General features: G+C 38.3%; 4 protein-coding genes and 1 long non-coding RNA gene across 9 annotated transcripts in view; 2 read left to right on the top strand and 3 right to left on the bottom strand.

The window, feature by feature from the left end:
- Positions 1 to 215: 215 nt before the first annotated feature.
- On the bottom strand, positions 216 to 1387 carry LOC149097880 (uncharacterized). Its single transcript, XR_016203771.1, has 2 exons — positions 1081 to 1387; positions 216 to 717 (listed from the first exon to the last, which is right to left on the bottom strand). It is a non-coding gene; the product is annotated as an uncharacterized LOC149097880 (long non-coding RNA).
- Positions 1388 to 5682: 4295 nt separating this feature from the next.
- Positions 5683 to 13265, top strand: LOC110056406 (uncharacterized). Of its 2 annotated transcripts, none has more exons than XM_089278051.1 (3): positions 5683 to 5851; positions 11655 to 11801; positions 12034 to 13265. In XM_089278051.1, the coding sequence occupies exons 2-3, from the start codon at positions 11684 to 11686 to the stop codon at positions 12894 to 12896; spliced, it is 981 nt and encodes a 326-aa protein (XP_089134177.1). In that variant the 5' UTR covers positions 5683 to 5851; positions 11655 to 11683; the 3' UTR covers positions 12897 to 13265. The 2 variants fall into 2 exon arrangements, with proteins under 2 accessions (XP_089134177.1, XP_020618535.2); XM_020762876.2 differs by lacking the exon at positions 5683 to 5851 and adding an exon at positions 6884 to 7255.
- A 1319-nt stretch (positions 13266 to 14584) lies between these two features.
- Positions 14585 to 35519, bottom strand: LOC110056404 (soluble guanylate cyclase 88E-like). Of its 3 annotated transcripts, none has more exons than XM_089278049.1 (10): positions 35241 to 35519; positions 23947 to 24766; positions 21879 to 22240; positions 20590 to 20719; positions 20270 to 20416; positions 18100 to 18246; positions 17309 to 17468; positions 16660 to 16769; positions 16122 to 16211; positions 14585 to 15381 (listed from the first exon to the last, which is right to left on the bottom strand). In XM_089278049.1, the coding sequence occupies exons 2-10, from the start codon at positions 24739 to 24741 to the stop codon at positions 15289 to 15291; spliced, it is 2034 nt and encodes a 677-aa protein (XP_089134175.1). In that variant the 5' UTR covers positions 24742 to 24766; positions 35241 to 35519; the 3' UTR covers positions 14585 to 15288. The 3 variants fall into 3 exon arrangements, with proteins under 3 accessions (XP_089134175.1, XP_020618532.2, XP_089134176.1); XM_020762873.2 differs by lacking the exon at positions 35241 to 35519 and adding an exon at positions 24851 to 25341; XM_089278050.1 differs by lacking the exons at positions 14585 to 15381; positions 16122 to 16211; positions 16660 to 16769; positions 35241 to 35519 and adding an exon at positions 24851 to 25343 and having other exon boundaries at positions 17086 to 17468.
- Positions 35520 to 50499: 14980 nt separating this feature from the next.
- Positions 50500 to 51556, bottom strand: LOC149097879 (uncharacterized). The gene has a single exon (XM_089278182.1). The coding sequence runs from the start codon at positions 51422 to 51424 to the stop codon at positions 50552 to 50554; it is 873 nt and encodes a 290-aa protein (XP_089134308.1). The 5' UTR covers positions 51425 to 51556; the 3' UTR covers positions 50500 to 50551.
- Positions 51557 to 57603: 6047 nt separating this feature from the next.
- The window catches only part of LOC149097878 (uncharacterized), a 5652-nt gene continuing 2307 nt past the window's right edge, over positions 57604 to 60948 (top strand). The window contains exons 1-2 of one of the 2 annotated variants that reach the window (XM_089277821.1): positions 57604 to 57938; positions 58270 to 59270. In XM_089277821.1, the coding sequence (XP_089133947.1) occupies positions 57880 to 57938; positions 58270 to 59254 (1044 nt within the window). In that variant the 5' untranslated portion in view covers positions 57604 to 57879 and the 3' untranslated portion in view covers positions 59255 to 59270. The remainder of the gene's footprint in view (positions 57939 to 58269; positions 59271 to 60948) is intronic. The other variant, XR_016203727.1, reaches the window with a different exon arrangement.

Here is a 60948-nt window from a genome sequence, read left to right as displayed (position 1 = left end):
GCAAGCTGCCCCATATAACCCCACTTCAAATCAATGTAACCTATGCCTCTGGGAGAAGTACCTTTGTAAACCTGAGCTAGCCTCTCTGAATAAATGGAATGAACTGATAACTTCATGTAGACATGCAAACAAATTCTTCAGGAAAAATGCTAAATTTTAACTTTTAAAGCTTCTGTTGTTACACAATAGTAACAGTGTTTATCTATAACTTCCAATTTTCCTTTTTTTTGTAAAAGCGTTCACTTATTGTAGCTATCATATTTCCAATGGTTGCATGTGTATTTCAAATCAGTGTAATGATGTAAATTTGCATTTGGCAATTTTATCTCATGAGTGCTGCACACAAGTTGTGTACTACGAAACTAAATAGTAATAAAATGTCAAGTCAGATCTACAGTTGCTCAGTTCATCATCTGTTATAATCACGCTCTAGTTTACTACTGAGCACTCTGAAGACAGATATGCAAATCACCTTGTTTATATATAAAATATACAGAGACTGACTAGTGAAATGCCAAAATGTACTTGCCAATATAATTTTTCAAAAGCTCTTACAAAAATAAATCTTAAAAAGTCTCCATGGCCCCCTAAATAGTCATTAATACATACATGTATCTTGTAAACCAGGGTTCTTCCTCACAGGTTTTCCTTTTTTTCTTCAAATAAGGAGGCCAGGGATTATACACACATGTAAGGCATTACCAATTTTACTTCATCCTATGATTAAAATACAATACGCATGAAAGGTTAGTTAAGTTTATGTGTAAATCCACACTGGGAAACCTCAAATCAAGCTTGCAGTACTAAGAAAAATATCATAATAAATCAATCAGTAAATTTTACACAGTAGTTTGATTTAATGGTTTAATTCACCACCATTCCCATAGCTGTCCTTCTTGAAATCAAGGTTACATTTACTTCCAATGTATAACTTCTGCTTGATAAAGAAACATTTACAACCAGAGGCAATTCCATACATCTTAAGTAAACATTACAACTGAACTTTACCCTGGAAACTCAAGCTTAACTTACTCGTACGTGCAAGACAACCCGGGAAGACAACAATGGCTTACGTTTTACCTGTTGTTGTTGACTCGTACCTCCGTATGTATCGATGTTTTCACCAGCTGTATGTCACCAAAAACTGCTTGAAATCCTGCACAGTAAAGAAGTGAAGATAAACTGAATTTTGTCCGCCAAAGTAGAGTTTCTAAACGGTGAAAAAGGACCAAGAGATCGTTGCAAGCTTCAACATTTCACACCTTTCAAAAAGGACGCCAAAAAAATGGCGCGAGAACCGAGAGAACCTGGTATCTAATGTGGAAAACCGCTGATCCGTGCTTGTTGAAGGTCGGACACTCAGAATGCTGATGTAGGTCGTTTCTCTCATTTCATTCCAAGTCGTTTCGAAACACATTTAAGGTCAATGTCGTTTCAAAATTAACCTCGAGGAAAAAATCTGATTAAAGTGTTTTCCGTAATACATTTTGTGATTTCTTGTTCAAGCGTAATGCAATGTTGATATGATGGCAGGGAGTCGACTGAGGAAGCTATTGGGCCGTTATTTAGGAGTTTCGTTGCCCTGCGGGCTCCGGAGTTAAACTCGTCCCACAGAGAAAGATATTTGTCTGAAGGTCTCGGAACTTTCTCCACTGAATACACCAAAACTTCTCCGAAACGAACTTGATTCCTCTTACTAACCAAACTTTGCGCAGCTTTACGTGTCTCTAGTCAGTTTAACTTTGCGGAACTTTACGTATCCCGTAGTGTCCAATTTGTGGTTTCGAGCTGTGTTAACCATTTCAGACGAGACGGGTCACACAAAGAGAAATCGCTTTGTAGTGATTATCCCGAAAACGTCGGTCAAAACCGAATCAGTGGGATTCGAAGTTACAACAAAGCGTGTAAATTTCTTGACTCAAGCAAAACACATGCGCTGCGCCGACAACATGAACCAAAAAAGTACAATTGTTCTGGTCAACGACCGAATACACGATCCTGCTCCTGCGTATGCCCATATTCGATAAGAATTTTCCAGGTCCACGTCACGGTTGTACACGCCATGAATACTCTAGAATTCTATAACTTTGGCGTCAAGATCACGTACTCCAGGATAAAAGTATACACGCGCAGATCGCATCTACTTTGAATTCATAGTCTAAATTTTGCTTCCAGGAGAATGCTATGCACCCGAACTGTTACCTTCTTTTATAAGGTTCTTTTTACAAAGGGTTCGCCATCATACTCTAGGATTACGACAGATGTGTGGTATACTTTAACGAAAATCCTGGAACGATTATGAACGGAGCGTATTCCACCATATTCGACACGAATATTCCAGGTGTACGTCACGTGTTGTGTGCGGCTTGAATACTCTAGGATTCTATTGCGTCACAATCACATATTCGAGTCTAGAATACTCCAGAATATTTTGGCTTTCATGCAGTGTGAACAGCTGGGAAGAGGTTCTAATCAAGCTCCAGATGCGATGCGAGGTTAGATATTCATGCGCGCGGGTTCTGGGAGAACCAACGATCAGCATTCTTTGACGTGAGGGTTTGTCACCCTAATGCTGATTCGTATAGGGACCTAGAGCTCCAACAGATATACCGCAATCATGAGAACGAGAAGAAGCGCCTTTACGCGAGGAGGGTTTTGGATATCGAACAAGGAACTTTTACACCCCTTATTTTCACGTCAACAGGCGGCATGGGAAACGAGTGCTTGCAATACCATTCCAGACTGGCGCAGCTGATCTCCATCAAGAAAGGAGAACATTATGCTAAAACAATCTCCTGGATAAGAGCAAGGACATCCTTCGCTTTACTAAGATCCGCACTAATCTGCCTAAGAGGTTCAAGAGCTAGAAGGAAAGCCTTTTGTGACTTTAAGAACATTGATATTGACGTTGAAACCCAGGAGGGAGGCATTATGTAAACACTGTTGAAATAGGTCTTAATAGTTTTATTTCTTTTACTTACTTTTACCTTGTATATACCAATTTGTATGGAATATGTTAATTAATGTTATGATGATGATAGTAGTATTAGTATTAGTTGTAGTAACCATGATATCATGATTAGATACGGAAACATGTTTTACAGGTTTAACAGACATCAAATTATGTAAATATTATAGCATTTTGTAAAGCTTAGCTCTAGTTTTTGTCACAATAAACACTCCTCTTTTTCCATTATTATTATTATTATTATTTTTATTATGCCACGAGGCTCTGTTGATGTTGCAGTTCATGTTGCGCCGTGTTTCAACAAAACGCGCAGAACTTTTATCAAGTATAAACAAGAACTTACTAACCGGAACTTTTGTTCAAATTGAAATTGTAAACTCGACCGGCGCTCTGAGTTAGTGTTACAGGAGACTAACATAGCAGTGCGTCACAAAGCACAAACAGTCTACGGTATCTGACTAACATTTCTGTCGTCCCTAACAACCCTGCCTAGACATGAAGAGATCACCCAAGTGGCAGCTGCAGCACTTTTTTGCGGAAAGGCATCAGACTCAACATGATATAAAAAGATGCCAATGGGAAGATATGCCCCAGATTCCTGAATATGATAACCCAAGCAGAGAATAACTATACCGCACCATCCCATAAAACTCACCCAATAGCCCTTACGAGCACTACTCACAAATTCAGCTTTTATGAAAGAAATACAGCTGAGTGGAACTCACATCCATAGACCCATCGATTGATAGGGGTATCGAATGGTCCCATTCAATCTAAAAATGCTCGCAAAATTTGGCCTTTGCTCGAATTGTTCGCCAAAATTAGATGAGAGCTCGCTTGCTCGTGTTCGCAACTGCTCGCATGCTCAGATTCTGGCTAAATTGTGCTCGATTCCCATGTGGCAATACTGCATGGGAAACATTGGGCAAGCATGTACGCGCTATGAATGTTTCTAGAAACATGCTTAAGCTTCCTCGTTTTGCTGACGTTTTATTGAAACTGATGCACGTAAGAATTTTTCACGAAAGGTACCCGCAAAGTCCGCAAAGGTAGAAAGTCATGTAGAGCTTGTTAGATCTCTATGGCTTCAATCGGTTAGATCCTAGAGGCCTCCAAATGAAGCTTCATTGCGTTGAATCTTTTCCAGTCAATCAGAGAGAAACCAGTTTCCCAATGAGAGGAACCGAAACTCGAAATTCTTGTTACACTAAATACCACGTTGTTTTTTAACGTTTCCCAAGAATTACATAACCAAGAAAACCTTCCGTGTTACAACACTTCAAAATCTAGTAGGTTTTAGCCTCTTCTCGTGGTGTGTTCAGTACGTCGGGTTAGAAAGCTTTAGGTCTCCTTTAACGTCCACCTTGAAGCTCTCGTGAAGTAATTTGGCATCAAACAAGGCATTGCTGGAATTGGTTTAACAGGGATTGCGCTATAATCCTGTTTTGGAGGTGTCAGCCAGATTACTTGGCGCAAAACAACGTTTCCTTTGAATAAAAGAGAAATTCCGACTACGGGAAAATTTACGAAGAACTCGCCGCAGACCATCTGTAAATTTTAAAGTGCTCGCTGCTCGCAAGACAAATTTGATCTCTGCTCGTACTCGCAAAAATAAAGGCACTTCTCGCGTGCTTGCAAATGCTCGCAAAGACCTATTGATGAGGCGTGTAGGGCCAATCTCGTTTCTTTTTTATCCCAATAGTGATTTAGTTACATTTATTTTCTTTTCAAGTTTTCTTGACTTCTGCAGTGACGGGTAAATCTCTTTGCAGAACAAACTGGAATGAAGCATTTCATCTCAGTCGCACCAACATTAACCAACGCTTTTTGCTCCCCGAAAGTGAAACAACAAAAGTAGCAAACCCTGAAGGCTGCTACAGGGGCCTTTACTTTGGGAGTAATACGATACTCTCTTTCTACGAATTATGTCTAGCTGTCGTATTTTGGCCAGTGATGTGGCTAAAAGAATATGACTTTTGTACCCACTCTCCGTGTTTGGTATGCTAACCACAGTTCAATAAACCTCTTACAAATGTAATTCCATTGCTAGTCAGGACCACCCTGCAGGTAAAGAATTTGAATTGAGTCATTCCAGCTTGATTGAGAAAGATAGCCTTTCAGATAATTTTTTGTCGTCGAAACCCACGTGCCCCTCATTGTTCCTTTATTTCCTCCTGGCATGTTAAAGAAATCAATCCCCAAATGTGAAACAGTGGAGTGGTAAGCCTAAACTCCCTGTTTATATTACATGAAACAAATGTGTGCATGTGCACGTAGATAAAAACCCTCAGGTCATTTTTGTGGTCAAAACAAATCAGATTTCAATCTGCAAGATACTAATTTTTATACTCTCTAATTACGTTCTTTTCAACACGGAGGCTCCCCCAAGCTGGAATGGAATCACGCTTTATCGAACCCTCGATTTTTGGACCTTTCCATAACTTAAACCAAAAGTCGTTTCCTCCACCCCATTCTATCCCCGAATTTATCGAACGTCCCGATTTTCCAAACCAATTTTCGTTTGCCTTCAGGGTTGGAGAAATTGGGATTCCACTGTATTCACGCTTCAAAACAGTACAAAGTTCATAAATAATCTTTGTGCGTTGTAACATCAGAACTTTAACTATCGATGGACCACAGGCCACTTATCTTTTGCTGATGAATAGTGACAAGTGTCACCTTACTCGCTTTGAATTTCAAACCCCGAGTCTCTATTGGCTTTTGTATTGTTTCGAGATTGGTCGAGAATGTAAAGATTCCTGTTACCCCGCTGTTGTTCGAAAACAAAGTGATTAAATGCAAATACCTAATACGGTGTCACCAGTCTGTGGTGTCATCTGGAAGACAAGTTAAGGAGCTGAAGTAATTCTTGGGTTAAAAAAAGTGAGTATTCTTGACTTATTACACTCATCCCGGTTCGGTTCTTGTCTTCACACGTTTCTTACGTTCAAGTACCAAGAGAAAATGAACGTTGATTGGAATCTTTGAAACAGTTGAAAAAACATCGTCAGAACGGTATCCCTGATTATTTTTCGACCGAATGTCTCAGCCCGTTTTGGACCAAGTTTTACTCAGTCAAAAAATATAATCAGTAATTGCTAAGTTTCGCTTTTAAATGATAAACGACTGTCAAATGTCTAGACTACGAGCTCTTTAAAAGAACTTATTGATTTGACTGAATTTCATCTGTTTGAAGAACTTAAAATGCCAAACGTTTTGAGGTCACTGAGATCCTTTCCTGCGATCCTTCCAAGATCGATCCTCCATCGTCGGGTTTTTCGAATCTCGGCTTACAAAGTTAGGGATTGGAACTTCATTTCTCGTCTGCATTTGCCTTTTTATAGCTATAGAGAGAACAGTAGACAAACATTTCGGTGCTTTTATTACATCTCACTCTCAAGGTATTTGACACGCTTTCGAATCTCAAACTCGCTGAGATAGTTTCACCAATTAAAGTTCTTATTTGCCCTTGAAAAGATTTCTATCAACTGATTCATTCGAAGAGTCAAGACAGGATAATCATGGTAATCGTTTCAGCTTGCTCAAAATTCGTTTTTGGGGTCAACTGAGTTATTGCTTTCGATATACGACAATAGCTAAAATTGTTAAACGTGTGCTGAAGCTCTTGCATCCTTAATGTGTTAAAGAGCGGAAATGGGCGATTTCTGAGGTGATAGATTCGTCATAATTTACATTTATTATCGATAGGACCAAACATTATCTTTATACAGGACGCCACATCACCTACTTTCTACAAACGCGACAGTGTTAGGTAAGCTATGGTTTGAACTCCCCACAGGTTAAACTATTCTTGTGCTGGAAGGAGTCCAAGAGAAAATTATCAATTGATAAATATCAAACATAGCACGGTTATGCCAAAATTTTTCCGTTTCCGGTACGTAAATGACTCCAACGGAGAAGTCTGACTTGATGATTATGTATTTTTTTCTTTCTTTTTTTTTTTTTTTGAGATATGACAAACGGTTAACGCCCCCGGTCGCATCTGGCACCAGACGAACTATACGGAATAAGAGTCTGATAGATAAGACATCTTAAACTCATTAAAATTGAGAACCCTAACGTTGACAAATATCTTTACGAATGCGGGGTAGCACGTCAAAGAAAACATACGTATGGGCTAACGTTCATTTTTTTTTTAGTTTTGATGAAAATGGACAAGATATACCCCATTATTATTAATAGCAATGTATTCAAAGACAGAACTCAATTTACAAAAAAAAGGCCAAGAAGCCACGTTCCGCTCAAAGGCCCGCTGGATTGAAAAAGGTGAGAGAAACCTACCCATGAATTATTTTTTTCAATTTGGAAAAGCGAAGCTTTGAGAAAAAGGTTATTGCACAGTTAAACTAACTTGAGAATGGCGAGATTATTTCAGACATGAAACAAATCAACCAAGAAATACAATTATTTTACAGCGATTTAACCAAAATCATCCGGCTTTCTTTCCTGGAATTTCAGAGAGAACTTTTTCCCCTTTATTGAAACCTAGACACCCCCAAATTGTCTTCTGAGGAATCAGTGTTTCTTGAATCTGACCTGACACTTGATGAGATAAAAAATGTTTTAACATCCTTTCAGAACAACAAATCCCCTGGGGAGATGGCTTTTCCAAAGGATTTTATGAAACATTCTTTGACTTAATTGGCACACATCTCCTTAATTCATACAATGAAGCTTTTACCAGAGGACAATTGTTAATATCTCAACGGCATGGCGTTATTTGTTTGATACCAAAAGACGACTCCTGTCTTATTGAGCTGTCCAATTGGCGACCATTAACCCTCTTAAACGTCGATTAAAAAATTTTGGCAAAAGCAATTGGCCAAAGAATTGAGTCAATACTGTCTTCGATTATACACTCTGATCAAACAGGCTTCATTGAGGGTAGATTCATTAGCCAAAATGTTCGGCTTTTAAATGATATTATGGAATATGCAGAGGTTAAAAATATCCCAGGCATCCTACTTTTTATTGATTTTCGTAAAGCCTTCGACACCATTGAATGGAATTTTATCCACAATTGTATTGAATTATACAACTTTGGTCTAAATATTTAGTGAATAAACCCCTTCAGGCGACTGGTATGTCGGCTGATAATGTCCGCGGCTGAGAGATTGTCCGAAAAATGAATATTTGGCCGAGAAGCGAAGCTTCGAGGGCAAATTTGAAATTTTGAGGACAATCTCTTAGCCAAGGACATTATCAGCCAACATACCAGCGAGCCAGAAAGGGGTCTATTTATTTTATAACCCTCCCATTAATTTTTTGCATGTTTTGTTGACTTTTTTGTACTTATCGGAACAGCATTGGCGACCTTTTTTTTTTTTTTTGATATCATTATCAGCGGATTCCACAACTGAAAAAGAGTTTGTTTTTCTTCCATGAAAAATAATTAAGAAAACGTGAAAGTCTAGAGCTGGATTTATTTTCTTTTAGCTGTTTCTTTTCGACAGAAACAGTCGCAGGGCAATTATCGACGCAGGCGGAGGTTATTGCGTGATAACTGCCCAGTAATTTTCCTCCACGTGACGTAAAGTAGCCAATAGAATTGCGCGAAAATTGAGCGTGGGTTATAATAGAAAATATATGGATATCGATTCTTTATAATAATGTTGAAAGTGGCGTGATGAATGCGGGTTTCATGACTAATTACTTCAAAGTCCCTCGAGGTGTTCGTCAAGCGTGTGCTCTGAGTCCTCCTTTGTTTGTGTTAACGGTTGAGATGCTAGCCCTCAAAATACGCCAAAGCCAACTCTGCCGGGGCATCGAACTCCCAGGTGGACAGAACGCTAAGATCTCACAGTTTGCGGATATATAGTTAATTCATTTGGAGTATTGTCCGGTTTGCAATTGAATATATAAAAAACAAACAAACGAACAAACAAACAAAAGCCACGTGGATTGGTACTCCGAGCAAAAATAAGATAGAGCCTTTAAAATTTCAGTGTCCAAAAGATCCCATAAAATTCCTTGGAACTTACCTTTCCCATGATGCAGCTGCCAACAACAACAATAACTTTTATTTCAAAATAAGGAAAATGGAAACGAAGCTTAAGATATGGCGGTGGCGGGACCTGACGCTCTTTGGAAGAACTATGCTAGCAAAATCTCTAGGTTTGTCTCAGCTAATCTATACTGCCTCCATGCTTCCTGTTCCAGAAACAACAATACAACAAACCTAAAGTAAACTGTTTGCTTTTCTATGGAAGAATAAGAGAAATAAGATCGAGTGACAGGTTCTGTTCCGTCCCTTATCTAAGGGTGGGCTAAGCTTTCCCTGCTTCAGGACTGTTGTAAAAGCGCTACGTCTCAGTTGGATAAGTAGACTCTTAAATAACACTCATGACACCTGGACGGCATTTCCGAATTACTTACACTTCGATAAACATGGCGGACTCCTTTTTCTTCAAACCTGTAACTGCAGTGTCGAGAAACTAATCCCCGTCTTTTATCGAGAACTCCTTGAGTACTTTCAAGAACATCAACTGCGTAGCAATTACGAAGATCCATTGAAACGCGAATTCATTTCAGTTGTGGAACAACAGAGATATAAATATAAAAACGATTCGGTCTTTTGGAAGGCCTGGCGGGATAGAAATGTTCTTTTTGCGCAAGACTTGCTGAAAATATAAATTTCTAACTATCTAAAGATATCACTCTCAATTTAAAGAAAACTTTCTGTAAGCAGTTTTATAAACTTTTTGTCGAGGGAATCAAAACAGAACCTACGGCAATTAAATCATGGCGGAAAAGTTGTCCTGAAGTTGCTGACAACTGGGTGAACTGCATCCAAAACAATTATAAAATCACTCGCGGATAATAGGTTGACAATTCTATTTCAAGTTGTTGCACAGAATACTCGTCACTAATGAAGAACTTAAACGATTTGGAATAACTGACTGTGTCAAATGTGTTATGTGCAGTGAAAATGACTCCATTGAACATGTATTCTTTGATTGTCAATCTCTCTTCAAAGGTTTAATAGTTTACACCAAATTAATGTCAGCCTAACGTCACTACGATGCTTTCTCAATTTACCAACACCAAACACCAATCTTTCCGATAAACGGACAAAAGATTTGCGTCTTCTTCTGTTATATGCAAAGCAGTACCGTTATGCTTGCAAAACAACGCAAGAGAAACAAGATACTTCTGAATTCATATCCAAATTTATTATCCAGTATGAAATAGAGAAATGACTTGACGTGACTATGTTGCCCTTCTCCCCATCTTTATACACTTGTACAAAGCTAGAGAGACGTACTGTTTGTAATTAAGAAATAGAAAACATGTACCGGGTTTCTATCGAGTTATAGAAACACGAGTGGAAGTTTGGGCGAACAAGAAATGCTGTGGGAACACGAGCCGCAGGCAAACTCCCAAACTTTCACGAGTGTTTCTACAACTCGATAGAAACACGGAGAACATGTTTTCTATTTCTTTTAGAAAATGACGCGCCAAAAAAAGGGAAAAAACCTGTTAACTTTGATTATCAAAATGTAAATTTTCTTTGCTCGCCCCATCATTACGTCAACAGCTCGTGCTAATTCTGTGTTTCCATTGAGTTATAGAAACACGATTTTTAACCAATCAGCGCAAGTATTTTCTTTGGACTTTTCTAATATTTATTATCGTAAACATTATCTACTATCTATCATTATGAATATTATCAGTTGTAACGCCTCTCTTTCTTTGCACCACTTTTTTGATTTGTTGCAATATTGTATTATGTTTGTATCAATAAAATAAACTATAACAGCAATAAACTTGCACCTCGAATATCATTTACAACAAATATTTCTACTCAGGGAGTCGATAACAGGGCAATCAGAGTAACTATAAGAAGCTAAACAGTCGGGTGGCCGTTATCAACATGCACATGATAACGATATTTTATAGGTCAGACTATACTTAAATCCACCCAAAACATGATAAACAGACATGCAGGTGGTATAAATAATACCAAAATATATTCAATAAAGGCTAATAAAATTCAATTTAATTTCACGTTTAAAAGCACGATTAAAAGGGCTCAACCATCATGTAAACTGAAGGCATATTGATCATAAAAGAAAGAAAGGAGCGTGGAAAGGACATATTTTAGTTCTTGATCTTTTATGTAATCTGGTCTTTGTATTGAAACTCGAATATTTTTGGAATTGAGGTTACCATGTACCTTCAGAGTGAAAATTTTCAATAGTTTTGAAACTCGAAATTCGAGGAACGTGATTTCAGTATGCCTTCATGGCCGACCTTTCTGCCGTGTAACTCAAGTAGAAAATAGCCTGAAGAACTGTCTGACACATGAGAGTTATTTACAACAATATCATAATGTCAAACAATGTCATAATGCCAAACATGTTTTTAGATGCGAAATGCGCTACTTTACTGAGTTTTACGGTGGTTCCAGTTTTCTAACATGTCAGGAAACGCGCTCCTTCTCTATTGATTTATATTATCTAGAAAACAAATAGTTAAATGCCATTATTTCAACTGGAAGACTATTATGCTAAGTACCATCGAAAGATGGTCAAAAGATGTCGCCTATCCACGTCACACTGAAAGCGGGTGTAAGTGACTTATGCATTATGTAGCACATTCCGATGACATATGCTTACTGGATAATGTAATTTCCCCTGTGTTAACGGAAATATTGTTTCTTCAGATTGCAGATTCAAAAAAACAAAAAAACAAATGGCATCCTTGTATTTGAGAATGTTCTGCCTTGTTTACGGAACGGTGATGTTGTCAGACGCTCGCAGAACAACGATAAAAGAGGAGGAGTGGGCTCGACCAAACCATCGAGTGCAAGGTGCATATCACTTCCCTTATATATTGAACTTAAAACGAGTTTCTGAAGTCACATCAAGAATGACATTTTTTTTTACTGTAAAAATACTTGTATTCAGTGGTAACCTCTGTTACGCCGACACAGACACTTTAAACTTGACTATTATGGTCAATTCTATTTCTATTGTACCGGGTATGTTAAAACCGTAACTAAGAACTCTAGGTTTTACTAAACATTACTATTTTGTGTCTAGGCAAAGCAGTCGGAGATGATTTCTGGTGCCCAACTTGTGAAACGACTTCCCAGGAATCGTGCGATACTGACTTGGCCAACACAACGTGCCCTAAAGCTGATTTCTGCATGACGCTGTGGAATAAAAACGTTTTTACGCGTAAATGCATCAACAGACAGATGCGTAAACTGTTGACTGAAGATTGCAAAAGTGTGGGCTACATGGAATGGGATTGCAAACGAGGGAAGAAAAGATACCGCTTGTCCTTATGCAACCAACCAGGATGCAAAGCCAAGGTGAGCGAATTTCCAAGAGGACAGTCAGAGGTAGAAAAACCAACGAAAAACGATTTCTGGTGTCCTACATGTCAGAGTACTTCACAAGAGTCATGCGAGGTCACTTTGGCCAACACGACATGCCCAAAAGCGGACTTTTGCATAGCATTGTGGGACCAAAACGTTTTTGCTCGGAAATGCGTAAACAGAAAGATGCTTGAACTGATGACCAAAAACTGCAAGAACATCAGCTCCACTGAGTGGTACTGCAATAGAAAGCGAAAGTATCACGTGACAGCTTGTAGCCAATCAGGCTGCATAGCTAAAGTATCGCGCAAGAACGTCCCCACGGAGAATCCTTTTCAGTGTCCCACCTGTCCCATCTGTAAATCCCCCAGGGAATGCAACCACAAGATGACAATGACCAAATGCCCCACAGCTACCCGTTGTATGGTGCTGCGCTTTAATGGTACTATTGATACCGAGGACATATTTACGAGGAAATGTATAAATGAAAAGATGTTTTTAATGATCCAGAGAGCGTGCACATACAAGCAAGGATGTGAAGTGACCTCATGCTCCCAGTCTGGATGCATAGCTACGCTGTAGTGTTGACATTGTCACTGCTTTCGCTGGTTGTTTTGTTGCCCAACAATGTTATCGTTAAGCTACCCTTTGAAACTTTTGTTACTATGGTGGGGTTTAGTCTTTTTTAGCTCTCTACAATTGGTTTTTTGAGTCGATTTTTGACATGTTTTTCCACCTTAAAACTGATAGCTCAACCGTGAAGGGAAGATAGAAATTAGCAAAGTTTTGAACGTTAATTTTAGTGAAACAATGAGTTTTGGCTAACCGGTCGAGGCAGAGAAAATTATTGTAAAACAAGATTCTTCAGCTGTGTGCAACATTAAGCCATTTGATGACAACCTACTTATATGTTATCTGCACTTATACAAAATAAACAAGTATCTTATCGGATGCCTGGATCCCTTTTATTCCTCTCGTGGGTGGTAGTAGTGGCATCGGAGTTATGGTATACATATTGAGATACTGCCGAAAACTTGCCACCTTCATTCTACACTCGGCGGAAACAAGACTCTATAACAAAAGGAATTTCAGTCCCTACCGCTAAAATGATAAAAGGGCAGATCTAAAACATTAAAGCACGCATTCCCTTTACACCCGTATTCAGCGCTACGTGCATAGCAGAGAATACCGGCCATCTTTCGACATGTCATGTAAGACCGCTTTACTCGCAACTTAGAAACATTTAAAAAAGTCGACTTGATTTATCGCTCACTGATCGGATGGACTTCTTGACACCCTCAACCGAAGTTTTAAGTAAAATAAGTCCATCTTTCATCACTAACATTTGAATTCGGCCGTAGAGAACTCTGTTAAGCTTACATTTTCGACGTAGGCCAGATTGCATGGCACGTCGAGAAGATGACTTGTCGAAAGATGGTCGCTATGCACGTAACACTGAAAACGATTGTAAGGCTATTAATCACTCGGAAATGTAAGGTTCGCTGTAAAACTGCAAAGTGAACTCCTGAATCCCCAATTTCAAATCCTCCAGCTCAATAGGGACCGAACGTTGGCGCAACAAGTCAGAGTTAGTACGATTTCCGACATCACCAGAAATAAACACTCCTTGATTAATTGAAAAGACGAGTATCATTTTGAAGCACACGTTTAACTACACCGCGTTACGTATTTTCGTTGAAAAAGTGTCTCCCACTTCACTGTACAGTTATTTTGGTAGTGCTCATGTGTGCATTAAACCACAGTTACTCTGGCAATACTCATGGGTGCTTTAAACCAAAGATGTGGCTCCCTGCAGTTTCTGCGTTGAGTGGTTTCACCTCTTAAAATATTATTGCTTTACTTTAATTACCCAACATACATATAGACATGGGACCGTCTTTGCGCATCCACAAGCTTCGAGGCCACACGCACCAAACAGGTACTCATGTAAAGCTCGGGAGTGCGGCCATGGAGACAATTTGTATGTGTCACTGGTGTAATTAACTTGAAGTATTTCCATCGACCTAATCAGGGAAAATAAAACGGTTTCCAAATCTAAGAATACGATATAACGAAATGAAGTGTAATTGTGCTTTTATGCTATACTTATTGTTTAGGTTTTTCGTTATCTTCCATCGAAAAACCTTGCAACCTGCGATTCGTTATTTAGATCTTCGATTTTACAAGCATGCAAATGAAAATACCTCAGTTATTCTCTGAGAATCTAACGTCTGGGTCTAAGGTATGCTAAGGTTGATTCGCTAAGCAACTTTACATCAACAAATATTCTTTATTTGTTACTTACTAAAAAAAAATCAAACATCTTGTTACAAGTGACAATCACCCCATTGCAAACTTTATTTACATTTCAATTGACTCTAAAATTTCAGTAAGAATATACTTACAACCTTTTCTTTCCCTTTCCCTGGGCGTCTTTTAGCAATGTAATAAATATGAACGGCGTGGATTTGAGTAAGGAATGTACGTATGTATTAAGAAAAAAAAACTATCTATAATTATTGTTAGTATAAGTGTACTAGCGTTCTATCACGAATGGCGTTCTCTGATTGGCTACGCTACTCACTATCTATTTAAACAATAGAGTGTTTCTGTCGAGGATCTATCGGCTGACGATAAGATTATTTTAGTATGCCGGTTTCATGTATCTTCATGACTCATAGGGAAGGGAAAAAATTCAAGTGTTAAAAATGCGGAAAAATAAAAGTACAGTGAAAGCGATCTTCGTCGTGGTGAAAGGCAGTTTGCTAACACAAGTTTGAAATGAATATTGAATTAAATCGCAACCCATCAGAGTCAACAACTTTAACCCAAATGCTAAGCTAGCTGGCATTATTGTGATAGGGATCACATTTGCAGAGATAATTAAAGACAAGAGGAAATCTATGATCCTCAATTACATAAGATAAAGACATTACTACTTAATCCCGTAACTAAAGTTCAATTCTTCCAGATGTCAGCTGGAGGTAATTTCCTTGAAGTCTAATGATTGGCTTTGAGATTTTTGTTTCTTTCCCACCAGCCAGTAGGTCCTTGTGCTCCCCTTGCCCTAAAGATGCAAATCACTTTGTAAATTAAGAAACAACCAGCCATAGTTCTTGTAAATCAATTATGATTACATATTTATTAAAAATTTATCATTATACCACATACTACGTAACCCAGTTAAGAATTTCTGCGATGGTTTCCTACTGAGAAAGATTTATATTTGTGGTGGATCTCTTGGCTATTTCTATTAGTTTTTGGAAATAGCTCTCCTTTTCTGCAATACATATTGCAGAAAGGTATATTTTATTCATTTATGAAGGGTTTTTGTTTCGAATTAAATTGTAAATAGTTTTAATTTTATGTAGCTAAGGTATATTTTAATATTTAAATAGTGTCCCCAATTAGTTTTTTTCAAGGTTAATACCATCGACACTTAAATAGTCTTTCATTTCACAACTTATCAGCAAGTTCATCTCCGTCGAACGTTATTCCCACTTTACCAGACTGCGAAGTCAGTTAATTTTTGTAAAAAAAAAAAAAAAAAAACAGCAACAATAATTATAATAAAGATACCTTAGATTGGAGCGAGTTAGACAGACCTTGTAGATAGTAACATAGATTTATTTGGCGCAATGTGCAAAAGAAAACACGTTTTATAGAAAACTGTCCAGGAGCCTTTCTAAAAACTGTTTCTGTAGATAACTATTATTCAACAACATCTTCTATTAAGTTCCTATATTATATAGCTCTTCTGTAGTGTTTCTTTTCAAAATAAGGTACTATCAATTCATTCTATAATACCTTGAGTTCTATTAATCCACGAAATTCTGTCTCGAAATCTGTCCCTTTCAAACATTCGTTACAGCTTTCGCTTATATGAATCCTCATGGGCTGTTGAAAAATCAAACTTCAGAGCTTTATAAACTAAATTAAATTAATCCAAACTGACTCCTCCTGGGTACAGGGTTAATCCAAAAATTGTAAAAACTAATACTCCTACTAGATGTAGGTAAAGGCGTCAAGTTGGCATCATTACAATTTTGATAACACGAGTGTTTCCGTCGTATTGTTTCCTAGTTGAAAGACCACCAAGTGTGTTGGCTGGCTTCTAAGTGTATATGAAAAAATGCTGGTTTATCTAATGGCCCCACAGGTGTTGATGAATGCTTGCTGCGCTACTCTCAAGTATGGTGATCAATAAGTTCTTTTTTAGCTAACTGATAACGGTCGAGTAACGGACGTGGTAAATGTAAAACACTTAGGTTTTTAATGAAGTAGTCTTCAGTGCTTAAAAAAAATTCACATGTAATTGAATAGCTAATGAGCTAATGGCACCTACCAAAGAGGTAGTTCTGAGTCTCGCCGCAATGTTTACACTATCACCAAACAAGCAATATTGTGGCATTTTCTCTCCCACAAGACCCGCCGCTACTGGACCCAAGTGCATTCCTACCACAAAAAAAAAATCCAGTTAAGGATCAGACTTTTACTCAGAGAAACTGACAGACACTTTGATTGACATTGGGCAAATTACTTTGATCAAAAGTGGCACATACAACAGTAAAACTAAGATGTAAAGTTACTCGCAGCCCCAGGGACACAGACTCTTGGTGTCTCAACAAACTTTAACCCATATTGTTAGAAATGACAAAAACGAATGTTCGTTGTTAGTATCTGACTTAGGCAAACTGGTAGCATGTGTTTTTGACTGAATTTTGAATTACGGAAGAACCTCGTCATTACAGCCTTTATTTTGCCCAACGCCGGGGACAAGTCATTTTCTGCATTTAAAGATTCCTCTTCAACAGGGCCACACCGTTAAACAAGTATGTTGAACCTTTTTTAAGGTGATCTCTAAGTCAACGTTCCTTCTATTTCTTCACAAGATCCTTCAAGAAATCACACCCAAGGGGCCAACCCTTTTCAAATTCGTTGATTCCCTCAATCAAGTCCCTGCGTATGGTAAACTTGAATAAATACTCGCGTACCTATTGTAACAGTTAGTGGTGTCTCGGAAGTGGGATCTTTGAGTTCCTTTACAGATTCTAGAATATCTAGAGCCATTGCAGCTACGGGCTCCACGTGTCGGTCCTTCCTGACCGGAACACCATTGACCACCATATATTGAGCATCGCCAAGGGTCTCAAACTAAGCACAATATAATGTCATCAATATTTGTTAGTGATTGTGAAAATTTGGTTATAAAAATTTTCCTTTAAAAAGAAAAAAAAACAACAACAATTTAGCTGTACAGCTGTCTGATTTTTAACTATTCAAAGAGAAATGTCTAAGTGCATTTCTGTGAGTGTTTTATTCTTTAGCAGCGCAATACCAGTTCACGTCTTGAAACGTAATGCATACGTCCAGCATTTCCTTCAGTTTAAATGTAACTGAAGCACGGTATCGTTACATACATGGAAGATGGCTGTCTTTACCAAGCATTCACGTGGATGATTTGTTAAGCTGTGTGGTCCTTTTCCGAAAAGTGTCCTGCTAGTTACACGATGTTGTGTTGAAGATGTTTTTTACGTATACAGATCCACTCAGAAAAAAAGTGAAAACTGTAGCCATCGTAATGTTGTAACTTTGATTTCCAATGCCCTATATTTATACTTTGAAGGAGACTGCAGTCAGTGTAAGTAGTATAAAAGGGTCTGCTGTTGATGGATGTTTCAAGAGCAAAGTCAAGAATACAGCTTAATGCTGTCTCTAAACACTGACTCAAAGCTCATATAATTATCGTAACGTAGCGGTTTATTTTTTCTGTTAAACTGCTTACCTTGTAAACATCGTGCTTCTCACTCAGTTTGTCAAAAGTTAAAAACATCTTGTTGACCAGGTTAACGACTTCCATCGGGGTTACGTTGGCGCAGATATGATCAAAACCATCCAAGTAGCTAAACATAATGGTTACACTCTCAAAATGCTGAAATCAAAGCAAAAATGAATGAAAGCTGAAAATGGCACACTTCGTACTAGATGATGACCTGCAATAATTCAGACCTTCCAGGCTTTGGTACATCACGGCATGATACATGGGACGTCGCAAATGGTTGCCATGGTAGAGTATCCCCGCTATCATTCAACCTTTACAACAAGTAACTTTGATGCTAGGGGAAAGTTGTTTATTTATTTATTTACTTATTCATTTATTTATTCATTTATATTCATTTATTTTTATTATGTAGGCTTGTCGTAAACTATAATCATACAGCGGGTATCTTTTCTGTTTTTTTCTTTTCTCCTTTTTAACGAGTGGTAGCATGGCTAGAGAGAGTTACAGCAGTTATTGTTGGGAAGAAATAATTCACTGGCTCGGTCAGCGGTCAATAGATTTTTTGGTGGTAATTCCGCTGACCAGGACATTTCGTCAGCGGGGCAAAATTTTCCTGACCATTGTAAACAAAATGGTCGGCCAAAGCGATGAACTGACCTGTCGTGTTTGGAGTAGAACAAGCGTTCCCAAATTAAAGACTATTTGGTGTACAACAAAGGTGTGTTTCGATCCGTCGACCGCTTTAACGGCGGGTTTAAACCAAACTTTATCAAAAATCATGTGCGACAATTTTTCGCTCGAGAAGTGTTTCACTTTCACACCGTCTTATTTTCTTTTATTATTACATCACTTCACTCTTATGGTTTGAACATTTCTATTTTCCAATACCCACATAAACGCAAACCATCAGTTAGTAGCTCGGGGGAAAAGGAACAAACAAAAGTCCCACACCAAGATACAAACGGCCGACCTCAATCCGCCAACTTCAGATTACCCGCCTGAAACCTTTCCACTTTGCCAACGTGCAGGTGATTAATTATTCGTGATAAAAAGTTCATTACAGCTACCAATAAACCGCTGAATGATTGATGATCACTACGGGGTAAAATGATTCTCACAGCGAGCTTACAGCGAACGACTACAGATTCAAATGGTATTTGTTTTTTTTGTTGGAAATCACTAAATTTGCTCAGCAAATGACTTGTTTTACTAGCCATGTTATTTACGCATGGATATTTTTTTCGATGCTGGACGGGTTTTTCTTTCTCATTCTCCACTGAAGACAGAAGATCGCTCAATCGTGCGTACCCGTAAAAAGCATCTCACAAAGCGCACGGTTTGCATTTCTAAAACCTTAGTGATTCACCATTTTGTCAGTTTGAGGCCTGCTCTTGTGTGAGTAAACATAAGCATAAGCACAAACATCGTCCGACATCTTGCTTTAATGTTTCGCGGAGGTATGGAACCGAAAATAAGGTATTTATCTATTCTGCGCTTTCCAACGTGCTTACGCTCGTGTTGTGGGCGTCCTCACAACCGGTATGCATCATGCTTGTGCTTGTGGTTAGGTCGTAGTAAAACCCACGCTTAAACAGTAGTTTTGACGGCATACGTAGAGGTGTCTTCTTACATATATGTTTTTGCTTAAGGTCATCGCCAGCACTAAAGCCCTGGCCAAACGGACTCCGAAGTAGTCGTAAGTAGCCGCAAGTTGACCTTGCCTAGAAACTTGTGTAGGGTGGCCAAACGGACTCGCAAGTTTTCTTGCAAGTACATTCAAGTCGCAAAAAATACCATTTGGAGGCACACGTATCCTGTATTTCATTGGCTAATAATAGGTTAATGGACGTCACTCAACTTGCGTTGATTTGGGTTGGGTGGCCAAATGATGAAAAACTTGCGTTGACTTGCGTACAAATTTGATCTCGACCAAAGTGAGCGCAAGTTATCGAAAGTCAACGCAAGTGCCCGTAGGGCCTTCAACTTGGATCTACTTGTGAGTCCACTTGGCCAGGGCTTAAAAGGGCAGCACTTTAGAGTGTAACTGTCCGCTAATCGTTAAGTCACACGAAAGCTAACTGAAAGTAGACAGCAACAACTAATGCCGACGTTAATCATTGACGAAGCAAACAAAAGTACAGAAAGTAAATAAGTTAAACCTCCTTCACAGTACCTCGCATGTTTCAACAGCTTTCCTTCCATCTCTTAGTTCATCAGCTACAGCTTTGGGCATCATACGATATAACAGCTCCTCACTCCTCCGCCTCTCTTGGTCAAGTTTTTCTAAATTTTCCTCCAGAGTTTTTCCTCGATCTAAAAGCTGTGAGATTAAAAAAAAAAAAAAAAAAAAAAAAAAAAAAATAGGTTCATACCTCATAAATGTGTAGTTCTGTCGATTATTCTGCATTACCTTAATCAGGCTTAAACAGCCCGGCCCAGGAGCTCTGCTTTTAGGCTTAACTAAATCTAAATATTTTTGCTTTGAATCTATACCTGATCACGAGCATACTCAAGTTCCGGGAGAGGTTGGATTCCAGAAAGAACCATCTCTTGTGAAGAGTCATACATTCCAAGGTCGCTCATGTACATTCCAGTGCGAGCCATTTCCTCTACACTGCTTATCCTGAAAACATGAATTAATGAATAAATAGTCAAGGCTGAAAACAAGCACAAAATCAGAAATAAAGAAATGGCACCACCATAGTTAATAGAGGGGAATGGTTTGAAACCTGACAAATTTCTTTGTTGTAAGTTTTTGTTCGCTTTTTTGGCCTTGACCGCGTACAAAACACAATAGTGGTTTACTCCGCACTGAGGAACTAACCAATAGAAACGTTTTGGCCACGTAATTCATGCATAGTGTATGAGCGCAATCCAGCATAAATCTTGGCATCTTTGTCTGCTTCTTTGATGTTTACCGGGCTTCATAACTATTTCTCTCGAAAAACTATGATGCCACAGAAAGGCATTTGATTATGGTCAATAATTATGAAGAGCTTATTGAGGCTCCATTGTGTAAAACAATTTTTCAAAATTACAATTAATATTTTAAAGTAATTTTGGCAGTAAATATTTTAGTTTTTAACACATTATGGAAATTTGTAATTCGAAATAATAATTAGTAATTATTATTGTTATTATTATTGAACGCTCCTCACTATTTACCTTTTTTAACCTTTAGTTACACAAAATCTCCCCGAGCTATTACAGCTTTAAATTTTACCGCGTATAAATAAAGTCGATTGATTGTTTGAGTTTTCTTTCCGACCAACCGATTAATCGAATAATCAATCAATAATCAATCAAATCGATTGATTGGTTGATTGTGTTGCATGAAGATTTAGTGAGAAATTTAGCCCATAGAATACATGCCTCTCAAAGATTCATTCGTTGTAGACTGTTTGTTGAGCAACGTTAACAACGGACTGGCAGGTAACTTAAAACACTTGACTTTGAAGCACGAGTTTCTTTCAGGTTGTAAAAATATCAGGCACCATTAAAAAATCACAACAGACCCAATATTACGTCATTTGCACGGAATACGACGATCAATAAAATCTCTCTCTCGCTGAAGTATGTAAAGAACTAAACCGCGTGAAAAGGAATCATAAGTGCCAAGGATATTATATTTTCCCCTGTAAATGCCAGAAGCACACAGTAAATCATATGTCTGTATACCTTTTCAATTCCTCTTATCAATGTCCCGTTAATTCAGTTGTAAGACACCCGACCCGGCCCTACAGGGGAGAGCGAGCGGCAATTTAATTAATTACACTACTTACATGGGTGAGCAGACGAACAACACCATGTCGTATCTCTTCAGGTACTTCATCTGGCCTTTCAGATGAAGAGGTTTCATGACTTTTGCTGAGTAATCATAACCACTCAATCTAGTCACCAAAGCACCATTTCTTTCAACAATGTCGCTGTGTCGTCTCGACTTCCGGTGGCCCGTAAGGCTTATTTGCCGCCCATTTTCCTCTAGAATTGTTCGCAGCTCCATTTTATGATTAGCTTCGTTTGGCTTAATAAGATCTAATTTACCAACTGATTTCACAGACCTTAGGAGCGGCTTTTTAAGACAGTGGTTCTTCACACAGGGTAGCTTAGCAACCAGCTCGCAGATTACATTCCATGATTTAATCTAAATGGGAAAATAGAAATATACTCAGACCTAGATTAATAAGAAAGTGTACGTAGTTTTCTTCCACCAAATTCGAGCAAAAAATGGTGCCTAAAGCATTAAGTCAGAGGCTATTTCCTAAACCATGCTGACACCAAAAACAGGAATACATATAATAAAGAAAATAGAGAAAAAGAAAAGGTAAATAGATTGGATATTTAAAAGGTGAAGAGAAGGAATTCAGGAAAGAAAAAAAAAAACAAAAAAAGGGGGAAAAAAAATAAAGAATAGGAACTTCTGCACATTTTGAACATTAAACTGAGAAATGTAAACAACAAATTAAATAGGTTTTCAGCTTTACCATTCAAAATAAAAAAAAAAAGAAATGTGATGACGGAAAGTGCTAGGGATTTATTTATCCATTCATTTTTTTCATCGGCATAGCGATTCTTACTGAGCTAATATTAAATTTCATCAGTAGAAGAGCTATATCTTTTACCTGATCGATATCTTAAGTTCTCGGTATCAAAATTTTACGGAAAATTATATTTCCCTTCATGAAAACTTATTTCGCGTCTACACTGTAGTTTCCATCCCCATAATGCTGCTTTCATTCTGAATGATTCAGTCGGTGACTGAAGAACGCTGACTACGGACCGGGGGTAAAATGAAGACCGAGACCAGGGTAAAATGCAGACTGCAGACCAGGGGTAAAATGCAGACTACAAACTTTTAACTGAATCATGTTACCATTTTCATCATTGAGAGCTAACCGCGTAAACAGTCTAACCGGAGGGTTATTCAGGTTAACCTGAGTGATATTCAGGTTAACCTGAGTGACATTCAGGCTAACCGGAGGGTTATTCAGGCTAACCTGAGTGATATTCAGGCTAACCGGTGGGTAGATTTTCACCACGGTTAGCCTGAATAACCCTGTTTACGGTTAGCACTCGATAATGGAAATAACACCATATTTACTTAAAAAATCTGTAGTCTGCATTTTGCATTTTACCCTCAGTCTGCATTTTACCCCGATTTGCAGTCAGTGCAGTCTGCAGTCCGCAGTGTGCGTTTCACACTGACCATTTTCATTATTTGTTTTCCAGAAGACAAAAACCAAAATACACAATAAAAACAAAACAAAATTGACAAAACAACAGCTTAAGTGAGATTAGAAAGAAAACCAAATAATCCTTTAAAATTGAAGAAGACAAATTTCACGGTAGTAAAAGGTGTAATGAAGATTTCACCTGCGATGCTTTTCATGTTTGCTTTGATCACCTTCAATAAAGTGCATGCAGTATATACCTACAGAATAGTTCATGTTTATTGTAAATCGGATAAGCCTCAGCCTGGTGCAAAATTAGATTCCATAATTCCAATCAGGTAAAATTTCCATTTAAATTAAAATGACACCTTTTTTTGAGTACCAATATATAACTCTGTTGGCTAGTGTTTTAACATGAAATGTCAGCACAAAAAATATATTTCGATGCAAAATGAAACAAAAAAAGTTTGACTGAATGTTGGAAATTGACGAGTTGATGGGTTGATGATGAGTTGATGATGAGTTGATCAAACAGATAAGTGGGTCGTTCATGTTTGCGGGAGCAAAATATAGCCCTTGGCAACGTTTGCTGTCATGCAAACTGGTCGATGCCGAAAACAATTCAATTATAGCTAGGATTATGCGAACTAGTATTGCGTTTACAAATTTATCCACTCACGTTTTCCCACGAAAATTCGCGCCGTGGTCGCCTCAGCGTAAACACTGAATCCACGCGGTTCCCGATTAAAACGTTGCCCAGCGTTGACGATAAAGCCTCCCCGGTCATGAGAATTTTCATGTTTGGTGTCACGACGAAGCTGAAAGGCATGATACGGAAGAAAGCTTCACAAGTTAAATCGCGATTTTGATGAACAGACATGGCATCCGGAGAAGGCGGTTTAAATGCAGAGTTGTTGAAACTGAGTTGGTAAACAACATGACAACCGGTTTCAGTTGAATTATTTCTAAGAACCTTCATTTCCACTGTGATGCCGTAAAACGTTCTCGCAACTTCCAGGATTTGCCCCATAACGTAGCGCAGAAATCCCCGTCGTTTGGATTTGTACTGTAATAACAATCCTGTGCTTGTTTCTTCCGAACAAAAAAATGTCGGTGACATAAGCTTTGGATAAGCGAATCGCATGTGTTCGTGTAAGTTATCGATTCCATCCAGAAAATCTCTGAAGTATCTTCCACTCACTTTTATGATCCTATCGTAGCCGTAGTTGCTGAAAAATTTCACGAAGCAAGCACCAAAGAATTCAATGAAATCATCTGGGGTCATTTTAGTTTGTTTCCCAATTACCTCCGCAGCAGCAGAAGCGATATCTAGAATGAGATGGTCAGGATATCGTTCGTGTGTGACAAATACGTGGTTTTTAACTCCCGCGCGAGAGCGAATCAAATTCCAGGTTTTTTCGCCGTATTTCTCTTTGAGGAAATGTTCGACGCTCTCCAGAAGCATGCCATACATAATGTCCTATGTGCGCCTCATCTCGCTGCAAACAAAAACAATAACAACGATCAGCCAACGCCGCCTTGAATTAGAAAATGGATTTGTTTTTAATCAATTTAAAACAAACCGTTTTCACGATGGTCCTTGTCAGTTAGGCAAATGGATTCGTTTTGTTATCAGTTCCGGCGTTTACGCCAAAGCTGAAACGGATCGGTTTAGCCGAGCCGTTTAACAGTCGTGCACATTAGTGATCGCAGCGAACAAAAAGTGTTGTTCAATTTAAACGAAGCGATAAAAGACATGGTATTTATGGTTTGCTTATTGTATTCTCGCTTGAGAGGTTACGTAAATTTTTGTCGTTAACATGTGACGTCAGAACTGATAAACTTTGCAAGTTAGCTCAAGTAGATACATTTTCCATTTTTTGCATAAATAATACATACTAGTTGACTATACAGGACAACTAGTGAAATATTACACTCAGGCATGAACAATTTCGACAGGTTAAATTAGAATATCAGTTACGCTTAGGCCACTTCAGAGCTTTCGTGGTTGTCTTGACCGGCCTTTAGCGCCCGATGCATTAGAAGTCTCGAGTATACCGTAATTAGCATGTCATTCAACATTATTTCAACTAAATTTGCTAATTTAAATTAGCAGCTGCCGTTTAATGATGGCCATTTATGCACGGGAATCGAATTTTCGATCAAAGAAAACCGCTTTTACTAGTTCTTCATAAAAACTCCGACGCTATTTCAACTCTTTTGCACGCGAGTGCTTTTTTTTTTTTTTTAATGCACTTTTGAGATCGAACGGAAAATTTGGCACCTTTCAATAACCTTCACCTTCGCCCAATCTCCATTTTTTCCATCGTCCGGTCTATGTCATTTATATTAATAATTTGTTTGTCATGAACACTGACAAACGAGACCAAGCTAAAGCCAACATTGTCTGAGCCATTTTTTTGTTTACATTCTTTAATCTTGAGCCACTTGTGCTTTGTGCATTAGCTTGTAATGAAAATATTTAACTTTTTATTCCTTACTACTAGCGTACTCATATATCCGGCGATCACTTGTCCAAGGTGGGATTCTGGAAAATTAGAGTGGAACGGACAGCGGACGGCGGATCGAGGAGTGAAAGTGCGTTTGAGCCTATTGCCACTCCTGTATCATTTGAAACTGACGTGCGCAAGTAAAGCAATCAATCATTTTCTTTGCTTTTAACTGAGATTGATTAGAGCACGATTAGCACTAGTGCGTCCGGAGGTCAAAAGTTCAAGTTCCAGTTTTAATTACTCGGCCCCTAAAAACGTTTTAAGGACAAGAAAAAGACCGTGGATGTAACACGAATTTGATCATTAAATGCGATTTGGGCTATAGAAGTTTCAAATATTATTAACAGACAAAATCTTCTATGGCAAAAACGATTGCCCAATAGCAGCTTCGTCCAAGATGAAGAGAGTAAATCCCCATGCAATCCCTCTCAAGTTATTTCCAGGTCATTCCAGGCTCTGGTAATCTCAGGAGGGTCTAGAGAGATCGGCCAATCCTGTGACGAGAATTGCAGTCAAGTCTATATCCCAAGCGACATTACAATTTCATCCTTCAAAAAACATCCCCCGCGCATAATGGTACACCGCTAGTTACGAAGAACTGTATGTTTTATCTGAATATAAGAGGGATTTCCTTGAGAATGAGACCTACATGGGAGTTTAAGTCTCTTACCCTTAATCGGATCTATTGCAAAGCTGTAATATTTCGGCTGGAGTTCAACAAGTCTTCTACCGTGACAAATCAAAATTAATTCCAGTAAACCTGAAGAGGACTGGTAGCCAGCTGAAATAGCTATTGACGTCTATACCCGTTTTTTTGATCAATCCATGAACTTGTCTCGGGACAACTGCTGCTATTTTTACGGAGGGAAACGATATAATCTATAAGTAATTCTTAAAGTAGAGAGAGGACTCTAAATTCCCAGGCGGGATGAGGCGGGTGATGATTTTCTGCTTTGAAGAGATAATGCTGCTGATGATAATGCTGTAAAATAAATGCCTGATGTTTACTCTTAGAGAGCATTATTCTAGAAAAAATAGACTGTGCGCTGGTGTATAAAATTCTATCGAGAAGTTTCCTGCTTTAGGCTGACCCTTTAGATCACCTTTTAACGATTGTGGACCGGTCAAGGGAGATCAAGGAACAATTTAAATTAAAGAAGGAAGGTAGATGAGCATATAGATCGGTATGTTTACAACAGCTAATGTAGTTGAAAAGTGAACTTTGATTGCGTGCTTTAGCTGAGCCAGGAAGTTGTGACGTAAACTCAGTCCATTGCGCTTGGATAACCATTTTCACATCGCCTTGACGGCATCATTTTGCGGTCGGTTTTAAAAAGTTGTGTCGCTGAATTTCAATATTTGACTTAAGGGTGACGCGTAAGCTCTCTTAGAATGTCTCGTGTTCAACAGCGTCGATCGAAAACTGCGCACTTTGTCGTTCCCGCTGACAGAAATCTTTGCAGAATTCTGACTAACGCACATGGTATGACATTGAACAAGTATGTGCATTTTATGTCAAAAGAAATAGTGTCACTTTGTCATTTCCATACCCTTTAAGTCACATCATTTGCTTTAGACGAGTTCTTGCTTTCCCAATTAAAGGTAAGATATTGAAAAATGCAAAGGACTTACCGTAAATCCGTGTAGCAGTTAATTAGAGTCCAGTAGTCTATTGTACTGAGCTAAATACAGTTTAATTGTTCTAGGCAGATAGACTTGAAATCTGATAGGTTTTGCACGAGTGTCTTGTCAAGGCTGTGAAACATTTTACTGATTATGTTTCTTTTATGTCTTTAATTAAACAAACTATTGAAATTGCTCTTTCAATTCAAGCTAAACTTTCGTGGCCAAGGTCGAAGTGTTGCTAAAACACATTGAAGAAATGTTCACTCCTCAAGAAAACATAGCATAAACAATGTTCAGGTATTTAGTAAAGATAAACCGTTCATAAAATTTATAATAAGGTACATGCGTTCGTAGCCTTTGTGAATGGCATTCTCGACTTACGCCACGAAATCATGCCTTAATTCACAACCCTCGCGTCTAAATATAACTTCCTACCGTACCGGTTCTTCAGCTTTTTATCAACAGTGAATGCAGATAAAAGAATTAAGATATCAGCTGCGTGACCTGTATCTCTACCTTAACTTGGAGCTTAATATACTGACTAGCAGGGCAATAAACAGACTGTACAGTACGATATACGACTGCATGTCTAAAGACGCCGTTGAATTGAACACTTTTTGTAATTTAATTAATTATAACACTGCTTTCCGTGATCTTGCTTGCAAACCTCGTTGTTTTCAGGCAAAACGTTTTTCTTTCTTTTCTTTTTTTTTTTTTGTTATTATTATTATAATGGCAAGACTTAATCCCTTAATCTACTCCTTGCGAGGTCCAGATAAACTGACGGTTACGCAATCCATTAGTTCAACGAATGGTCCAGAAGAATAAAACAAACAGTAAAAATATTACTGATTAACCTTGTTCCTTCCTAATTACGAAATAATAACATCGTCTATTTTTTTTCCCAATTCATTAGTGGGCCACAAACGAACAAGGGCAAGAAGTCAGTGAATATCTCTATTGTATCTGGACTACACGATTGGTCAATAAACAGCTGCTCACGCGAGTGTACTAAATTAGGAGATAAATACCCTTGAAATAGCAGTCATAAAACCGGTTAGAATACCGGCTGCTAAATCCAGTTTACTGCTTGTTCAATGACAGAAAAAGGCTAGTGTAACGGGGTTCTGTACTTGTAGCCTCGATTTTAATCTAACTTAACACACGAAACATAGTGATCTCATAACAGCTAACGAAATGTTTTGTAACTGCCCTTGCGTAACCGAAAAATTAATTAGCTTGGCATGCCTTGTTTGTTTTTGTAATCAAATTTCGATCACCACATTCCTTTCTGATGTTCCTTCAGATAACCATGGAAATAGCGAACAAGAGATTAGAATCTGCAGTTACGAAACTTGCTTAAAATGATCATCTTTCATGTAAAAGTAAATGGAATTAAATGTTACCAATTTCGTTCTGCACATTGATTCGATTAATTTTAGCAATTAAAAAGGATTTTTCTCTTTCAACAGTTTTTTTTTTGGACACTAAGAACCATCCATATGAGACAAATTGACAAGTAATTTGCCCGTGTATACAACTCAACAATGCTGTTGTTGTTGTTGTTGTTGTTTTTTGACACGTTTTTTAGAATACCTCCAACGCAATGAGGCCAGGACGCCGGGGCCTCCCTGGAAAAATCATAAGAACGGCAGTGAAATGGCTTCATTTTCATTAGAGAGCATTTCCATGTTTGCATGTGGCGCGGTAGCTGTCGTTGTGACGTCGCATATGAAACGGTGGAGAAAACGTATATATATATGATTGTGACTTCTTAAAAAGTAAACACAGAATAATCGATTAAAACAAAGCGCAGCGTCTGGAAACTAACTGTTGCTTTCTGCAAATTGTTGCCGGGCAAGTTTGGTTTTATTCATTTTACAGAAATCGGCGAGACGTGTTCTGTGTTTCCTGGTCATAAAGCGTAAGACTTCACTTTTATACTACGACGTTGTGATGTAATCAAACCATTGAACAATTAAGAATCGACAGCAAGTAGATGTTGTTAGGAAAACCTGACGCGAGAGCAGACGTAATTAAAACTACGCAATACATGCAAATCTGCACAATTGATAAATGTCGACTTCTGCAAGCCTGTAAAAAGAAGAGAAGACTGCCGTTCTTCTGCTATCGTGTTTGCTTGCTTGCAAAGACGAAATTCTCTTTTCTGACAAAAAAGAAAAGTTTTCAGTTTCAGCATTCGATTTTGAAGATTTCCTCACCATCCTTGACCTAACTAAAAAATCCGCAGATGTTGAAACAGAGAGTTTGCAAGCGAAATTTAGCTAAACAAGTTTGTTGCGATGACTTACGAAGTTTTGCCGCGAGCACTTAAAGTAAACTGCCGCCTAAAACTTAATTCACGGGTAGTTGATTATGTACCTTACCTTAAATTAAATTTAAAATTGACGAGACGTAACGCGCGAGTACACCAATCCAAACAGCAAGAAAAAGTGATTTCTGACGTCTTTGAAACGAATCGTAATTTGAAATGAAATTGCTACCCTGGCGGCAAAACAGCGAAGGTTTAATCTTACTCTTTAGGTCTTAGTCTTTAGCCTCACTCCTACGGAGACAAACTTTTTCCTCGTCACGTACTCCGTTTCACCCTGCATACACTGTACGGTAATAAAATTCACAGGAACTCTAATTTACAGTGTTTCTTTGGGAATCCGATGACAAAGAATTTCCTTAACAATTGAATTCTGAACACTTTTTATGAATGGGAAAATTGGGATAGTAGACTAGTGTAGCTCAACGGTTGAAATTGCTGTGGTTAATTTGGTTTATTTTGCATTTTGCATGAACTTTAGAATTTTAGTTGTATACTTGAAAGCTCGTACGATTTAAGTTCTCAAAATTGTTGTAACATTTCAGCGCGAATACATGGAACCTTGCAAAGCCGCACGGCCGCCGAAGTTAGAGAGTACGTATTATGCAGCAAGAAGCACATGGCAGCCTGCTGCACAAGTAGGAAACAACAAAAGCATATCATAAGACGCACTTTTAGACCAATAGCGTAACTTGTTAACCGTTAATTTGAGTTTATCAATTATTTCCTATCGTGACTCACAAAAACATTTACGATGTAAGTTGTTTGAGCGGCTGCTACACAAGCATCTGTAAAAGTACAAAACTATCGGAAAACGCACTTTCAAGTTTACAGTGTAACTTGTCTACGGTCGAACCGTAGTTGATCAATCTATTTTTTCCCCACCGTTCAAGCTGTCATCAGGCCCAATGGTCCAAAATTTCCTGAATTTCGAAGATCGCAGAAAAGAAGGCTGATGACAGTTTGCCCTTCGTGGCTTGTCTATTTGTCTCAAAGCGAAGAGCCACCAGAGCACAATGTGTATTCTGGTTGCCACGCAATGCATTGTGGACGCCGTGCAGTGTATTCCGGTTGCCGTGCAGTGCATCCCGACAAAAGCTCGATTTTGCATAGTTTTATCATCCTAACTGTAAAAAATTGTAATTTTTATGCTTATGGATTGCAATAACCAAATGTAGCTGTGTTAGATAGAGCCCGGTCGCGGTTTTAATTTCCAAAGCCTTTGTCTGTAAGTTCCGCGAACTTGTACGCGGCCAAGAAGTTCGCTTACTTGTTCGTTTTCCAAGGAAAAATAAAACATGGTTATAAACAAGAAATGCGAGCAGAGCGCATAAACCAAACGAAAGCTTGAGCAGTATGCTCGCCACCAGCCATCATCTCATTTACAGTGCGCTCAAAGTTATTTCTCGCGCTACGTTCACCAAAAAGGATATATGTACAAAATTAAACTTTGACCAGATTAAGAAGTAACATTACTTGCAAAAAAATTTCGGACAAAAAAGGTTTTCCGAAATTAAACTCGTCCGAATTTTTTTAGCGTCCGAGATATTGACAGTACAGTATAAAACTTTAAAAGTATGTCATTAAATACGTGTACATTATTCATCGTGGTGTAAGATAGCATATTAAGGCTGATACAACTCTTAGGTCCTACTTAGTGCGACCTAAAGACACGCTTGAACCAACAAAACAAGACGGTGTTGCTTATAAGATTCCTTGCGAATGCTGCAAAGTGTATATCGGAGAAACAGGGAGAACTATGCTAGAGAGGATAAAAGAACATGACAGAGACATACGGCTTGCTCGTAAACAAACCTCCGCACTTTCAGAACACGCCAACGAGGTGGGTCATGTTCCCATTTGGGACAAAGTCAAGTTTATTTATCGTGACCCTCACTGGTACACACGAAGGGTCAAAGAAGCTATCCATACAAGACTTCATCCAAATAACATCGACAGAGATAGTGGAATCGAAATTCCTGAAGCATGGATACCTACAATCAGGAAAACACAACAGCCGTTCAGTTAGAATGCGGACTTATGAGGGAACAGCGTCACAAAGTCGGAATAATAATGAGGATCGAAATGCACCAATAGCAGCGAGCCAAGGTGCTACAAATAGCAACACGCAGCAATTGACCTCACTGCCTGATGAATACTAGCAGTATAGCAGTCGGAACGTCGCGATCTACTTCTTAAAGTGACTCCACGGTGAGACAAAAGAGTGAAAATTCAGCTATCCTACTTTAAAAGTAGCTCTAAAGCTGCTTTATGAGGCGAACTCTAGTTGAAACATTGCTTGAGATACGTAACGGCTTGATAGAATTTGTGTCATTTTCTCCTCGGTATATCTCTAAAACCTTGCTGCTTCAGTCTAGTTCGTGTTTTGTAGGCGTAAACTTGTCTGAAATGAGATAAAAAGTGTCCGAAAATTAAACGTCGGAATTAAGACGTCCGAACATTTTTGTAAGTAATGTACTACATATATCAGTATGAAACACAAATTTGATGGCTTCCAATATTAATTCATGTGGGGTAATTTGATATGAAAAGTCGTTATTTTAGAGGAGTGAACCGTGGTGGGTCTGCAGTATTTCTGTGAAAAGGGAAATCAAATTGGTCAGACTATAATAATTTTTAACCAAACGTAACTATTTTGCATTCAGGGTGCAATTTACTTGTGTTTACCGTTTCGTTTCCGGTTTGAGTGACGTCACGTCACGTGTCATTCTCCCGAGGGAATCTCACGTGTTTTTATATTTTTTCGTTTTGTGAGTTTGTAGTTTAGTAGGTTTTTGCCAAAACAGTTCTTTCACGTGCACCTTGCAGGTTAGTAAGATTTTTTCCTGTGATATCTAATCAGTTGACGGCAGTTATATTACTGGTGCATGTAAACAAAGAAGTACAACGATAACCAAGCTAGTCAATCGGTTACTCTCGTTATGGACAATAGTCAAAGAAGAATTGTACAGCCTGGCCAGAAAAGCAAAGAAATAAAAATAAAGACTTCTATGGCTCCATCTTCCCTCTCTACATACATGGGATTATTTGTGAGTGTCGAGGATACTGTTGCAATTGATACAGTTTCACGCATGCGAACGAAATATCTCATTATCGCCGGTATAGACGGCAGGTTATGCATTGTCAGAGGCACAGCAAAACAAAAAAAAAAAAGAGAAAAAACGAACAATTATTCTTGTCACAAGGTCTGAAAAATCGTAAACGAAGCTTTCGACTGTATCGCACAGTCTTCATCAGCGATTAAAGTGAGCTCACGTTGTCACGTGAATGCAAATTGTTTAATCACGTGACAACAGATGGTCAAAAATACCACAGGCCTTACAACACGCTGAGGTCCATCTTAGTCCATCCAAAAGACAGGACACCAACTGAAAAGAAGACGGACGTGGTGTACGACATCGCATGCAACGATTGCGGAGAGCATTACATTGGCGAGACAGCGAGAACTCTGGAGAAACGACTGGGTGAACATCAGAAACAAACAACATCTGCAATCCGGGAACACCAGTCTCAGGCCAACCACGAGATCGACTGGGAAGGAGTCAAGATTCTTAGATATCAAAAGGAAAATCAAGGAGGCCAACCATATCAGACGTCAACGCACAACACTGAACAGAGACAGGGGCTATGATCTTCCCGCCATTTTTGACCATCTGTTGTCACGTGATTAAACAATTTGCACTTGGTCAATTCACATGAGTGGCTCTTCCATGTAACTTTTTCGGTTGTTCATTCATTCATTCATTCATTCATTCATTCAGTTCGTCCTTAGCTCTTATTAACCGAGCAGGAGGTCTATATGGGAGAATCCTGACTGAGGTCGTGAGTACAGACCGAACGCAGTGAGGTCTGTGCACACGACCCAGGTCAAGATTCTCTCATACTGACCGACTAAGCTCGGTCAATAAGATGTTCATTATATGGCAAACAACAACTGACAATTTAATTCGCTTAATGTAACTGGTTTATACTAACTGACATTTTGCTCACGAACAGCTATGAGGCGAACTTAATTCTGCCAAAGTTTGCTCTTTACTTTTTTCTAATCAGGCTTTTTGGCACTTCCACAAATAAACATTGTTAGGAGAAAATAGTCAATATTTTTGCATTTTATTTTGCAACTTTTTCACCGCAAAATGTAACTGGTCTAGACGCCGTTCTATATGGGAAAATCTAGACCGCTTTCAATACCGATTTCAGCCAATCAAATTCGTGAATTCGCTAGTCCTTGTGAGACAAAGCCATATAATAATGCCTAATAATACACGACTTCATGCAAAATACCTCCATGTGTTGAAGGATTGCCTACAGCAATTCAATTAAATTGGACGAGGTTGCGAAAAATATTGTGATCTGTCAGTGGCGAGCAGATCAATCAGTTGCCGAAGCCAAAGACTGAAACAAATAATTTATCTGCAAGACACTTACAAATCACGATTTCTCTTGCGATAACCGAGTTTAATAATTGTTTTATCATTCAATCAATTGTTTTATCATTTTCATCCCTCTGCTATTCTCCGACACTCTCTGACAGCTCAGAGGAAGCTATCTGTCATTTTCACACAGGAACGTGGTTACAAAAACGCGCGAGCCCAACAATATTTGCAGCAAAACACATTTAGACGTTTTTATGCTTGAGCAGAGCATTATTTGCAGTCAGTTACTTACTGGTCACGTGGTGGTCTCTTGGCAAATGAATGAGAAGAAAAAAATGGGTCGAATGAATGATGATATCACTTATTTGCATTACATATTGCATAATACGCATACATATATCTCTCACTGTACATCAATAAAACAATTCAGAATTAAACCATAGTATAATTCTAAATTGATAAATACGCAATTTAAACAAACTCACGTTTTCACGGCAAGCGACTGCATTTTTTCCCGTGATTGCGTCACATTGCCTAGAAGACATTGCATGAGCACTGAAAGGAATAACTTTCGGTCGGCAGCAACTCAATCTCTTCCAACATGTTTGCCATCGATCCACTTGTCTTATTCAAGTTTAATACAAAAGCACCCACTTAAGTTTTTTTCTTATTTCCCGTTAATGTTATACGTTTCTGCCAAGCGACGATCGAGATCTTACTTAGATCTTATCTTTGTTTCCGTGCTGATTATTATTCAAGATCTGATTTTTTATTTTCCGATAACATGTACACGAACATGAAAACCTGTTCATTTAAGCTTATATATTCACAGCAAAGATAGTAAAGGCATAATTGGACGCGTACGTAAAAAGTGGGAAATAGATTCCGAACTCTCAAGGAAGAAAAATATTTTATAAAAAACAGCAACTTAAATTGCAGATATTAAACGAAAACGGTTTCATCCACAATCTTAAGTGTGATTTACATAAGAACCTACCTAACAACAACTAATACGAGTCTTCGGATAAACTTTCAAAGTTCTAATAGAAAATTTCAAATAGAATTACTGTCAGTCTTAATATATTAACAATTAAAATTCTCTTACCTTGATATGATTATAATTTTTTTCACAGAAGCGCTTGCGTATGGGAAGGACTGCGAATAAAAAATATCATATTTAAGTCATACATGATGCGGTCCGTTTGTTAGCTTGCGCACGTGACAATCATTCGACAATCATCAGTCACTTTATACATATTATGTCTTTTCAGAATATATGGTCCGCGTTGCCCTAGAGAGTGCTCGACAGGTATGGAGCTTCGTCTAAAGAAAGTGGACTGGAATAGTTCTCGTTGTCACCTAGATCCAGACCAGAGGGAAACACTCTCACGAAACAGTTCTGTCGATCAAACAAAATGAACGAGAGCTGGTCCAGTCCAGTCATTATGTATTTACATTATATATTGGCTTAATAAACCATGCAGCGGAAATGATAATCTTTTTACCACTGGACCAATTTGGCAGTAAAGAAAGAATGGCGTCGACTTTTTCTTTTGAGGTTATTCTTGAAACAGAACACGATTACTTACCGTTTTGATGTGGCATCAAATGAAAGTAGTTATGTGAATTTAAAAGCTAGCCTTTGTATTTTATACAGAAACACGAGACTATTATTGTCTCTTGACAGAAACTAAGAAAACATTGTCTGAATACAAAATGTATTGCGACAAACTTTAACAGTTCGCAATTTCTACTAAAAAGTTGATAACGTGGAGTAACAGAAAAGCAGGGTCTTATTAAGTACATATGGTTCCAAAATTAACACTCACGTTCAAGTCTACGAGCGTCTCTCTGTGGCTTCTTAAGATGAATTTATTCATGTGTAATCTTTTTGCGACGTTTACTACTGATAAAAAGTCCAGCATCTGTTTCGTACTGAATTATTATTCATCTGATGCTGAGCTTCTCTTTTAGAGATAAACAACGTTTCTAAAAACGTCTTAAAAGGCGCTGTCTTTGCCAAGGTTCAGGCTGCGTGAGTCCCCGTCAAAACGTAAAATTCGCCAGATAAATGGCAGAGGGAGCAATTGTTTTAATTGGGTTTTTCTATTAAGGCTGCATCCTTTTTCAGAACTGAGTTAAAAATAATATATGTCTATTGTTATCTCGGCAGGTGATACCTACCGTAGAAGTCCGTTCAAGCAAACTAGAAATTCACATATCACAGTGCCACTTACCATTATACATGTACAAATCAATCTCGAATCAAATTACCAGGCATTCTTCAGACCACTCTATACAACTGGTGGATGAATTTGGTTTACATATGTTAATACCACTTTACGCAATGAGTGATTGTAAACTTGATTGAATTAAATTTTATTATTCGATCTGAGTAACCCATGCGGACAAAATCAAAACAAAATGTATGTCCTTTCAATTTTGATCGCATTTGTTCAGTTGTCGTTGTCCTTTTTTTGAGAATGACATTCCAAAACAAATACGGCAATACAATTACTATTCCTGTATGAAGATAAATGATTGTTATTAATACAAGTTGCACAAGCACCACTTACGGAAAATAACACAATAAAGACAAATTACAATTATATTTTGCTGGGGGTGTTTCTGTCTTTGAAAGTCAGGGGTGGACATTAGATTGATGATAGGGGAAAAGAGCCGTGGCTGGACAAACGCTCCACAATATCGAGCAGGCGCAATAGATTATAAGAAAATATCTAGAAAAAACAGTTTCGGGGAGAGGTAAATAGAACGCTCTCTGTCGTGGCATGTTTATTATTATTATTATTATTTGGCCGTCAAATTGTCGAGCAATGCCTCCACAACGCTTAAATTAGTACAATTATATCGTTGTAAATTCTCTCTTGTTTTTGGTTAACATTTAAGTTCAAAGCAAGAAATTGTAAATAATTACTGTTGGTCAAAATCATCCCTCATTTGAACGTACGAAAACTGTTTAAAATACAAGCCAAACGATTGTGTGTCTTTTTTTCTTATTGCACATAAATACTTCCTAAAATATTTTTTCCGGCGATGTTGGATGTGCACGTTGCCTACGTACAGCTTTGTCGTATTCTTTCCTGACACAGGAACGGAGAAAGGACCACACGTCTGCGCTCAAGAAAAGTGGATCTCGCTCGTTTTGCATTGATTTCCACTTTAAAATGGCCAAGCTTATCTAAAACCTCCTAAGCTGGTGCCACATTTCTACTAGGGTGTCGGTTCCTTTGAAGTGCTTACCTGTTCCCGTGTGAGGGTGAACGTTTTGAAAACAATTTCTTCTCGAGAACATATCTGATCTGATTTCATCAAAATTCAGTCACTTGACGTTTAAATGAAATATCAGAGATAAATCAATTACTCCGAGTAATTCGATTCCTAATTTGAATATTTTTAATGAATGTTTCTAAATGGCTGACAAGCGTACGAATTATTACATGTACGTGTCCACTGGAATATTTTCAAAATTGTAAATCAGGTTAAGACGTACTCAATCCCCAACGCAAATGTAGTAAGGGACCGCAGAGAAGACTTCTGGTGGTTCAAGTAGAATCTGTGAAATATCTGATCAGCCAAAAATAGAAGTACAATCCCTAAATCATGTTATTTTTTCACGGGTTTTTTGTTATAATCGCACAAAACAAATGTGATTTTCCTCACATAAACAGACGGACATACATGATTCCCTCTTAAGAAACTATAAACTGCATACCTCTGTTAAAGGAGAATCGCTTGAAGTTTCCAGGCCGTAAGTGAGGGCTTGTACTTCAAAAACAAAATACATCAAAATTTCGTCCTTGCTATTTGAGGACTACAATGCAAATTTGACTAGCTTATCTCCCTGGAGTTAGCCGCGGTAAATAAAAAAAAAAAAGATTTTTAGGTCAATTTGAAAACGCCAAAGATGTTGAGATGTATTTTGTTGCCGTGGCATAAATCAGGAAAGAAGGTTTTACTGTTTGAATCAAGATAAAAGCCATTACCCTCTGATAAATTGAAACCTACCTGACCTGAGCCGTGAAATCTTCTTAGGAGAAAATCTTAAAATTCTGAATTAACACGAGTCAACTTTTCACCGACCTTCTTGGACCGTCAAAAACCTTTTTAAGGCACGCAATATAAGTCGGCGAACTGTCGTCAAGTTAGCTGTCAATCACAGATCAATTTTTGTTTCTTTGGATAAATACATTGATTGACATGTTTTCATTAGTTTAGGCTAGGGATTAGCACATTCCTAATAACAACTTTGTACCACCTATGGTGTGTTTTCATTCGGCGTCGTCAAAATTCTAAAGCATAAACCAATTTTTCACAAAAATTATAAAACAAAATTATACGTGCAAAGTTCCATGCTTTAAGATTGCTTCGGTGTGAAGGAATAAACGTTGTAAAATTTCACGCGTTCTTTCAGCGGTCTAAGGTTCATCGAATAGCACAGAAACCAGATTTTTTCCTGTAAGACCGTCTAGACTGTCAATCGTGTTTTATGCAAAGATTTATTTAAATTTGATCTGACAGGGGTAATGTGTAATACAGTTTAAGAACAGTTTAACTTAGTAATTAAATATGGCTGGCACAACAACATGGCGACCAAATTATAAATTTATATAGAAGTTACACATATTTTTTTTTTTGCATGCAACTTCCAAAACGTGCCAAGATGAGTTGCTTGACTTTTTCAGTCCTCACATGCATAACTGAATGGCTAGTTTAAAAGTAAAGTTAATCGCTCTCAAAACGCACTGAAGAAAAAACTGCTTTATATAGTGGTAGTAGCCGACTCAGAGTGACACTGACGACATTTTGCACTGGTCCTTTCCGGGGCTTAGAAGGTACGGAACTACCAATATATTTCAATTCATTTGCATTGAGAAATGACCGTTTTCATTTAAACAATTGTCATTATCGCTTATATTTTAAATATCGTAAACTGTAAAGTGTGGAAGACCACGTTCAAAATCAAATCAGTAATTTGACACTGCCAATTTTATTTTTTCATGGCGCGCGTCACGCAAAACTGTCACAGACTCCCCCTTTCGCTGATTATATAAATTTCTTGACTACAGCACTACAGCAGTTAGATAAAAAATTTTATTAGATCTTTTGGTGTGTAGTACCGCTGTATATTTTTACTCGTTGTTTGTATTTTGACTCCCCTACGGGCTCGTCAACATACGGCACAACTCGTAAAAATGTACAGCGATACTACACACCAAAATATGCATTCACATGGTTAAAAGTATGAATATAGGTTGCATGCCAATAAGCGGTGAGACAATAAGAAACCAGTCCCTTATTTCTGACGAGATATTCGAAATATTTAATAATCTTCACTACAGATTTTAAAAGCATTAATTAATATATTCATGAAAAACGTCTAAAGTTCTAAATCTTATGCTTTCAAATGAAAGACGCCGATAAAGACTTAAAAGGCTTTAAAAGTATAAAATTTGCTCAGCAGAATGTCAGTATGCATTAACCTTTTGTAAAACTACCCATATCTCCAGCAGAGTGATGATAAAAAATTTATCCGCAATGATGCCGTTGGGTGTGAAGATAAGCTCGCATTAAAAAACTTTTCCGGCTCACTACACACTCCGTACTCATTATAATACAGCAGGGCACAAATAAAAGCACAAGCACAGATTTTTACCTCCCATGCTTCTTAGAATGGCTTTTAAAACAGTGCGAAGCGAGTCAGTTTTCAATCTGTAACCCCTGTTTCAAAGTTTAGTCAGAATCTCTAACTCTAAAGACACTTTATTAAATAGCCATTTCATTTTTCAAAGTGATCTATATTAATTGCGTAAGCCCCTCTTGGACAATTATCCATAGCATGGCTTTTAAAAATTACTTCCGTTATCCTCGACTTTTTTATCACATGTTATCTATTTTTTAAACCTTCCCCCAAATATCTTAAAATCTTTCATTTGCATATGGTTTAAACAATGAAAAAGCTGATTGCAGGGAAATGGAGCAGGCGTTTACAACCAACAGAACCAAGGTCAACAACTAAATTCTGTACTGAATACCTGAAATTTAATAAGGATACCAACAGCTAAAATACGTTTTAGATAAAGAAAGTATTCATGAATTTCGAAGTATACTGAATTATGGTCAAATTTGAATCATTGCGCGTGTTTAGGCGCACTCCGGTTCAAAGTTACGGGTACTTCTTGGCAGTGAAACAGTTCGATTTATCTTCGCACACGCTATATAACAATTTCCCACTAAAAAGCCTGACGTAAAACTAAGAGCCGTTGAGATTATACTTTTCATGCATATATTCATTATATGAATGTGAAAATTACTTTATCTTGATTGTATACCACTTACCTGAAGGCTTGTACAATTTTGAGGGAATTTTCAAATACCACTCATAATGTAAGTCCTTAATAAACCATTTTCATATTCTCAGTAATTGACTAGAACTTCAGTTGCTTGTAACTGATGCTAATGCGGGCAGTCACATGAATGCAAGTGACATTAATCTCTTTTTTATGATGTTACTCCACATGAGCCTCCATTGCAAGATATTGCCGCAGTTGCATTCATAAGATTACCCATACATATTTACACTTACGGTGATTTTTTTTTACGGACGGCCACAGCTGCGATACCGCGACGTCGTGAAGCGCGACATGAAGGCTGTAGACATCAACACAGAGTCCTGGGAGAGCCTGGCAGCCAACCGGTCCAGGTGGAGAAAAGCCCTGACCAAACACCTCAAATCAGGGGAGGAGAAGCTGACACGAGCCGCCACAGAGAGGCAGGTCCGCAGAAAACAAAGCGACAGCCTCGACAGACCAGAGACAGAGAGCAGATGCAGCCTCTGCAACAGAGACTGTCACTCCCGCATCGGCCTCTGCAGCCATAGACGCCGGTGCTCCAGCCAAGCAGACAACTAGGATGCTACCCATGGTCAACCATGACCGACGGAGGCCTGGGGGGAGGGGGTGATTCTTTTGCCTAGTCTCTCTTTTTCAATATTATTTACTTGTATTTGGCCTTTGTAGGAAACTAAAAATTCTGCATAAGCAATGTAAAAGAATTTAAGGAGGGGATTACGTTGTTAAGATCAAATTCACGCAGTTTTGTGAAGTGTTTGGCCAGCATATAATGTCGGTGACATAACGATAAAAAATGAGACACTAACAAAGGTTGTCACGGTAACAACTGCAAGTCTTTTTAACTTTTGTGGTGTATAAAATATGTAATAAATATTTGTGATCCAAAAGGATCAGTTGCTGCGTGGCACAGTAAACAGTCCAAAAGTTGTAAATAGTAATAACGCAGTGCCAAATTAAAAATGATGTTTATGGAAGACATTTCGGGCCCAGCCCTTCCTCATTGCTAAGTTGAGTTTTGAATCACAACTAAACTTAGCACCGAGGAAGGGCTAAGCTCGAAAAGTCTGCTATAAACATCGTTTTAAATCTGGTATTGAGTTATTACTATTTAAAACTTATAAAATATGTACATCGCCTTTGTTGACGGTTTCTTGTAGATCTATAGCATATACCTGCTTGAAAGCTATATGCTGCGCTTTAAGTTAAATGCAATGTGAAACCATAATAATACAAAATTATCTGCTTTTATATGCCAGCAAAAATGCAAACGATATGCTTGGGAGATTTTAAATTCCGGATATTAAAGCAAGAATTGTATATCATTTCCTTTAACCACTCACCTAAATGTTTCATGGAAACACATTCACTGATACACTACGCGCTCTTAAAATGGACCTGGAAAATCTGGGGTATCTGACTATCTTCAAACGAGCTGCATGTGGGCACGATGATATAAATTGCGTTCAGGCGGCTGTCGATGTACTGGAGGGACTTTTATTGCATGTAAGCAGGTGATCTCATAAAAAATTGAAGTTGCTGGAATCAAAGATATGCTTTCATTTCTCTCCTGCTCTTAATCCGGCCCACTAGCTCAAATGATTTTATTAAATTATTTCAAAAGAAGCCGCTACTCGGAGAGTTTCCAAATAGAGACAGCTGCAAATAATTTTCAATGTTTGCCATTTGGCAAAATTGGGTAAAAGATTATTCATGCAAAATGCTGTAAAAGTTCAAAATTACGCGCGAGGCATTTCAATATAAAAGGAATAATCTACAAGAGAAATTTTTATGCATAGTAAAACCCAAAGGGAAAATTGAAAATTAAAACCCTTTACCCGAGTAGAATACATTAATGTATAGCAAAAATCAATAACGATTGCAAAATCTTCTCCTTCAACTGCGTACAACTTGCCATTAAAAAAAAACGGATCTAGATTTAACAAAACGTCTACACATTAACAGCTAACGTTAAACAGAATTGCTTTATCGCAAAAAAGCGTGCAATCCATCCGTTCAATATTACAATGAATCTGGCATTCAAATCTCGAATCTTATGAATTGCGCTCCAAATTACAGAAAATTGTAAATTTAAGTCAAAATTTGGGTGTTTTACTCACCTGTTCTAAATGTATATCGCAGATGTTACAAGCACGCGTTTATACGTTCTACCACGCACAAATTCTAGTTCTTCGCCCTCCTTTCAGTAACTTACTAATTAAAAAACATAATGATTACAATGTGTGAGCTGAGACAGTAATTCAGCTTTACCTTTCACCAGGTCAAAATGTTGACGCTTTATTGGAAAGACATCCATTAGTGGTCATTAGTAACAGTCACTTCGATTGCGGTAATTCTTTAGCAATATATAGGCGCTTTCAATTCTGAAGTGCATTTACCGGCCGGCGGCTTCAATAAACGGTCATAAACTCCAGTTGAATTACATGTTATATCTGTTTCAGATATGCAGTCTTGGAGGAAAACCTAAAATTGTTTTACCACCCACGTTGAGGGCATGCAGCTTTAACTATCGATAAATATATTTCTGAAATTTTACTTCTTGATTTATTTTTATATAATGTGATATTTTGATAAATAAAATATTGGCGAAAATATCCAAAATCTCACTACTATTTGATTCCTGAAAGCTCGTGTCGCGTGAGAAGCTGAAGAGCGTCGTTAAAAAAATAAATAAATAAAACAATATAATGGGCTCACAAAAATGCGTACACTCTTACTCAAAGAAACACATATTAGGGCCAGTTATACGAGAAATTAAAAAAAAAATAGCGTTTGCTTCCACAAGACGCGAACTGGGCCATTTAGTCAAGCGCAGCTTATGTAAGACGCGAAGTGCTCGTATATCATGGCTCCAGACATATTCCATGGCTTATTCGCAACCAATGCCTCGCTTTTGTGTCGGTTGTCATTGCAATTGCAAAATTGCGCTAGTCGTTGGGCGAACGTGGGAAAACCTTCGCTTGCGCAGTGTGAGGGCTGAGACTGTCGGTGGGGCTAAGGTTGGGGCTAAGGTTGGGCCTGCGGCTAGGGCTGGGGCTGAGGCTGTTGTTGGGACTGGGGCTAGGGTTGGGGCTAGGGTTGGGGCTGGGGCTGGAGCTGGGCCTGGTGCTGGGGCTGGAGCTGGAGCTGGAGCTGGGGCTTGGGGCTGGGGCTGGGGCTGGGACTGGGACTGGGACTGGGGCTGAGGCTGAGGCTGAGGCTGAGGCTAGGGCTGGGGCTTGGGCTCTGGCTGGGACTGGGGCTGGGGCTGGCGCTGAGGATAAGGCTGGGGCTGGGGCTTGGGCTGTGACTGGGGTTGTGGCTGAAACTGGGACTGATGCTGGGGGTGGTGTTAGGGTTCTTGGTGGGGCTGGGGCTAAGACTACAGTTAAAATATATGTACAGTAACTGTGACTTATGTTAAAATAATGTCCAGTGTAAAAGCAGTAATCAGTGAGGAAACGAAAAAAGAGGGAGGCAGAGAAACGGCCCAAATATAAGGGAGGAAGGAGAAACGACTTAAAACCTAGGGAGGAGAAGGGAACGAGGTAAAAAAAAAAAATAGCGAGATAAGGTATTTTAATGTTCTTTCCTCTCCCCTCAAGAAAAAGATAGAGTTCATGTCCAAATTTTACCTATGACCTCATCCTTAGCGAGTTCTTGTGTTTGGTATTTGAGCAGGATAGTCACCAAAAAAATGCAAACTCTGTCATTGTGATAAAATCCTTCGTAAATTGTTCGATCGTATAGTAGGTCGCCTCCTTGCAAGTGCATTTTATAGTAAAAAAAACACACACACATATCTCTCTCAACTGCATTCTGTAGCGTATGTGGAGCTGAACGGACGTACATTTATACCCATGTTTGGAAACATGGCCCTTTTTACAGTTATACGCTGGAACATTCTTTCAATCATGTGAAATTTTTCTTTAGTAATTCACTGAGATTCCAAATGAGCCATATAATGCGTTTTAATGAGGAAGGGGGGCACAATACAGCGGCAAGATCACACCAAAAAGAAAAAACACTAAACATCCATTAACTGGCCCTTCGGGCCGACGAGCAAAACACAAATCAAAATGTGATGTAAAGTGGCAAAAGAAAGCTTGACTGATCTCAAATTGCTTGCTTACTGACCAGCATATTCGGGAAAAGTAAACTGAGAAGACTTGTAAATCGAACGCTTATTCTTAACTTTTTATCGTTTTTCTGACGTACTTGTTTCCCACCGTCATTATTTTCATAAAATGTACCACAGTTTTAGATCTGCGTGACTTAATCATCCATTCCTATTATATACCTCTTGTATTTACACCCATTTGCCTAGTCACACTGTATAGCTGAATACTTCCATAATTGAAATTATTAAATTCTGCATCAATGTGATGGTGAAATGAGCCACCACCCTGGCATCAAGTCCAAGTGAGAAGCTATATAGTTCTAGATATGTTAATGGGTCTGGTGGGTCGGGTGCAAGATGGGACTAATTATATATGTATGTATGTAACTTTATTTTAACTCGGGTTGATGAAGCTGATTAGGCCCCTAGCAATACATTCATGCTAATTCAACAGATTTAGGGCCGAGTATCATAACAGCGTCTAATGTCGGACCTGAGGCTGAACATTCTTATGAATTTTTTTTTAGATTTGGGCCTGAAATTGTTCTTGTTACATAGCATATTATTTCAATAAATCAATGCGGACGTAACCTGGAAACCTATCAAAGTGCCACGTTTGCTCAGATGAGGACCGTTGAAGCGTATGCGACCTACTCTGATGTCCGGCTCTGATACCACGAATAAGATATCGCGGTAGCCATCTCATGCTAAATTTGGCTTTTCAAAAAGCATTGAACACAGCAGAGGCTCAGAACCTTAATTTATACTAGTCATTAAAAAGAAAAAAGTAAAATAACAAGACAAAAATGAAAACGTTCTTACCTGACTCTCAGCCGGTATGTTCTCAAAATTGTGGTTAATCTTAGCTTCTACGTTCTTATGAAAAAAGGTTTCTAACAAAATGTTAGAGTGTAATTAGTTGCGGCTAGTTCTGATGGTTCTGACGGCATAAAGTATTACAATCTTTTCTTTTCGTTTGGTCAGCAGGAAGGAAATGGGGTTTTTGATAAGCACAGGGAGAGATGGAGAGCACGAAACATTGAAATTGCACCAAATCACTACTGAATTTATGAAGCACGCAACTTTCAATTGGACAAAATGGTCTAGCAATTCGCTTGAGCTTGTGCAAGCCATACCCGACGAGGACAGATTATCAGATAATCTGATCAGGAGAGGGAGTAATCTGCTAAACGTTCGTCTAATTTCGAAAGCTCTAGGTTTAAAGTAGAATACGAGAAGAGACAGCCTTGTCTTCGCAATTGATGCAGACTCTGTTAAGACGAGATCAGAGACATTGTACGCAAAGAGAGAAGTAGCGTCTTTAGCAGCAAAGCTATTGCTTCAGAGTTTGTGGACCCAGCCAGTGTGTTGGTTGGGATGATGATATACACAGTACCGGAAACCTCAGTGAAGTGGAATTAGTGGGTTCATGAGCTTCTCGAACTTGAACATTTTCACTTTCTAAGATTTTTTTTTTTTTTTTTTTTTTTTTTTATGCCTCCTTGTTATTTCATTCAGGTGTTGCTAACCGAGTTTCCTCGGTGACAGGAGTTTCTTTTTTTTTTTTTTTTTTTTTTTTTTTTTTTTTTTTTTTTTTTTTTATACGTATCACAAATTACAAAAATTACAATAACAAAGTACTCTGGCATGGCTACTCCGATACTACAATGTACATTACTTATTTACATCAGGTGTTACTTACATTAGGAAAACGAATAACATAAAATAATTAATTAATTCTGACAGCACACATTAGCTACAATTAAATTAAACAGGATAAAAAGCAAGAAACAGATATAAAAAGAGAAAGAAAAAAACAATAAAAGGAAAGGAAAACGTAAAATTACAAAATAAGCAAAAAAGCAAACAAACAACTCGTAGCGCGGGGAAGGGGGAGGAGGAACAGTTTCTAATCTTGATTTAATACAATTAAAAGTAACTTAGTCTATAAAGTTTGTGACGAGCATTGTTACGTTACGAGTACTTTTTCGGTGTTAATTTACAAATTTTCAACTTTGTATTTATAGTTGATTCTAGCAATAAATTCGGGTAGTACAAGCGAACTGTTGTTTAGTTTACTTATATACACATAGAAATTCATAAAAAGGAGGGTGTAATTGAATTTTCTCACTAGCTCCAAATATGTTGGGTGTTTAAAGGTGGCGAAAAGCGTTTCTTTTGTATCTGGCTTAAAGTTTGAACCATTCTGAGTGTTAAACCAATTGATGACTTTGCATGTGAAGGCTTTTGTAAATTCGCAGTCGATAAAGGTGTGATTTATAGAGTCTGGCTCACCACAGTAGATGCAGTCACTGTCTGTATTTATCCCATATCTGAAGAGTTCTTTCTTTGTAATGACAATCCTATGGATAAGTTTGAATTGAAATTCTTTCAACTTATTTTCTTTGCATGTTTTTGAAGCCATTTTAAAGACATCTGTCCAATTTTCTGTGTCTATTGAAATATCTCTTTTCCATCTTTCCGGGCCAGTATGAGGTGATTGGTGTTTCTTAACAAGAAGTAGGCGGTAATAGTCTCTTGCCTTATACGTTTCAAAATTGATTTGATTAGTTTCGTTCAGTAAAAAAGATTTCCAGTTTTCTCTATAATTAAAGATCGAGTTTTGCCCTAGGACTCGCGCTCTGTTCTTCAAGCTCACAGGAATTGCACTCAAGATTTGATAGAACTGGAGAAAATTTGTGTTACAATGATATTTAGCATGAAATTCTTGAAAAGTTAGGTATTGACCGTTTTCATTAAAAAGCTGTTGGATCGTGTGGATACCCTTGACAAACCATTCCCTTATAAATAGCGGTTTTCCATCAACTAAGATTTCTTTGTTATTAAAGAGAATGGTTTCGGTTCCTTGATCATAATTGTACAGAGTCTTGATTTCATCAAATGCAATAAGTATGTCTCTGTAGAATGTTGGAATGTGCCCTAAATATTTGACATCGTAGTTACATCGAAGCAGGAAATTGAGACCTCCGTGTTTGTTAAAAAAATAGTCCGGTACTACTTTCCAATTGCAGTTATCTCTAAAGAGAAGTCTTTTGATCCATGCAAGTCTGAGCGATTTTATCGTAAGTTCGATGTCAACCATCCGTAAGCCTCCCGAGGAAAGGTCTTGGTACATACTAGTCCGTTTTATTTTGTCCTTCTTATTTTTCCAAAGGAAACGAAACATTTTATCTTTTACCATTGGCACTATTTCCTTAGGGACGTTAACATTTGAAATTGAGTATATTAAGTTAGATAACCCCAAAGATTTAATTATCAGTACTTTTCCATAGAGTGTTAATCCTCTCGATTTCCAAATGTCTAAATTTGTCTGCAGTTTTTGTACTTTCAAATTAAAGTTCATCTGGTTATTACCTTTTTCGTCATAGGAAATATAGATTCCTAGTAATTTTGTGGGAGTATTCATCCATTTCATCCCTAGTGGTTTGGCTCTATTATTCAACCATTTCCCTAACCAGAATGCTTTTGTTTTCTCTACGTTGAGCACTAATCCAGAGAAATTCCCAAAAGCACTCATAGTTTTCAGGGCTTGTTCAGCAGAAGCCACATCAGCACAAAATAAGTTGGTATCGTCTGCAAATTGGCTTAGTTTGATCTCTGAGCCAAAAATTCTGATTCCTTTTATGGTTGAGTTTTGTCTTATTTTGTTTGATAGTATTTCTGCTGTCAGGATAAACAGATATGGCGAGAGTGGGCATCCTTGTCTAACTCCTCTAGAGGGTTTAAAAAAGTCCGTTGCAAAACCGTTGTTCAAAGCTGCGCTTTCTATGTCCATGTAGAAGATCTCGATCCATTTTCTTAAGCTATCACCGAAATTGAATTTTTTGAGAGCACTTTGAATACAAGACCATTCCAGTGAGTCAAAAGCTTTTTTAAAATCAACTGATATTAATATACCTGGAGTGTTGTTCACCTGAGTTTGCTCCATAATATCACTTATTAATCTTACATTTTCTCCAATATATCTTCCTTTTATGAAGCCCGTTTGGTCCGGATGTACGAGTTTTGAGAGCATTGGCTCAATTCGCCTTGCGATGGCTTTTGATGCAATTTTGTAATCCACATTAAGTAAAGTGATTGGTCGCCAATTCTGTAAAAGCAATAATTCAGCGTCGTCTTTCGGTAAAAGCGTAATTATGCCTCTACGCTGAGAGACCGATAACCTCCCATGCTCGTATGCTCCATTCAGGCTTGCTAATAGATCTGCTCCTACAAGATCAAAGAAATGCTTATAAAATTCTACGGTAAAACCATCCTCGCCTGGTGATTTTCCGTTTTCAAAAGTCTCCAATGATTTTTTACATTCTCCGTAAGTCAAAGGACCGTCTAAAGCATCTCTTTCTGCATCGTCTAGTTTAGGAATTTCCATGCTTTCGGTAAACATTTCAAAGCTATCCTGTGCATCTGTTGTTTGAGAATTATACAAATTACTATAATATATTCGGATCATTGATAGAATTTGTGTTTCATCAGTAGTTGTTTCATCATTTTCCAATTTAATTTCGTTGATAGTTTTTCTATTATAGTTCCTTTTTTCTAAATTAAAAAAGTATTTTGTGGCTTTTTCGCCCTCTTCTACCCAGCGGCATTTAGATCTGAAGATTGCAGATTTACCTTTATTATTATATTGATGTTGGAGTTCTTTTTTGAGGTCATCATATTGTTTAAGAATTCCGTCAATGTTATCAAGGTTCTGGCTATTGCAGATTATTTTATCCAGCTCATCAAGTTGTTGTTTGATCTCCACTTCATGCTTACGAATCGCCTGTGCTTTTCCTTTAGAGAACGAAATCGTTGTGCTTCTTATTTCCATTTTAATCAGTTCCCAAAACAGCTGTTGGTCATTTACATAATTATATTTTTCGCGAAGCTGAGGATATAATTCTAGAATTTTGGTTTTGTATTCCTTGTCCTCTAATAGAGAATCATTGAATTTCCAAAAACCCGGTCCTCGAGGATTCTCGTTCGGCCACGACAATGATAATAATATCGTGTTGTGATCTGGTGCTATTGAGGTTTGGATGTCCACTTTTTTAACAAATTTTGTCAAGTGCTTGGATATTAAAAAGAAGTCTATCCTTGATTTCACGCCTAACGTTTTAGACCTGTAAGAGAACTTGTTAACATTCGGATAACGAGTTCTTTGTATGTCGACAAGGTCAAGGGTATCCATGGTGATATTTACCAAATTCCTATATGCTGTTGGCCTCCAAGGAGAACCACCTTTTTTGTCTTTTTTAGATAGCGTACAATTCCAATCACCTCCTACTATAAGAGTTGTAATTTCCGATTTGTCAATTAAGAGACAATTTAGTTCTTGAATGAAACTTACTTGTTGTGTGTGGTCGTTGGGCGCGTATATATTACAAAATGACAATTTTAGACCGTTGTAAGTGAGGTTGATTAAGATTATTCTACCGTCCGCGTCACTGGATGTGAAGGTCACTTTTTCTTTTACCGTTCGATTAATCAAGATACAAACACCTTTGCTATGAGAAGTCCCGTGAGAAAAGTAAATTTCACCTCCCCATTCATTTCTCCAAACGGCTTCGTCGCTTACTTTGGAAAACGTTTCTTGCAGAAAATAAAAATTGGCCTCCTGATCTTTCAAATACGTAAAAATGCTCCTTCTCTTAACCGTATCTCTGAGACCTCTCACATTCAATGAAATTACCGAACATTTGTGTAGGTGTAATTTATGCATTTAAGGATAGATTTTTGGAATAAAAAATTCGGTTCGCATTCCCCCTCGTATTGACAATTGTAAGCACCAAAACAAAACAAAACAAAACAAAAAAATTACCAATAATGAATTTAAAAAACAGACCTATTTTAGGAGTTCCTTCGCTTAGCAATCCAGTCCGTAGTCCCTTCTTTTATTTAGCAGTCCTTTGATATTAACACAGTTTAGAGATCGTCTAAGTCCTCTACGCAATAAATCCTTACCGGTGCTCCGCTCGGCGATGTCTTTACGAATATTTTTCCATCCATTGTCCAAGTGCTGGTAATCATGTTATCTTTCTTCATCTTGTTTGCTTTCCAGAAAAGCTCTCTTCGATAATTCGTAAGATTCTCGTTGATAAATATACGCTGGTCTTCTCGAGACGCGAAAGCATAGCTTGGAAATACGTCAGAGGTTTTCACGTTTTTAAGCTTGGTTCTCGCTTTGTAGAGAAGAGATTTTACTTTGTGGCTCACGAATTTGACAATTACGGGTTTAGTGGTTTTTCTTTTCAGTTTGTGTGATATTTCTATATCTTCCGGTTTGATATCGACGTTTATGGCTTCTCCAATACGGATAACAACTTCGTCGGTTGATGTGTACGCGCCTTCAGGTACGCCCAAAATTTCCAACGAATTCTTACGAGAATATTGCTCCAGGTCGTCATATTTTTCTTCTAAGTTATTCATTTCTTCAGTATGATCTTTTAGTTTCATTCTTGTGTGGTTAAGCTCGTTCCTCAACGTGTCATTTGCTTTCTCGGCTTTGGTAAGTTTCGTTTTAAGCTTCTCCGTTTCCCTTTGGTTGGCATTTAGGGCGGATTTCAGCTCTAGAATTTCTTGCTTCAGTTCTTGGTTTTCCCTGAGTATCGTTGCAACTGTAGTTTGTATTTCAACTAGCATCTCCTTGATGTCAATTAGGTTTGGTTCGGGCTGAGTGGCTGCAGCAGTTGGTACTTCGCCGACACTATCCGCCATATTGCATCGTTTCGAAACGTTATCTTCTTCTTCCAATGAACCTCTTTCTCCTCTTTTATGTTTCCCACTAGTCTTCTTCATTGAAATTGGCACTACATAGCATCACTCCAAGATGTGATTAAGGTCGAAAATACCAAGGAAATATTATAAAAGAAGGAAACTTAAGCTCCGCTCAGAAACCACGTCCAACCATGACGGGCTCACGCATGCTCTCCCTGACGGGCTCACGCATGCTCTCCCTACTTTCTAAGATGTTACATTGATGTGCCGCTAGTAAATCAGAACTCGAAAGTGGAGCTACACTGTACACGCTTTCGGTGATCCGTCAGAAACTGCTTGTGCCACTACGATTTACCTAAGAGTTGTTCCTTAAGAGTGAAAGGCAATACTCTTGCGATGACTATGACCCGTGTGGCTCCCGTGAAAAAATTACCCTCACGCGATTGGAACTAATGGTTGCTGTGCCTATGTTGAAGATGAAATTTATTGTCCCATTAGCCATGTTGTTTGTTGGACAGACAAATGTTCAACTTTACATTGCATCAGAGGATCAGCCACACAGTGGAAACCATTTATTGGTAATCGTGTCATTGAGATTCAATCGTTGTTGGATGAAAGTGTCTGGAGATATTGCCCAGGACTGCCAAACCTGGCTGAGCGACAACCGGAGGCTTATCTGCTTGTCAGTTGAGTGAGAGTCAGTTGTAGTGCTCAAAAGAAAGAGTCCGAAGATGATTTAAATTCTAAACCTCCCAATAAAATCGTTGACCTGGAGAGGAAGAGTAAAACCAGTGTAAGGTGTTTTGCGCAACCCAAAGAGGCAGTTCATTAAGGTTTATTAAGGTTCAGCAAGTATGGTCGCTTGAACTGCTGCAACTCAAGGGTCAGTGAAGGAAAAGAAAAGATTTGACTATCCTTAACAGTTACTAGAGATGCAAAATACCGAACAATGTTGATAGCCCATGTACAAGAAGCTAGCTTTCCTGAAAAAGTTACGTCAGTTAAACAGCATGGTCCCAGGAAAAACAGCAACCTAGCTTTTTGCGCTCACGCTCAAATTGCTTAAAAATTTGCTTAAAAAGTTGCTTAAACCGCCAAGCTACGCAGACTATCTTTCCACAGAAAGACTCTATTATTGTGACTTGGTAGCTAACGGCATGAGATCTGTGTAACCCAAAGAATCGCTAGTTCCACGTATACTTGGCATACATTCATGTAATTCACGCATTCTTTTCAGGTTATTATCGATTTCATTATACCGTCACATTCAGAGCTCAGTTTGCCTGCACTGGAGTTGGATACTACATATCCGCCATCTTCAATCCTAAGAACTCTCAAATGGCATCCGTCGCCTGCGCGCTGATTTGTTCTTCACGCTGATTTGTGTCAGGTAAGCAAAGAGGAGGAATACAGTAATGAAGTATGGCCGGGGTGAGGTGGGGGGGTGGGAGGGGTGAAAGGGATGGGAGGAGAGGATGGGAAAGGGAGAGGGAGAGAGAGAGAGAGAGAGAGAGAGAGAGAGAGAGAGAGAGAGAGAGAGAGAGAGAGAGAGAGAGAGAGAGAGAGAGAGAGAGAGAGAGTAAAGTGGCTATTAAATTAAACTGCCGGAATAATTTTAAAATTCTATGGGGAGGGGCAAAAGAGGAGGAAAGAGAAGGGTAATGTCTTAATTGCCCATGTATGACTGAATTTAAAATGAAGTAAGTTACCCCAATTCTACGCTAAATTAAGTCGACGAAACTACGAAAGACCTTAAAATTGCTGTTTTTGGTGGAATTAATAACAAGAGAGACTCTCCTCGAGCGCGGGAAGAACTGAGCCAGCGAAATGACACCTGTCTACTTCAAGGAGCTCAGTCATGGTATTTTGAGTTATTTTGGCCACACACAAAATTACCTTAAGTTAATTAAGAATAAACACCATAGAGATAGTAATAATAATAGTAATAAGGATGGAGAAGATTAAAACGGATTGCAAATGAGGAACTTGAAAAATTAAGGCCATACCTTTCAAGATGCAAAAAGTGCGACGTAGGCCCTTTAAACTTACGTCTGTTTCGTTATGAACATATTTTTGCAGGCAGTTCTCCTACGCTGTGTAAAATGGACGGCTGCGTACACATTTTTTGGGCCGTTGCTCTACAATCTATCCTACTGTCGCTGGTATTTGGAAGCGTTGTTCGAAAAAGAAGCTATTCGTTAGCCAGATGTCCTAGCGCAGTATGTCCAGCAGCTGTCCAAAAGGAATAGATACACTTTGGATAATTACAGCACATGCGTGGGAGTTTTGTTTGCCTTGTTGCAAAAATTTTGCGAGCAAGAGGAAGCGAGCTCTCGTCTATTTTTGGCGACCAAAGGCCAAATTTTGCGATCAACACTTTTAAATTGAATGGGAACATTCGATACCTCTGCTCTATGTTATGCGTTTAAATAAAGGGGTTAACTTTTCACAAGGAAGCAAGCCATTGATACAAATGTACACTTGTTCTTTTTTATTTCAAAGCCGTAAAAACTTTCAAAATTCACCCCCGTTGAGGCATGTAAAGTAACACAGTGAAAAAGCCATTTAAATTTACGCCCGTTAAAGCGCGTAAAATAAGGCAATAGAGGAAATCTCGCTTAGGTTTTTCAGGGAAAGAATGACAAATAAAGCGGCTGGGAAACGGTTCAATTGGGATTTTAATCCTTGGTCGAAATATCCATTACTTCAGTTAAATACTAATATCTGAAAGCAGCAATTTTTATTTTTACAACTGTTAACGGTATTAACAATAACAAAATAGAAGATGGAGGTCTTTACTTATGAAGGATTAATGTTTAAGGATAGAGCATACTGGAATGCAATTGAAAGAATGTCTCATGAATATCTCCTAATACGTTTTACCACAGATCATGTATCACCCTCTTGGATAAACGAAAGAACACTAAACTGCTAAACATCAAACTGCTGTTAAAATATATATATATATATATATATATATAAACGTTTGATAAAGCAAGGACGGACAACTTCTGACGGTAAAAAAAGTTAAAAAGTTAAAAATTTAATAGAAAAACGTTTCGGTCTTAGACCTTCATCAGTTACAAGAGAAAAAGGACGAAAACTAAGTTTAAATACGGTTACAGTGTGGAAGATTACGTAACGAAATGAAAAATACAATATTGTGCTATTAATACATCGTGATTAATACAATACAGGAAGAAAATGCAAAACGAGAAATACAATGCTGTACTATCAATTGCGTCATACAGGGTGATAATTAATAGACCAAACGAAAAGAATACAATACTGTGCATAAATTACATTATAGAGCGTGATAATTGCAGAACTAGGTTAAATTCAACCTAAAAACTAAAAGAGTTAAAATAGATAAAACGGACTCTTGCAATGCGGTAAATATAACGGGAAACATAGTTTGCAAAGATAAGCAGAAGAAACCTACGTTTACGCTGGACAAGGTTAATAACAAAATCCCAAATCGAGGCCTTTGGAGCATTAAAGGGTTGACAAACAACAAAATCCCTGGAGGGGCCCTTAAACAATAAGCTGTAATAAGATCCCAGGCAGGGCCTTTGAGCATACCTAACACCCAAAAAGCTGACAAAATCCAAGGAAGGGCCTTTGAACTGCCTTATGGCGCGAACGCATATTTACACAAGAGAAAGTTAATTATAACAAATTCTGTTTTTGGAGTGAAATTCTTTTCTTTTATTTAAGCCATGGGGAGCCAAAGAGAACAGTTGAGCACTCCAATAAGCCTCTTTCGTAATTAAAAACCTATCGATCTCGTCTGAGTCATTAGGGGCCTGCACCTGATCAATGCATTGGAATTCAAAATCATCCAAGGAGTGTGGAATTTTATTGAAATGTACTGCTACCTCACAAGTGGTTTTGTTTGTGAGCATAGCAGACTTGTGGTTACGAAACCTAACCCGAAAATCGGTGGTAGTTGATCCTATGTACTGTAAACGACATTTCTTGCAGGAAACTAAATAGACCACGTTTTTAGAATCACAAGAAAGCCTTGAATGAATGGTGTATTTTCTGCCCGTTTTAAAACTTAGAAATGATTAAGATTCAACAAAGAAATTTCGACTGCAGACAGTACTGTTTCGGCCTTCTGGGCTTCATCAGTGCAGTGCTGAGTCTAGGATGGAGGCTAAGCTTAAAAAGCCGCCCCAAATACTACACATGTGGTAGTATCTAAGCCATTACCAGAGTGCTCAAACTAGCGAGCTAGTGAGCATGCGCAATTGCAACAGTAACGACTCATCCCAGTAGAGTGCTCAAACTGGACATGAAAGCAGAGCTTTGTATGCCAGTGAGCTATATATGTATGACGCGCCATCTGTAGCAAAATTACTTTTCGACATATTACGACATATTACGACTCATATTACGACACATTACGACTCATCATGTGTCGAAAAGACATGAAACAGGTCGAAATAGGTCGAAATAGGTCGAAATAGGTCGAAATAAGTAATGTGATATCATCATGTCGTGTAATTTTATCTCGAAATAAGTTGGTTGTCATGGCTATACCATGTGATGCGAAGCTCGTAATGTATGGAACGCCAGAACTGTCTTATGATACTTTTTTTTATTATATTGGGTGGTTATGTCATTATATTGAGTAGTTATGTTATTATATTCGGTGATTAACTCATTATACTCGGTACTTATTCCATTATACTCGGTGCTTATGTCTTTATATGCGGTGCTGTCTTCATTATATTCGGTGCTTATTCCATTATATTCGGTGCTTCCCTCGTTATATTCGGTGCTTTCTTCGCTATATTCGGTGCTTTTTTCATTATATTCGGTGCTTTTTTCATTATATTCGGTGCTTCCCTCGTTATATTCGGTGCTTTCTTCGTTATATTCGGTTCTAACTTTGTTTGGTGTTTTCTTCATTATTACGGGTACTAACACTATTATATTCGGTGCTCTCTTCCTTATATTCGGTGCAAAGGCCATTATATTCGGTGCTTACTTCATTATATTCGGTGCTTTCTTCGATATGATCGTCACCAGTCTTCGCAAGGGGTCGTACAATTTGGAGGTAGTCTAGGGAAAGCCGGGAAAAACGGGTGTCACGAAAACTCAGACCCCTCGAAATTAAAAACTCAATTGTATTATCAGGTTTATCGCTGTCGCGTCGGTCAAACAGTGAAGAACTAACAAGGTTTAGAACAGCAGCCGACACTGCTTTGCAAAACAGACCTTTTTTATGCAAAAAAATGTGTTGTTCTCTGAAACATACTCGTTTGATCGCAATCTGCTTTTTGACTTCATGTGCGTTGCGTGGCTACATAAAAACACGCACCAATGTAAAATCTTCCATTGTACCTGAAGAAGGCTGATTTGGCCAGCCGAAATATAGTACACCTTCAAAAAATCATTCTACGTTGTGTCAGTTTTTGCTTTTGTATTCTTCATTTCAATTTTCGTTCACTCACATTTCGAGACCAGACATGGCGGTTCAATCGGTTCGACCTTCACGTGCTTTTTACGTGTTGACTTTTTACGTGCCGACAGTCACGCAACGCACTGTTTGACCGACGCGACAGCGATAAACCTGAGAAGTTAAATATTTGTGTTTCACCGTTCGATCGACGCGACAACATAAACCAGAGAAGATAAACATCTCGCCCCATTGTGGCCATAGAGCAATTCAGGTGATAACAATTGAATTTTTAATTTCGAGGGGTCTGAGTTTTCGGGTCTGAGTTTTCGTGACACCCGTTTTTCCCGGCTTTCCCTAGACTACCTCCAAATTGTACGACCCCTTGCGAAGACTGGTGACGATCATATCGAAGAAAGCACCGAATATAATGAAGTAAGCACCGAATATAATGAAGTAAGCACCGAACAAGGAAGTACCGAATATAATGGCCTTTGCACCGAATATAAGGAAGAGGGCACCGAATATAAGAAAGAGAGCACCGAATATAATAGTGTTAGTACCCGTAATAATGAAGAAAACACCAAACAAAGTTAGAACCGAATATAACGAAGAAAGCACCGAATATAACGAGGGAAGCACCGAATATAATGAAAAAAGCACCGAATATAACGAAGAAAGCACCGAATATAACGAGGGAAGCACCGAATATAACGAGGGAAGCACCGAATATAATGGAATAAGCACCGAATATAATGAAGACAGCACCGCATATAAAGACATAAGCACCGAGTATAATGGAATATAATAAAAAAAAGTATCATAAGACAGTTCTGGCGTTCCATAGTAATGACTCATACCATGTAACGTGAAGCCGGTAGTGACGTTCGAACCCTTGGTTACCGCCTGTTGTTAAGGACGGAAACTGTTCTCCTACACGAAGCCTATTTACCCCAGTTTCTCTGGGCTCGATACAGTTCCGCCATATTTTGATCGTCGACTTTAGGTGTTTCGAAGATTTATCTCGGCAAAAGAAGTCGCTTTTCTTATCCATATCGTTTTAATCTCCTTTTTCTTGTCGCACCGAGGGTCACCAACACATCTTGCACTTTTAAAGTGTTGTGGTGCAATGACTCCTACGAAGATCTTCGTGGTTTTGTTTCTGATTTCTGTGGTTTATGTGGAAAGGTGAGATAATTTTAATGTAGATCCTTATTAAGATATCTTTATTTTTACAATTCCGTCTATTTGCCTTGCTTTAATGTTGAGTTTCTTCTTTCAGACACATTATTTTAAAAAGTCGTATGTGGACTTTAAATATAAAGTGAAGCTTAAATTGGGATGTGCTGACAATAATTGGTTTCTATTTTATCCCTATATTTATTCTAATGGTGATAGTTAATGAAAATTAAGTGCGGAAATGACATGTAGAATCTAGCCTGGGGTCGGAGGGAATATTTCTGCCATTTTAACTCCTGTTCATGTTTTTGTTTGTTACTTTCCTATGCATTGTGTTTAGGCAAGATGCCAACAGGCAACTGCAGCGCTTTGTGGCATCCATTTTGTCCCTTCTGCAGGAATTAAATAGGTGCCACGATTCTCCTTTGGATAGGGAGAATGCAGAGTTTTTGCTCCTTAGACTGGGAGGTGCAATGCGTCACATGCATCAGGTCATTGCCTTTGTTGAAAGATCCCCTGAGTTTTCACAAAATGATGTCAACAACCTAAGACAGCTATCCAGAGAGCTCAGCTTAATCAAGGATTTATTTAGGGCGCTACCAGTTTTCACTCCCAGCTCCTACCATGCCCCCATTAGGTATACAGGCGCTGTAGGCCGTCCTTCTTATGAAATTTCTAGAGAACAGATCATGCTTTTACGTTCCTGTTACTTTTCGTGGAACAGCATTGCTAACATTCTTGGTGTGTCTAGATGGACCATACGTAAGCGGGCCATTGATCTAGACATACCTCCTTCATTTTTAACGTATTCCCCAATCCAGCAAGTAGAATTGCAGCAAATTGTGCAAGAGGAGCTTGTTTCAATGCCTCGTTGTGGGGAAAGATACATGCAAGGTGCACTACGAAGACGTGGGATCTGCGTCCAGAGATGGCGGGTGCGTGATGCCCTGATCACCCTGGATCCAATTGGTAGAGCTTGTCGCTGGGCACAGCAAATACCACGTAGGCCTTACAGAGTGCCACATCCCAATTTTCTCTGGCACATTGACAGCAACCTGAAATTGCGTCACTGGCGATTTGTCATCCATGGTTGCATTGACGGTTACTCTCGGTTGATTGTTTATCTCAGGTGCAGTAACAACAACAGGGCAGCAACTGTGCTTGCCTTGTTTCAAGAATCAATCAATACCTGGGGATTGCCTTCTAGAGTCAGAGCAGATGACGGAGGAGAAAACATCGCAGTTGGTGACCTAATGATTCAATACAGGGGTGAAGGTCGTGGAAGTTTCATCACCCGGGCCGAGTGTTCACAACACAAGGATTGAAAGATTATGGCGTGAGGTGGTTCACTGCATTTTATATATTTTTAAAAACATATTTTTACATATGGAGCAAATTGGTTTACTTAGTCGCAATAATGATATTGATCTCTTTGCCTTACATTATGTTTACACCCCAAGGATCAATAATACACTAGCACAGTTTATTGAGACATTTAATAATCATGGACTCTCTACTGAGCATAGCCTTTCCCCACATCAGTTATGGATTTCTGGTATTCTGCAACATCATTCTTCCAATTACTCTGGTGTAAGAGGTATTATGGATGATAGCCTGCCAGATGATTTAGTCATGTATGGGGATGACCCCGATGCACCACTACCTCAGGAGAATGAATTATCAGGAGTGGAGGTGGCTCCAATTTCACTATATGTTCCAGAACATGTCATTATGGTGCTACAAGAATCATTTCATCCAGAGGAGGAGGATGGAAACCAGGGAATTAATGTTTATTTTCAAGTCAGGCAATTTCTACTGCTTTATTTTGGTTCTACAATTTAACCATGAAATCAAGCTGGATTCAGATCTGCAAGAATATGGATATGTGGGCAAATGCTGGCTCCTAAATTTCATGTGCATGGAATTTTAGTAGAGACTGTTGCAGCATACACTATCCTCAGACAAGGAGTATGTGGTAAAAGCTGACTCCTGAAATTTACAGACAAGTGTCATTTCAGTTGAGGATGGCAGCTTTTTTGACAAGTTTCACTTGTGCTATTGATCATACCTTGTTTCTGTCAGTCATGTTTTAGTGCAAGGATATTTGTTGTCTGGAGATCGTGAACTGGCATAATTATTGTTGGAACAGTGAGTCATCACTTCCTTTTTTTCAAATGCAAGGACAGATTGCTTCAAGTGTTAAAGAAATATCATATTTCATGACACAGTAATAACCTGAACTGGTGTTGTCTTATTTTTCCTCATTTTCAATAATTACATGCTTGCAAGTAAAAAAAAAAGGTAACATCTACAGGACAAGTGCTGGTTTGCTAGTTATCTTAGTTACATGGTTGCTATGGACATCACTTTTCAAAATTCCCTTTCCCTTCTCTGATCATAATGAAATTTTCCATGACCAAATATGAAATGTCAGTTTTAGTGGCTGTTTCTGACTTCAAATTACAGCCCTTTTTTACTCTGATGACTGTAACAGAGACTGGCTAGTTTTCATCAAATTTTTATTTGTTATGTAAAAATATCATGAAATTCATGGTGACACCAAATGTTTCTTCCAGACGATTAAATCAGGTCTGTTGACATTTTTAAATTTCCCATGAATTTTCTTCACGTTGTTATTTTTCCCTGTATTCAGTTAAAATTTCCTGACTTTTCCCTTGAGGATTTTTTCACCTCTTTCTGTACTAAACAAAATTTCGTTTTCAGTATTGCAGTATGTTTGTTAAGTTTATTTCACTGAGTTTGTCGCCTCAATTAGAGTGCACGAGCACATGCTCCCCTGCCAGTGAAGCTTGATAGGGACAAAATGTAAGTCAACATTTTTCTGTTGCACGACCAACATACAGGTAACTACTGACAGTATATCACAAGAGATAACTTTAAATTGTGGCTTGAGATATTTGAGTTATTTTCATACTTTAAGCAACTTCTTAAAGGAAATTCAGGGTATGTGCACATAAAGTGAATTATTCAACTTGTTCCATATTCTATCATTTGAATA

Source organism: Orbicella faveolata, unplaced genomic scaffold (genome assembly GCF_042242905.1).
Source record: "Orbicella faveolata isolate gen_17 unplaced genomic scaffold, um_ofav_v1 contig_46, whole genome shotgun sequence".
Classification (NCBI taxonomy): domain Eukaryota; kingdom Metazoa; phylum Cnidaria; class Anthozoa; order Scleractinia; family Merulinidae; genus Orbicella; species Orbicella faveolata.
The sequence above is the reverse complement of the archived record's forward strand: the minus strand, read 5'-3'. Positions and strand labels throughout refer to the sequence as shown.

Excerpts from the sequence above, each read along its gene's own strand:
- LOC110056406 (XM_020762876.2), top strand. The coding sequence starts at position 7,174 with ATGTATTCAAAGACAGAACTCAATTTACAAAAAAAAGGCCAAGAAGCC. Across the intron at positions 7,256-11,654 it reads GGCCCGCTGGATTGAAAAAG|ATTGCAGATTCAAAAAAACA; the intron begins GTGAGAGAAACC and ends TTGTTTCTTCAG. Across the intron at positions 11,802-12,033 it reads ACCAAACCATCGAGTGCAAG|GCAAAGCAGTCGGAGATGAT; the intron begins GTGCATATCACT and ends TTTTGTGTCTAG.
- LOC110056404 (XM_089278049.1), bottom strand. The coding sequence starts at position 24,741 with ATGTATGGCATGCTTCTGGAGAGCGTCGAACATTTCCTCAAAGAGAAA. Across the intron at positions 22,241-23,946 it reads GCGAATTTTCGTGGGAAAAC|ATTAAATCATGGAATGTAAT; the intron begins GTGAGTGGATAA and ends TTTCCCATTTAG. Across the intron at positions 20,720-21,878 it reads TTGTTCGTCTGCTCACCCAT|GATAAGCAGTGTAGAGGAAA; the intron begins GTAAGTAGTGTA and ends TCATGTTTTCAG.
- LOC149097879 (XM_089278182.1), bottom strand. The coding sequence starts at position 51,424 with ATGAAGAAGACTAGTGGGAAACATAAAAGAGGAGAAAGAGGTTCATTG.